Source organism: Canis lupus, chromosome 26 (assembly GCF_048164855.1).
Source record: "Canis lupus baileyi chromosome 26, mCanLup2.hap1, whole genome shotgun sequence".
Classification (NCBI taxonomy): domain Eukaryota; kingdom Metazoa; phylum Chordata; class Mammalia; order Carnivora; family Canidae; genus Canis; species Canis lupus.
In genome coordinates this window covers 37,328,760-37,399,696 of record NC_132863.1, presented here as the reverse complement: position 1 = coordinate 37,399,696, position 70,937 = coordinate 37,328,760, and the positions used below count along the sequence as shown (strand labels likewise).

Below are 70,937 nucleotides of genomic sequence, written 5' to 3'. Positions count from 1 at the left end.
CTCAGCCCTTTGCATCTATGCCCTGAATTCATCTTCAGAAATGCTCACTCAAGGGTGCAGAGATGGGTGTATAAAGACCTTCCAAGCCACATTACATGGAACAATGAAAAATATCCTTTGAATTGGAACAACACAGTATCCTCTGCCAGGAACCTGGTTAGGCGGTGCTGTGGCCAAGAACGTGAGCTCTGCGTTCAACTCTCGACTTCACCACTTGCTGGCTGGAGGACGGAGGGGAGTAAGGTTCTTAACCTCTCTGTGCCTCAGTTTTTCCGTCTTTATAATGGAGGGGAAAATGTACATATATTTTAAGGCTTCCATGGTTTTGTTTACTATGTTCTCATCACTTTTTTTTAAGGTTTTATTTATTTATTCATGAGAGACACACAGAGACGGAGGCAGAGACACAGGCAGAGGGAGAAGCAGGCTCCCTGTGGGGTACCCAATGTGGAACTCGATCCCAGGACCCTGGGATCATGACCTGAGCCAAAGGCAGACACTCAACCACTGAGTCACCCATGAGTACCCCCATCCCACTTTGTTATACCGGGATATTTTGTTGGTTTTCATCAAGAGTCAATGAAGCAAAATTACAACCAGATCCTAATATAAAAGTTTATTCAAACCATGGATCCTACAGTAAATGCCTGTTGCTCCCAAGAGAGCAGAACTGGAGCTCAGTCAACCAACCGGTGGTTCAAGGTTAAAACATAGGTGGTTCCTTGTTCTTCTCTTTGCTTCAACCCCCACCTCCAGTCCCCCAAATGTAGATGGAGTCAGATGGCTTCACAGCGCCTGCACAGCACACCCTGGCCCAAACTCCATCAGCTCCCGCCTGGTCACGACGCTGCTTCTTATGTGGACTCTCTGCGTCTGCCCTCGTGCCCACAATGTGCTCTCCACACGCAGTCAGGGATGCTCTTGGAACCTGTGTCAGGTCATGTCCCTCCCCTTTGTAAGCCTCAAAGCCATGTTCATTCATTTGCAATACAGTCTCAGCTCCTCCCGGTGGCCTCATTCCATCTTCCCAGATGACCCATCCCAGATGACCCATCTACACCGCCACTCCCTCCCATCACTCTCTGACGTAAGTCCCCCCCCCCCTTATTTCCTACTTAGCATTTATTTCTCTGAGATGATTGCATGTGTTCATTTTTCTAACATGACTATCTGTCTCCTCCACTCTTTGAGAGTAGGGATTGTGTCTTGTTTTATTCACGCCTGCAGCCCCAGGCCCTGGAATACTGCCCGGCAAAGGATGTATGCAAGAGATATTTGCTGGAAAAATGAGTTGGTCTTAACATCTCTTCCTAAGACTTTGGAAGGAATCTAAGAACAATATTACAAGAAGGATGGAGGCTCTTATCTTTGTGGATGCAATTCCACAAAGCAATTCTTGTGTCTTGGCCTAAATCCATTTATCAGCCTATGTACATGTGGATGCAAGTCTTCTTCCAGCATCGTAAGCACTTATGTCTGGGGAGATGCAGCCAGGCTTGTGTGTGGAAGCACACAGCTTCTTCTGCCTCTGTTTCCCCATGTGCCAAAAACAGATGCAAAAAGAGGCCTGTGTCCTTCAAGGGCCTTTCCAGCTCTGGGGTATATGGAGGGCTGGGACCGGCGGCCCTCGTCCGGTGCCCTGGTGAAATGGAGCCCTGTCCCTGGCCGGTCCTCTCAGAGCATCTGCAGACAGCAGTGATCTGGCAGCTGGGTTTCTCTGGGTTTCCTAACCGGTGAGCAGTGGCTGGCGGGAAGCAGGGGAGAGTTATTTTGTCAAAGGGAACCACTGAAAAAAAGGGGGGGGGGGGAACCACTGAGGGGCTGGTTTCTGAGGGAACCCGCCAGCTCTGCCTTCCGGCCCGGGGCCAGTGTCCTCTCCAGATGCTGAGGAAATCGCTGAGTGTGTCTGTGAGGCACGTAGATAAAGCATAAAGTGATCATAGCAAAATGTCTGTGGTGGAATCTAGGTGGTAGGTGTAAAGTGTTCCCTGTAAATTTTTAAGTTTTTCAGAATAAAATGTTGGAGAAAGATGACATGAGAATTTTTCTGCTCCCTTTCAAATAGTTTTTGATTTTCCTTTTTGGTAAAAGACTGAAAGCAGGACACCAGCCACCCTGATACCCTGCGTATCGTGTGGACACCCCTCTTGGTCCCACTCCCTAATTCATGGCCACACCACTGGTGGCTCCTCTTCCCCGTGCATCTTCTCATGGGTCTTGGCAGTGGCTTCCAGCTCAGGAAGCCGTCTCTGAGAACATCTAATGAGTCTGGAGTGTTCAGAAACAGCACTCTTGCTTCTGGATTCTTCTGTCGATTTGCAGAGAGATGGCCTCTGAGTGACGGACGAGCCTGGGCCCCCCGCACACCACACTGTGGAGAAACACCCGGGACCTGGTCCAGGCCCAGCTGGAAAGGCTCCGATGGCCCCTTCCCTGTGAGGATTCCCAAATCTGACACGAGGAGCAAAGAGGGATTTGGCAGGAGGAAACGGTGGCTAGAGACAGAGCAAGGGGGCTGATGTGAGAGCTTCCATGAAGGCCTAAGAAGGGAAACAGCTGCAGGAGAGGAGTGTGTGGAGATGCCCCACATGCTGGGGCCAGAGACCCTGCAGCAGAGGCAAGGACCCTTCAGGGAGGTGAGCCAGCCCCACCACTAAGTCTTCCTTCATTTCACAAGTCTTTACTGATGGTTGATTATGTACCGGGCAGGGCAGTGGGCTCTGGGAAGAGCAGGCTCCAGCCGGGACAACCACTGTCACCTTCCTCCCTTAAAATCCATTTCTCTACCCAACAGCAGGTGGACACAGAATCCTGGCTGACCTCAGGGCCTTTGCGCTTTTGGTTCCCTGTATGTGCCCTGCTCTTCCCCCAGTTGTCTGGGTGGCTCCCTCCCTCGTCTTCTCCAGGTCCCTCCTCAAATGTCAGCTCAGGGAGGTCCTCTGTGGCCACTCTACTCAAAACCGTAGTCTCCCTCCCATCCCTGCCCACCCCCCTGCCCCCCTTGCCAGCACTTGCCACTATCTGATATGACATCTATTTTACATGCTTATTTATCTTATGGCATTAGAATGTATCGAAAGCACTGCGTGGGCTTTGTTCGTGGCTAAATCTGCAACAGTAGAATAGTGCCTTTAATAAATCTGTTGGAATGCCAGTAGGTGTTCAAATGTATTTGCTGAACGAGCCGGAATTCTTTCCCTCTGTTTTCAAGTACAGTGGATTAATAGATAATGGGAGGGATAGTAAGGCCAACAGCTCAGGAAATGACTGTGGTTGAGGAGGCAGCTAGCTAGCACCCCTCCTGCAAGTCACAGGGGGGACACGGGGAGGCGCCTGGGGGGACAGAGGCAGAGGGAGAAGGGTGTCTGTGGCCAGAGGCTTTATTGTCCTCTCCGAGGGAAGGAGAAGGAGCCAGGCAGGCAGGCTCAGGGTTGGCTAGTTTGCATGATTTCAGCGGGCCCTGGGCTGGAGAGGCTCTCCCTGGCTGGCTGGTACCTGGCCCTGGGGGGATCAGAGCAGGTGGAGAGTTGCCAGGAGTGCCGGGACCTGAAAAGGCAGGTGGTTGGGCGTGGGCTCTGGATTGGCTGGTGTGTGTCTGAAAAGCGCACTCCTGCGGGGGTGGGGTGTCTCTCATCTCTGGGAATTGGCTGACCTGGGAGGGGCACTCCCTCCAGGGTCAGCAAGGCCCCAGAGATCAAAGCATCAGAATATAAAAAAATAAAAGACACGGCTAGTACACACACTCTCCTTCTGGTGGCAGTGCTTTGGGGACACATGGCTTCTCCCTTATTCTCCTTAAAAAGGTCAGCTGTAAGGTGGAAGCTGGGACCCAGGCTAAGCCCGTCAGCACTTTCCATTCCTCCAGCCCAGCAACTGTCTCAGAGGCAGACATGTGACCAATTAGATCTGACCAACTAGAGAGAAGGCCTCAGGTTGAGAAAAGCATCTAGGGATGGGTCAGTTTGGGAGCTGAAGGCTAATCCAGGTGTGATAATCCTATTTCCCCTTGGCAGTGATTGGTTTACGGGTGGGTGGGTATATGACTGGGGCCAGTTCAATTTGAATTTCGAATAAACGAGTATTATTTTTTTTTAGTAGCAGTATGTCCCTATTTATTTATTTTAAAGATTTTATTTATTTATTCATGAGAAACAGAGAGAGAGAGAGAGAGAGAGAAAGAGAAAGAGAGAAAGAGACATAGGCAGAGAGAGAAACAGGCTCCATGCAGGGAGCCCAATGCAGGACTCGATTCCAGGACTCCAGGACCATGCCCTGGGCCAAAGGCAGGCACTAAACCACTGAGCCATCCAGAGATCCCCAGTATGTCCCAATTTAAATTCCAGACAGCCTGCATGCTTATTTGCTAAATCTGGCAATCCTATGTATAACCTACTCTGGGCCAAAAAGACATAAGGGGGATATCTTAAGGGGTGTGAGGGGCGGGGGCTGGTAGCTAGGTTCCAAGGAGTGCTTTGATACCTGCTTAAGAGAGAGACAGTGCAGGGGCAGCCCTGATGGCCCAGCGGTTTGGCGCTGCCTTCAGCCCGGGGTACAATCCTGGAGACCTGAGATCGAGTCCCACGTCAGGCTCCCCGCGTGGAGCCTGCTTCTCCCTCTGCCTGTGTCTCTGCCTCTCTCTCTCTGTCTCTCATGAATAAACAAATTAAAAAAAAAAGAGAGAGAGAGACAGTGCAGAGTCCTACCATTTCTTTCTATGCTGGATGAGGATGTAATGGCTGGAAATGTGCAACTGCCTTGAGGCCATTAGGCATTAAGTTTGAGGACATGAAGAGGATGTTTGAGCAGAAGGATGGAAAGATCTTGGCTCCTTAAATCACTCCATTGTGAATCCAGTCCCAGGAATGCCCCTTTCTGTACTTATTATTATCTGAGGTAATTAAATGCCTCTCTTCTTAAGCCAGTGGTTCTTGATCTTGGCTGCACATTAGAAGCACTTAGGAGATTTAAAAGATGCTAATGCCAAACTCCATAGCAATTAAGTCAGAATTCCTGAGTTTAGTATTCAGGCATTGGTGGGTTTTTTAAGCTCCCAAGTGATTGCTTGTTACTTAAAGTGTGGTCCCTGGACCTGAAGCATGGGCTTCACCTGGGAGGTTCTCATAGCTATCATCCTAGACCTAATGAATTAAAAGCTGCTGTTTAACAAGAAACCCAGGGGATATGTATGCACATTAAGAGTTTGGGAAGCACTGGCTTTAGCCATTGTTAATTATTTACCCCTTGCAGCTGAATAAATCTTAATTCGCATTCAAGCAGTCAGGACTCCCAGGTACTGAGAGTCCCAGCGCATCAGGGTTCCCTGTTCTCTGAAATAGATTCACTGCATTCAGAGGTTTAGTATCTTCTGGATAGTATCCATCTCTAGAGCAGGTCACGAACAGCTTTTTGGGCTGATTTTCACCAGAGTAGGAACTGCTCCTGAACTTCTGAGTATTAATAACTTTCTCAACCTTTTAGCCAGAAAAGTCCCCTCCTGTGGACACTGACGTGGGTCAAGTGACCCTCGGGACCCTGACTGTGAGCCAGTGAGGAAACTGTTGGCAGACCTCTCCCCCCAACACATCTGCCCTCCACTTGGCCAAACACGGCTTGGGTGCTGCTCTCGGTTCCCAGGGGATGGCTCCACCCATCACCTCCCACACGTGCGATCTGCTCATCCAATGATTCTGGGGCTGGGATAGAGTTTAGCTGAGTCTCAAGTAGGGTTGAGGTACACAAAGCTATGGACCAAGTTTTTCATACGATGAAGCTTTGGGTCAGAAGCCAGAGCCACTGGGCGATGTTAAGTGAGTAGGGAGCATTTAAGACAGTGGTCTCTGTGGAGGGAATGCCCTCCTTTTGAGGAAGATGATGTCTAAGAAGTGATGTTTGTCCTTGGACAGGATGGGTGAGGAATACTCCCCATCCAGCTGAAATTAGCAGACTGGAAACAATCCGTGTGTTGCAGGTCTCAACACTTACATTCACCGGTTCGAGGCTGAGAGAGAAAAGTCATGCCCAAGTCGGAGTGAAGGACCTCCAAATATCAGTGGATGCCCCCTCTGTGTTGATTTGCTTTTGCAAATATATGAGCTGGATCTTTAAGATCATTAAATGGGAGCTACATTCTGGGCAGATAGACACACAAAGGCTCTTGTGGACACACATGTGTGCACACATGCACTCATGCACGCACACACACATAGGCACACTGGTCTCCTCCAAGTCAGGCTTTTCATGGTTAACTCATCATTCAGCCTGTAAGTTTTGAAACTTAATATGTTAGTCATGTTCCAAAAGAATTCAAATTCAAAAAAAGGAATGCAAACAAAGCAGCAAATATACGCAAATATACAAAGACTAAACCTCACACCCACCCCTCAACTGTGGCTTGTACGTGAGCTTGGCCCCAGGAAGCCAGATCCTTCATGTGCAAATAAATGTGCAATGAGCCTGGTATCAGCCAGGCCTGCCAGGGGTGCCCTTCGAGATGCTTAGTAGAACCCTAAGTCACACCCCCAGACAGGCTGTTTTGAGGAGTGTTCTCTCCTCCAGGATTAGGACAAGCAAAGCTGGGAGAACCTGTCTGACAAGGTGAGTGGCCTCTGTCCTCCCCACCCCCTTTACACAGGTAGGAATGGCTTTCATTTAATTAAAGCCCTCCAGTGGTTCCAGTGAATCCCCTTCACTATTAACCACGAGATGAGAGTGACTCTTGGTGCTCTGGGGAGAGACGCTGGTGTCCTCCAGGGAAAGCCCATCTTACTTGCTTCTCTGTCCCCAGAGCACCTGCTCAAGAGCAGCCTCCCCTTCACTGCCCCAAAGGAAGGGAGGGTGGCACTGAGGGGCAGAGGCTGGGGTGGATGGAGGGGGCCGGGGTGGACACCCGGGCATGCACAGATGTGCAAATACCCGGACTCAAGCGTAAGCTGAATCTTATAGGCAAATGGATGTTTAGAAAGGTAAAGGGTCTTTCTTGTTCAAGGTCACAAGGCTGGCAAGAGGATTTGGATCCAGATGAAGCTGTGCTTGGGTTTAGGAGACAAACACTTTCTACTGCACGAGTCCCGTGGGTCGGGGTTGAGAGGAGGAGGAGAGGTAATATCTGACTTTTAACGCCTTTTATTTTAGGTCCTAGATATCATTGGGAGAAAAGTGTATTAATTGTATGTGGAAGGGAGCCCAAGGAGGGTAGGTTTGCCAGAGAAAATGCAGAGATTTCAGTTAAATGTGAGTTTCAGATAAACAAATAATTTTTTAGTATAACCATATTTCATGTAATATTTGATACATATACTAAAGAGTTATTCTTTGTTTATCTGAAATATATATTTTTTTCTCTTAGATCTGGCAAATCTGTGTATCTGTGTGTACACTGGGGCAAACGGTTTTGAAAACCACTGTGTTGCCACACACTGAGTTCCTTCAGACTCACTACCCCAGACTGAGCTCTGCCCACAATTTTCTGCTCCATCCCATTCTCCCCACCAGGGAATCACAATAGTGGAGGCAAGGGCAAATAGACCCACAAGAGAAGGGGACTGTGTGCGGGGATGAGTGGAAATGTCACTTGATTGATCCCTCCCCCAACTGTTAGCTCTTCAAAAACCAGACATGGTGATGTCTGTGTTTGCCCTGTGCCCTTCCTTAGGGAGAAGAGGACAGGTCTGGGTTGTGAGTGCCTCTGGGGTACCTGCGTGCACATGCGCACGTGTGCATGGGTTTGCGTTTGGGTGCCTTGTGTGCAAGTGCGTGTGCAAGCACATGTCCTCACTGTAGGCAGACGCTGTGGATCCGGTTTCAGGTGAGGACTTAACTCACCAGCTCAGAGGCTCCCAGAGTCAAAGGTCTGCAAAGCGCCCTCTGGCCACGTCTCACTCCCATAATTCACAGCAAACTCCCTGGTCCTCTGGGTCTGAGGCCTCAGCCTGACTTTTCCAGCTCCCTTCCAGGCAGGAGGGGGCTCAGTGTGTGCCTGGGAGACGAGGGGGACTCAGGGGCTCAGATGTCCCCCAGCCTGGGAAGTCGCTCAGCCACTGTGCAGGGCCCGGGTGGGGCCCCAGTGTGATTCTCAGGACCCTCTGGCCTCCTGACAGTCCAGCCCCGGCCTGTCTCCAACTGCCTGGCCCCGGACAGCCTCTCTGCTCTCCTGTCCCTCGCGGCTGACCCTGAGGGCACCTCTCTCTATGAGAGTCCTGGCTGGATAACCAGGCTTTTCAGGCTCCTCCTGCCAGTACTGACTCCCCACCCCCTCTCTGGTTTAACCTCGAGGGGACTTCTCTGTTGATGGATATAAACCTCTTTTTTCCCCCCTCTGTGTCTTTCTTGGAGGCATTTTGCAAAGAATACCTGACATATGCCCAGTGACAAAAATCACTGCTGCTGTGTGTATCTTTCCATTAGGAGGCTGAAATACAATCTGAACCGTTTTTGTCCGAGCACTTTCTGGCTAAGTATGGGTTGGAGCTTGGACCAGATGGGATTTTATGAGAGTGGTAAAAGTCAAGCTTTTAATGCATCTCAATCAAATTGATGTATAAAGGAGAAATGTTAGAGATAGGGAAAATGTGGCCTGGGATGCGTTTGGATGCTCTAGAGCACCAGGGCACAGAATAGGGACACAGGTGGCTTTAATGGCTCTTGAAATTGGGTCGCCTTGTTTCCAGAAGAGCAGAAGAGGCTGTCTGTCTCCCTCAGGGGATCATGATCAAACTTAGCTCCGGAGCAGGGCCAGTGCGCATGGGCTTTACAACAAAATCCCAGCATCATTCACATCGAGTGCTCTGTGGGTTAATTCTGCCCAAGATTTTGGTTAAACCCAAGCTATCTTGTTGGTAGAAATGCAATTACAGTAGAGAAAAACTGTTTATATGTCTTGAGATATTATGATTATGAAAAATAGCAACATGAACTCCCATTAAGTCAGAAGAAAGTTAATTGTGTTTCGTGCTGCCTCTCCGGGCCTGTACACTGGCGTAGACATGATTTACTCCAGCAAAACGACTCGTCTTTTGCAGCACATACAATGTTTCCTCCCTTAATTACAAATAATTGTATAGTGTAATTTATACGAATGCCCGATGCCTAAAAGTGCATGTTCAGGAATAAGAAGCTAGTTTGGGAGGCGGGAGGAATTATAAACAGGTGTAATTGTACCCTCCTGGGGGCTGGAGGCCAGTGAGATGTTATCAGACTTCTTATCGGTGGAAGTGGGGTGGGGGCAGCCTCGGGTTAGGACCCTGTTCTACGAACGCCCGTAATTGTCTTGCAGTTTGTGGAGTTGCTTAACCAGGACCGAGAGTTCTTTTGTGGGTAAGTGGACAAGAAGGATTAAACACAGGGATTCACTCTGATGAAACAGGCACATGAGCAGCGTGAGCTCACAAGTAATGGAGCGTTCAAGTGAGAAATGCAGCCCCGCAGCATGACGTGGCATCTCTGTGCCTACGGCGGAGTTTGTGGGTCTCTGTGGGATGACACCTTCTAAAGGGACACGCAGGGGGCTTTTGAACGTAAGTGCAAATCCATTTAGCCTCTCCTGATAGCACGCCTCATTTTACCAATCACCTTCCTGAAAATCCACTTGGATGCTGATCAGTTCGGGTGGTGATTTAATAATAGCAGAGCCGATGCAGGAGGAAGGTTCTCGTTTCTCTGGCCTTTGCTCCTGAGCTGACCTCTCCAGGCCTCAGTCTTCTCATTTTAAGAATGGGGATAATATTGAGGACATTGCAGTTTGTTATGCAGATTAGGTGAGATTAACGAGGCAGTTGGTCCTCCTGAGTCTAATTGCCCACCATCAACTTAAAAGGTTCCCCTGCGGAGAAAGGGGGATGCTTGTCGGTGAGTTTTGGGGCTATAGGAGCTCTAGGGTGTTGTCTGCTTAGACAATACGTGGATTGGGGGTTATTTCTTTGCCTTGAAAAACACCCCATGGACCACTAACAGACGCTACTGGGGACGGATGGCCACAGTCTGTCTGCGTCCACCTGGGTGCAGGCAGCAGCAAAGACCCCCAAACAGTGCCATTCTTGGGTTATCCACAGGCAGAGTGCTGGCCCCGCAGAGCCAGAGCGGTTCAGAGCAGGAAGCCAGGCCTCCCCTGAGGTGGGAGATATTGAGAGGACAACCATGTGAGCTGCTTTGGGAGATCTGTACTGCCGAGCCTGATAGGAACACAGTGGCCCTGTGCCTTGGAACCACCTGCATGTGGCCAAGGAAGGTGTTTTGATGAGAAGGATCAGAGCACGCAGCAGCCTTGCACATCTTTGGTGAGATGTTCATTTCTTCATTCATGTAACAAATGTTTAGTAAGTTTGTTAAAGACCAGGCCACAGCAAACATTGGTGTATAGAGTACTTTGGTGTATAGGATAGGGTTGCCTGATAAAATACAGGACAGCTGGTTAAATTTCAACTTTAGGTATATAATGAACATTTTTTAGTATACGTATAAGTACGTCCTGTGCTAAATCTGGCAACCCTATCCTGCTCCCAAGGGATTAGGTCACAGTTTCTCAACCCCAGGACTGTTAACATTTGAGGCTGGACAATTTTTTTGTTTGGGGGCTGTTCTATGCATTGTAGAATGTTTATCTTCATCCCTGGCTTCTACCCACTAAATGCTAGTAGTGACTGCGAACCACATATGACTCTAGGTATCAACAAATGTTTCCTGAGGGAGGCAGTTGTCTCTGGCAGAGAGACACTGGATTAAAGCCTAGGAGGGGGATCCCTGGGTGGTGCAGCAGTTTAGCGCCTGCCTTTGGCCCAGGGCGTGATCCTGGAGACCCGGGATCGAATCCCACGTCGGGCTCCCGGTGCATGGAGCCTGCTTCTCCCTCTGCCTATGTCTCTGCCTCTCTCTCTCTCTCTCTCTCTCTGTGTGACTATCATAAATAAAAAAAAAATTAAAAAAAAATAAAGCCTAGGAGGTAAAATAGATATAACAAGTGAGCCTGACAAAGAGTTTGCAGCAGCAACTACCAGTTACTTACCCAATATCTAGTCTCTCTCTTCCTCGCTAATAGAAATTTGCTTTTGGGGAGTTCGTGCTGAACTTTCAGAAACTCTTTAAGTCTCAAGCTGCAATGGAATGTCTACTATAAATCCCCAAAGGGAGTGCCTTTCCAAATATGGGGAACAAGAGGGCTCAGAGGGGAAGGAAGCAAGATTGGCAGAGCACCAACTGTAAGCTTAGTGGGCTCTGGTCAGGCAGGTGTTGCAGTTTTGAAGAAAGGAACTTTCTTGTGCTTTGGTCAGTCTCTGTTCTTATGTCCTATTCTCAGAATCATTGAGTCAATGAAGGAATTTACAGGGAGTAGGTCTGTTTCTTGGGATCTGGGAACATGGAAGTGAGCTCAGAGTAGAACCTTTTATTGTCTTCTTCCCCCACGCAGCAATGATTCCGTTTTCAGGCAGGCCATTGGTGACTTGCCCATGGTCCTAGAGGGAGCAAATGGAAGGGCTGGTGGGTTGACCAAGTATCTGGTTCCAGAGTCATGATGCCTGGGTTTCATCCGCTGATAGAAGGTTGAGGGTCAATTATGCCTATTACCCATTTTACAGGTGGAAAAACAGAGGCACACCAGGGCTAGCAATTTCTCAGCTTGAAAGTGGTGGAGCCAGGACCCAGCCCAGCCTGTGGGCTCAGGCACCACCACTGTAATCACCTGGCTACGGGCCCATGATAATGAGCCCTTTGAAAAAGGGTGAGTCACTTACTTTGGATGTGCCTCAGTTTCCTCATTTGCCAAGTCGGGCTCTAGTAATCCTGCCCTACTGACTCATAAGGTGTGGTGAGAGAAGGGAGCAGGGCCAAGCTCCCAGAAACTTCCATCAGGGAGGTGCCTGGCCTGGGAGGAAGCTGGTCTTGGCCAGCTTGGCCCCAGCATCCTGAGGGCCTGTGGCGGATCACATCCCCTCCTTACCTGCATTTCCTCACCTGGAGTGTGGGTGGCCTGGGATGAGCCCCCAGACTCATCCAGCTCCACGTGTCCCTGACTGTCTGGCTCTGTCCTGATGGACACCAGGGCTGCCCACGGTGACCATCCCGGAGCTGGGCCCCTGGAGACGGCACAGCCGACAATCAAGGACTTGTTCCAGGAAGGTGCCCTCGGGGCCGAGCCTGGCTCTGGCTCTGCGGCGATCCCCGTGTCCAGAGCACCCACAGATGTCCTTGTGCTGAGACGACCTCGGGCCCTTTAGGGGTCATCCCGAGGGATGCTGGGCACGGTGGCTAGCCCCTGGGTTCGGGCGCCCTGGGCCGGCTTCTGTTGGCCTCTCCGGGTTCTTTCTCCCTTGAGGCAGCGGGCATCACTCATTCAATTCATTCATGCAGCAGCAACTCCTTGTGCCAGGTGCTGCCCTAGGCTCCTAAGCTACAGCTGTGGGTGGAACAGACTGAAGCCTGGGTCTCGGGGAGCTGGCCTGCCAGTGGACGGGGAGGGGGCAGTGAACATTAAGGCACACCCTCAGGTGCAATCACATAGACATACATATATGTATGTGTGCACACAGACACGCCCACGTGTGTATGCACACACACAACATGCACATACATATTACTGTGTGTATTCTAGGTAGTAATAGATGCTATAAAAATCAAGCAATCAAGCAGGGTATCGGGATAGAGAGTTCTAGGGAGCAACTGTAGATTGGGAGACCTGAAAGTCCTCTCTGAGGTGTGCCAATTGAGCAGAGGCCTGAATGAATTAAGGGCATCTTGCATGTGCATATCTTGAGGAAGAATGTTCTGGACAGGGGGAATAGCATGTGTGAAGGCCCTGTGGTGGGAGTGTGCTTGGCATTTTCTAAAAAGAATATTGCTGTGACCACACCAGTGGGACGAGTAGGGACAAGGTTTGTCAGAGTTATGTAGGAGCTGCCAGTCATGACACTAGGGTGACTAACCTTCTTGGCTTGCCTGGCTTAGGGGTTTTTTGGGACACAAGAATTTCAGTACTAAGCCTGGGAAAGACCCAGGCAAACCGGGACAAGTTGTGCATCCCACATAACACAGAGATTTGCATCATATTATGAAATAGTTTGAGACTGAAAGGTTTAGGATGGAGGATTGGATCATGGGGGGATCATGTGTGGGGGATAAATTGCCCAAAGACCAAGTGTGGAAGCTGGGCCAGTGAGGAGGTACCTGCAGTATTTCAGCGAGAGGTGAGGGATATTTGCCCCAGGGTGTTTGTGGTAGACGTGGCTGAGCCACTGGAAAGGTGGGGGTGCCCTTTACTGTGATGGGGAAGACGATGGGTGGGGCAGGCTCTGGGGGGAGACCAGGATCTCAGAAACCCACAGTGATGGTTTCAGGGTCCAGCTGCTGAGAGCTATCCCTGCCCTTGGTGCCTGTGGCCTCTTTGCATCCTGGCACATCCACTCTAATTTTATGTGACCATCACACCCCTTCCTGAAATCCTATCTCTAAGGAGGTCTAGGGGACTCTTCGTTTTCTCTTCTCTTGGGAAGGCCCAGTTTGGACCCTGCAGGTTGAAGTTTCTTCCTGAAAAGGATGATCAGCCCTCAGTTAATGAAGGGATGAATTGTTGACAATCTCATTGGTGGCTCTGAGTCCCCTGGGCCCTTTGTAGATATTTATCTTGGCAGCCACCTGTCCAGATGGGTTTGTTGGAATGTGCTACATCTGTTAAAGGCATATTGGCAGGAAGGAAGTTCCTGGGTCTTCAGATGTGATCACCTGGAAAAAAGAGGAAAGGCGTTTTTATGGGCATGAAGTTTATTATGATAAAATATCTTAATATTCACTGCTATTGATGTCAAAATATTGCCACACTGCCTGAAAGAGCAGTTTATGGGGCAATGATCTGTATCTTTAAAAACGAAACCTAAAAAATCTCATTTGCCTAGTTTCTAAAGTGAAAACAAAAATGGAGACGTTTGGCTTCTAATTACTCATTCATTTGGGCAATGAAATCTACAAGACACCTACCAAGTGCAGGGCCCTGGGCCAAGGAGACAGATGGCTCAGATCCTATTCTTGGAGGTCACATGGCTGGCGGGGGACATGAACAGGGACATAAATTGTACATTGGGTACAGTGGGTTAGTGTGCTGAGGTCCAGGGAAGGGTGTGGGTTGCTGGGTGCTGGGGAGCCAGAGAGGGATTTTGGAAGGGATGGCGTAGTGGTTAGCTTGCTTTTGCTGGTGTGTAACCGAAATCCCTAAGGACTGTGACTTAGGTGGCGAGGGAATTTATTTCTTCTATGACAAAAACCAGTCTTCAGGCAGACCTCAGGGTGGGTTGATTCAGCAGCTGGATGGTGTCCCCAGGGACCCAGGATAGGTTGGCCTTCCTCCAGTTTGCAGGGCACCAGGTGTTGGGGGAGGTAATCACAAGGACGTGACCGCCACTTGACTCAAGACCTGGAGCTGGCTGTCCAAGGTTTCTCAACTCCTCCCTGTCTTTGGGCTTTGTGCTCTGCTTGCCTTCCCCATGGTAGCAGCTGCCCAAGGACACAGCCCTGAGACAGTGAGGTAGTGTCCACACCATCTGGGCGGTATATGTGACTGGGCCCAGTGAAGGCCTCTATACAAACTTTTAAGAGCAGAAAGGGACCAGTTTCAGATTTCGCTTGGGGGTACACCTGGGTGGCTCAGTGGCTGAGCCTCTGCCTTTGGCTCAGGGTGTGATCCCAGGGTCCTGGGATCGAGTTCCGCATCATGCTCCCTGCAGGGAGCTTGCTTCTCCCTCTGCCTGTGTCTCTGCCTCTCTCTCTGTGTCTCTCATGAATAAATAAATAAAATCTTAAATAAAAATAAATACCTAAAAAGTCCTCCTCTGGGAACTGCGTGAAAGAGGTCAGGGGGAGGTGGGACAAATGTCTTTGAACCCCTCCTCCCATGTCACTGCCCCTCTTGGCCATCTTTATGTCCCCATCCTGAGCTTGCCAGGTGTCCAAAGTGTCAGAATTTTATTTTAAATAAAATCATTAAAAAAAAAAAAGATTCCCCCTCCCCTGCCCCACTCCCTAGGAAGCTCCCAAGGAGGTTGCAAAATGACACCAGGCCAAGCACTTGGGAGGCTTCTCTCAGCTCAGGTTTTGTGGCAGTCTCGGAACCCCAGTTGTGCAACCCCTCCTGGCAGCACCTTGGCCTCTTTAGGGTCTTGCATAGACCCCCACCCCCTTCTCTCAGCTTATGAGCATCCTCTCTTGTGAATTCCCTCCCAGAGTCTCCTTCCAGGTGTCCCTCTCCTCTCAGGCAGGGGTGGTGATCCCTGGCTGGGGAATGTTTCCAGCACTCTCTTTAGAACAACTCGGTTCCAACACTTCCAGCTTCAGGACTTCAGTTAAAATTCCAAGTCCCTCAGGAGGGTCTTGGTCCTTCCTGCTGCACTGGATTCGCTGCGTCGGGAGGATGGGACCTGTCCCTGGGGAGAGCTTTATTGACCCCTGGGGCTGTCACCGAGGCCCCCGCTCCTCCGGCAAGGGCACAGTTTGCAGGTGGCCGTGGTGCGGCCTGGACTTGGGCTCCCGTGGTCCTGGGGCCACCGCCTGGAGTGTGGACCCTGCACCCCTCACCCTGACTCTGCTCCTCTGGGACATGTAGCCCCTGATGAGGCCGTATGGCCACGTCCAGGTGAGGGTAAGCAAGGTCACGCACGGGGGCGCTCAGGACCCCGGTCCTTGCATGCAATCGGGGCCCCACATTAGCCCACGGTCCTCAGAGGGTCGCCAGTCGGGGTGACAGACGGGGCGAGTCCTGAGGCTGCCCCGGAATTAGGGCTTTGGCCTTAGGAAGGGAGATTTCTGTAGGAACGCTCTGGGATTTCCCCTGGAATGGCAACGTGGCTTCCGATGGCTCTCAGGGGACAAGCCATGAGAGGTTGACTGTCCTCACGCAGAAGGGGCCGCGAGGATGGTGGTCTTGGTTTGCCAGCTGCCGCCAGGCGGCCAGATGAGGACACCCCAAGCTCTGGGCTCGGGGCCTGCTGCCTTTTCTCCTTTTGCTTTTGAATTAAGAAAAAAAAAAAATCCCGAAGCCTCCATTACTGCAGATTCCCTGACACTCAGCTGTGGGCTGATCTTTCAGAAAGAGCATAGGTGTTTTCAAGGTTTTTGTTTTCTGAGTATCCTTTCTTTTATCTTAAGACTAGGAAGAGACATATGCTCTCGCTCAGGGCTGGAAAACCCGTCCCTCGCTCATTCTCAAATCTCTCCTTCTTTTTCTCTTCCTTTTCTGGCTAAATGTCTGGATTTGTGTTTCATTTTCTCTTTCAGGGCTGGCAGATGCTTAACTACCTACAAACTATAAAGTAGGTTGTAAATACCAGGTGATGTTGTTATTAGGATTGTCCATTATAATAAAGGCACGCTGCCCCCCCTCCCCAGCCTGGGTCACTGTGATTCCTCGTGGGTCCCCATGAATGTGACTAAGCACCTACTGGGTGCTGCAGGGGCAGTGGTGACCAGCACTGCCAGGGTCCCTGTTCTCCTGGAACTTACACTCGAAAGGGGGTCACAGAGAGTAAATGTGTAAAATGAAAAGACACAGGTGATATCAGACCCTAAAGAAAGTTTAAGAAGGAATGAGCAGTGACATGACACATGTGAGGGGGTGGCCGGTGACTTTGGCCTGGGGAGCAGGAAGGCTTTTTGAGGAGGGACCCCTTGGTCTGCCTTGTCTGGTGAGGAGGAGGCAGCCGAGGGCAGGCGTACTCAGGGAAGGTCGCTCCTGGTGGAGGCACCCGGAGTGGGACAGGCCTGGGGCGTGTGACACCGCAGGGTCGGACAGGGCGGCAGGTGGGAGGGGCGGCGCGGGCAGAGACGGGACCCGAGAGGAGCAGGTCTGACCCATCCGTCCCCGCGAGAGGGGCATTGACAGGTCCAGGTGGGGTTGCTCGTGGGCAGGAGGGGCGCAGGGAGGTGGGGACGAGGCCGGGCCAGCGTCCAGATGGGCCGGTGCTGGGAAGGCGGAACAAGGCAGCGTGTGCTCTGCAAACTGTCGGGTGCTGTCCCTCTGAGGGACAGGGGCCGGCACCTGCTGGGGCTCAGTGACATCAGGCTGCTGGGGGCGATGAGGAGGATGACCTCAGAGCATCCTCCCAGCCTGCGTTTCGGGGACAGGTCTGACCCCGGAGACGAGGTTGATCCCAGCGTGGAGCTGACAAGGCCAGAAACGCAGGTCACAGAGTGTTGTCAAATGCCTTCCTGACGACAGTGATGACGACGATGACGGTGTCTAACATGTCAAACCCTCGCGCCCAGTGGGCAGACACCGCTGAGCACTTTCCTGATACCTCCTGCTTTGCTCTGTCCTACTGTCCTCTGCACCAGGGACTGTCATCATCCTTGTTTTACAGACGAGGAAACCGAGGCAGGGACAGGGTAAATAGCTTGCGAGGTCACACAGCTAGCGAGTTGTGGGCTGGGATTTGAACGCGGAGAATCCGTGTCCAGGGCTGTGCTCTCAGGAGGCCAGGGGGGCCGTCCTGTCCACCTGCACAGGTAACCCCACGTGAACGGTTTCACGCTGAGGCCTTCTTAGGTGAAATTTGTTAGCATTCCGACATCCGGCTTCCAAAAATGCAAAATGAAAATACTTCACCCAGGTGTTTCCTCTCTTCCGTCCTTCCCCTGTGACCTCCCAGTCTCGGCTCCAGTCCAGACTCTGAGCCCCCCGGCCCCCACTCAGACGGGCAGAGCCCCATCTCCCAAGAGCCTGGGAAGGGCTGGGAATCGGCAGGTGGGGGGCCCGGGTGTCCACCTGCGGGTGAGAAGGAGCAGGAGCTGTAGCTTCGCGGCCGGGATGGCCTCTGCTCCGGTGCGGGTTACACTCGGGGGTCCACCTGCAGCGGGGAGGCTGAGGGGCTCGGGGCCGTGGTTCCCGGACGCAGAGCTTTCTCCTCTCTCACGTGGGACCATAAAACCAGAGATTAGAGCAAAGATGGCCCTTCCCAGCGGGCGGATTGTAGCTGAACGGGAGCCAGACATTCTGTTCTGTGGAGCCAGATCTGCCCGCAGCTGGGCGGAGCAGCCATCCAAGGCTTGTCCCTGACCCGCTTGCAGAGATGCGTGCCAGTGACCCGAGGAGCTTGGCCGTGATTCAAGCCGTGAGTAATAACGATGGAAACGCAATTTCCAGGGACCGGGCAATGAATACTCACACCACGTGAGGTCTGCACTTCGCTGTTCTTTGCTGAACACGGTCCTGTCGTTTGGACACCGTGGGCTGCTCGTGCGGTGTGTGCATGGAGTGTCTACACAGCATGGTGCGTCTACACAGCCTGGCCCACCGTGCTGCCCACCTGGAGCCCAGCAGCCGCACCCCAAGACTGAGCTTGCAGGAGAGCTGGCTCCTCCTTGAAGTTCTGAGGCATTTGTAACTGTGGTGCCTCCTGCCCCCCATTCGCGATGTCCTACATCCTAGGTCAGACTCTCAGAGGCTCAAGTCCTGTGCTGAGATTTTCCTGGCCTTGGGCTTGTTAACATGTGACCGTCTGAGGGGTCCTTGCACACAGGGGTGGGGGGATGTCCTTGGTCTGGTCCTGGTTCTTAAGAGGCGAGGCATCAGTCACCTCCCACGGGCACCGGTGCTAAAAACAGCATAATTTCCCCAAACACAGCTGCACCTGCGAAGGCGAGAACACAAGGCAGCCTATTTTTAGCAGGTGACAGACGGCACACCCGGGAGCTATAATTAGCCTCTTGCTCCAAGGGTGGGGTTTCCAACCCGATGCAGGGTGACTGCCCTGGGGTCCCCTCACCTCGGCACCTGTCTGTGCTGTCAGAGGCGGGAAGGGGCCCGCTGCACCAGGGGAGGCCCTGGGGTTCCCCGGGAGCCCCGGGAGGGCGGCAGAGGCCCTTGCGGGTATTGGGCCCCACCTTCGCTCACTGCCTTTCTCCTCTGGCCTGGCCATTTGCAGAAGGCTCGATCCAGTGCCCGGATGTAAGCGCTGTCCTCCTCGGGGGATGACCCGGCCAGGCCGGGGGATAGGCATGACCGGTCACGTTGGCGTCAGGCTCGCAGGTCGCCTGTCCCCCACTCCCGGCTGCCCTGCGGGGGACAGGGCCGGGGTTGCTGAGCTGTGGCCGAGAGCGCACGCGGGGCCCTCCCCACTGTCCCTCTGCACGGCTCTCAGCGGAGCAGGGACGCCGGCTCCTGGAATCAGGGCTGTATTTCCCTGGTGACCGTGACCGAGAGGTGGCCGGAGGGATGCGAGCACCGGCTCTCCTTCTCGGGCCGTCGGCTGGGAGAGCGCCCGAGCGCAGGCTCATCTGGTGAAGGATCCTCAGTTTCCTTGGCTGCACAGTTGACGCGTAGTTGGGCCTGCCTCCTCTCGTTTCTATAAAGTAGGAATGTTTTCAATTGGCAAAGGACAAAAAAACCCCATAGGCCAAGGCACAAAGGAGTTCATTGGCTCAGGCAAGTGGAAGTTTCCAGAAAGAGCTGCCTCAGGCACTGACTTAGGAAGAAGTGAGAACCAAAGGGAGGAAATCTTTCACGAGGTAAACGTTTATCCATCCAGGCTTCCAAACAATCGTCTCTGGCTTTAGGGGTGGGCGCGGGTGGTCCCGCTGGTGACGGCCATGCTGGGGGGGACAGGCCCCGCCTCGGCAAAGCTCAGGGACCACCGGAGGGGGCCGGGCCGCGGGGTCGGGCAACCTGGCTGTGGAAACTCAGGGAATGCGGGACACCCCCCCGCCTGTCTGTCTGTCTGTCCTGGGCCCGGCCCGCACCGCAGACCCGCGCCTGTTGCTTTCCCTGTGAGGTTGTTGGGAGCACACGCGGGGCGGGCTTGCGGGGCCCCCAGCATCTGAGCCAGCGGGGCCGCGGCCGGGCTCGAGTCCGCATCCCCGGGAAGTCCGAGGCTGCCACAGGGCCTCCGCGATTCGAGGCTGAGTCGGGGGTGGGGGGCCCTCGGCCCCCACTTGCCGCCTCCGTGGGGATGACTCCCTCTGCACCTGCTTCTGGGGCTCCTGCGGGGAGTCCCCGCTGCTCCTCCTCTGCCGGGTCCCTCCTCCCCGGGATTCCAGGCCAGAGGCCGCAGGGACACGCACATTTTACTAGTGACAATGCAGAGGCATAGACGCGGGCCACGTGGGCAAGTCTCTGGCTGCCCTGGGGCCTGGGCCGTGTCTGCCAACTCCAGCCTCAGGTGTAGCTTAGCACCCCCAAGTCCCTTCTAGCTGCTCCCCCCAAACTGCCGCTCACCCCCCGAGTATGGCTTCCCAGCTACTGCTCTGTGGTCTGCTTCCAGCCTGGGGACCACACCGCCCACGCTAAGTGGCTTTTCGAGATGGTTTCCACACAGGAAAGTTCCTCTCCTCTGAGCGGCTCTCCTCCCAGCTGGTGAAGGTGGGTTTTCTCCCCACTGCTCCCCTAATGATGATCACGGCCACTTCCTGCGTGACTGCTCCCGGCCAGCGTGGGGCCTGCGCCCTTCCCGCAGGAGCTCACTTCTCTGCATCGGGACCCCACGGGGTAGGGCCTGTTTCCCCAGGGACTTGATGGGGGTTGGGATTTGCGGGGTGCTGTCTCACCCTGGGGCCAAAGCTCCTCACCATTGCTCAGGGTTACCCGGTTTGAATCATTGGAAGGCTACCGTGTCGCCTTTCCCACACCCACACACTTGCAGGAAGACCCTTTACTCCAGGGGGTGGGCGCGCATTTTCTGCCAAGCACCAGACCCGCAGCTCTTCCAGGTTTTAGGGACACTTGGTTTCTGTTGCAGCTTCTCCACTTGGCCATTGTGTGGCCAATGCAGCTCAGCCAGGCAATATAGGAAGGAATCTGTGCGCTGACGAAACTGATTTACAAAAGCAGGGAGTCAGCCTGGGGGGCACAGTTTGCTGACCCCATTCACTCAATAATTTTCTCTAAATAAACACATTTTTGTTTTCCCTCGAAAACACTCACTTGAAAGAAAACTATGTCAGCAGAGTGGACGGAAACGCAGCACGGCTTGCTGGAAAAGGATGGTAACCATAGAAATTAAAACAACAAGCCTGAACAGAGGGCCTGCATTCTGCCCCCAGCCCGGGGGCCTGTTCTGTCTTTGTTCCAAAGGATGACAAGCCCAGGGAGGGGCTGGAGGCATATTAGCAGCAAATCACGATGCTGTCTTTGAGGTGATGGGAAGGAGTGGAGAAGAATTGGTACAGGATGTAACGTTACTACAGCCGTGTCTGTTTGTCTTGTGACAAGGTCTCAGGAAGTGCGCGGGAGGCTCCGAGGTCAGAGGAGGGAGGTGGCAGGGGTGTGGGGCTGCATTCCTGATGGAGCAGTGGGGTGGGGCACCCCAGGCAGGCAGCGGGCTTAGGGGTGTGGGGACACCGACTCTCAGGACGACTCTCAGGACGGAGGCCAGTGTCTTTACTTCAGGGCAGGCAAGCTCCAAGGGGCAGCCTGAAGGTGGCTGCTCAAGCTTAATTGTGTCAGAGAAAGTCCAGCTGCACCATCAGAAAGAGAATCGGCTAAATTCCCTGCCTAATGGTTCCTTTTTTCCCCTCATTCCTCCACTTCTTTATCTTTCTTGCTCTTGCTCACTCTGTATATTTACACGTGCACGCACACAAGTTCTGCCTCTCTTAAAAAGACCACATATTCTGGTTATCTTTCATTTCTGACAACCACTTCCTCAACCTCCCCACCCTACAGAGCTGAGCAAAGAATTCAGTTAGACTTTCTGCAATGTCAGGGCTTCTCCTGTGAAATTGTCCCCACCGTCTCTCGGAAGCCAAGTGCCGACTGAGTCTATTGATCCCCTGCTCCTTCTATCAGTGTCAAATGCCTCGTGTGTCTCTTGGCAGGGGGCAGTCCTAATTCTATTAATAGCTTTAGGTTTTCTTATCATGGTCCCACATTCCCGACCTCATCCTCACCAGGTCCCCAGCCTCTGCTCTGCTCAGAGCTTCCCACCTCCCTGCATCCCTTGCAGTGCCTCCTGGTTCTGCCTGCATTCTCCTGCACACAGACTTTCCTGTTTTTACTCCTATTGAAAGCATCGTTTTACTCTGTCGTGCCTATTTATTTATTAAAGATTTTATTCAGGGGCAGCCCCGGTGGTCCAGCGGTTTAGTGCTGCCTTCATCCCAGGATGTGATCCTGGGGGCCCAGGATCGAGTCCCACATCGGGCTCCCTGCATGGAGCCTGCTTCTCCTTCGGCCTGTGTCCCTGCCTCTCTCTCTCTCTGTGTCTCTCATGAATAAATAAACAGAATCTTAAAAAAAAAGTCTATTTAAAAAAAATAAAAATAAAGATTTTATTCACTTATTTGACAGAGAGAGAGAGAGAACACAAGCAGAGGGAGAAGCAGGGGGAGAGGGAGAAGCAGGCTCCCCACTAAGCAGGGAACCCAACATGGGGCCCAATCCCAGGACTCTGGGATCCTGATCTGAGCCCAAGGCAGATGCTTCACTACCGACTGAGCCTCCCAGGCATCCCACGGCTTGCCTTTTTATTTATTTTTTATAAAGATTTTTATTCATTTATTCATGACAGACACACACATACACACAGAGGCAGAGACATAGGCAGAGGGAGAAGCAGACCCCCTGCAAGGAGCCCGATGTGGGACTCGATCCCAGGACCCCGGGATCATGACCTGAGCCAAAGGCAGACACTCGACCACTGAGCCACCCAGGTGCCCCCATGTCTTGCCTTTTTTAAAGTGGGAGAAGAGATGATCATTCTGCCCTTACCAAAAGCCATTACTTGAAGCTTTCCATGGGGTGTGGAAGCAGGGAGGCCCATGGGTTCCCATATCCTTTGGGGGTATTGCTGACCGCCTTAAATTCACCAAGTCGACATGATTTTTCGACTGCAACAGAGTTCCCCTAACTTCAGGCATCCCTGAGCTACCTTTGTGATTGTAATCATCTGTATAACACTGCTTTTAGTATTATGAAAATTTTTCTTTTATTTTTTTTATTTTTTATTTTTTTTAATTTTTATTTATTTATGATAGTCACAGAGAGAGAGAGAGAGGCAGAGACACAGGCAGAGGGAGAAGCAGACTCCATGCACCGGGAGCCTGACGTGGGATTCGATCCCGGGTCTCCAGGATCGCGCCCTGGGCCAAAGGCAGGCGCTAAACCACTGCGCCACCCAGGGATCCCGAAAATTTTTCTTTTAGATCAATTTACTTGGGAAAAAAAAGACCCCTTTTACTCATCATAGGCAATAGCATCAGTGAAGTTACGGATTTGATGTACTAGCTTTTTTCTAATACACATCTAATAGTCTTATATACTATTGAAATAAACAATGTTCATATTTTAAGGGCTCCAAAATCATCTTTGTGGGGACCCTACCACAAAGATGCAGGAACCACATGTTGATGTAACTTAGCAGCTTTTCTGTCTGGAGGGTGATGCAGATTGTCATTTTCAAACTTCTGCTTAGCCCCCAAATTCTTAGTCTTAAAGAGAATCTTGTGTTGAGTTCCAGTTTGGGAACCCACTGAAGGGGAGCTGCTGGCCTCGGAGTGGGATCTGGGAGGAAGCCAGCCTCCCTCCTCCCCTGGCCACGTGGCCAACGTCGGGGTTGCTGCCTGGATGCTAAGACTGGATAAGGACCCAATCGATGCTGGTACCCAGTGTATGCAGATTGGAGAGGTTGAGGGTCAGGGGTGCACCTGAGTGAGTTGGGCTTGGTGTCAGGAACAGCAGAAACTCCAGCCCGGGTGAGTGGGTGCTGAGCACGGTGGGCAGGCACTCAGCCTCCACGTCCACTTCTGTCCTGATGCTTCCTGGCTGCAGAAGCCCCAGAGCTACTGCTTGCATTTCCTAGGCTCCTGTGGATGGTGGATATAAGGTGGGGGTGTCCTCTGCTACCCGTGCTGGGTCCCTCACTGATGCGTGCCTGTCCTGATGGGTGGGGCTTCAGGATGATAGAAAGTTCTGAAACAGCGTCCTAGATTCTGGTAGCCTTGAAATGCACGCCTGTCCCAGATTTCAGGGAGAGTGTTATTGAGATGTTCTCAGCCAAGTGACGAAAATTAAGTTGTTTTATGTCAGTAACAGGTAAGTGTGACTATGTCTGAGGAAGTAGGGGCTGAAGCCTACTTTCCTCCCCAGGGGACTGAGGGTGTGAGTCCTTTAGTGAGGTCAAGAGTTTTGGGGTCAGGGACCATGAGACCCCTGTAGGTGGCAGGTCAGGGTGTTGGTGACTCCCCTCTCCTGCTCAGAGCGGGCCTCAGGGCTGGGGCACACCCAGTGAGCACAGTCCCCAGGGCCTGGGATGGGTTGGTGGGTTGGGGGGCAGGCAGGGGGATCCTAGAGTCCTAATCACTGAGCTCTTCTCCACTGCCCAGTTTAAACTTGCCCCAGCGGATTCGCTTTTTAAGTCAGTGGAAGATTGATGATTTCATTATTTGTGGTGCTCGGCAATAAATCTGGGAGTTTCGGCTAAAGCGAGCATTTTGCCCGCGTCGTGTCTTCGCTGAGTGTTATTCATCACGTCCAATCACTCATTCACCTCCGGGGCCGGGGCCTGGAGGGGGGCAGGTCCTCCCCAAGTTGACATCTTTCATCTCTTAGGGGCTGGGGGAAGGGGGCACCGTCCAGGAAGCGCTGGGGCTGGGAGGGCGGGTGGAGGCTCAAGGTTGGGGAGCAGCTGAGATCTCAACAAAGGCCAGAGAAGGAACCAGAAGGGGGTTACAGGAGAGGCCTGGAGGGGAGGGGGCTCAGCGTCCGGCCCTTTGCCAAGAAAATCTCCCATGAAGGAGAAGAGGTAATGCAGTGGAGAAAGGAAGAGAAACTGCCAGAGAGTTCTTGCCAAGGGAGTGTCGAAGATTTTAATTCAAGATGAAATGTGTTCTTGTTTGTGTACAACTAATTTCCCTCCCAAATGAAGGGTTTTGTCTATCACTCGGGTGTTTCAATAGCAACCGTGTAATTAAGGTAGCGTGCGCCTCTCTGGTTTGCGAGGCAGGCTGTTTGCGTTAACATGTTGGGGAAGCAAACATGGCTTGGGCTGCTTCCTGGGTCCAAGGAGGGAAAAGCAAAGAGTCAAAGAGACCATCTCCAAATAGAGGCTTGGCTCCTGCAGTGATGATGTCATCTGGAAACTGTGAGTGCAATCGCCCTGAATGAGGGGGCCCCCGGAACTCCGCTCTGGTTAGGGGAGCGAGCGGTGAAGGACGGAGGATGTGCCCAGAGATTGTAGGAACGGGATCATAACTCACATGCTTACAGAGGCCAGGGAGGTGGTGTATGTGCGGGAAGTGTGTTTGAGTGTATTTTTTTTCAGTGCTATTGTATTTCGTCTGTGTAGTAAATACCTGGGGAATTCATTTCCACCAAGAAATAAGCATTCTCAGTCTCGTTAAAACACATGGCTTTCTTGATCTATCTTTTTGTTCTGTTGTTTTTAGTACAGAGATGAGTAGAGAGATTTGTTTTTATGATGGAGAAAAGGCCCAGCAGCCTGAGAGATAATAAACAGTGATGACTTTCAGGTTCATTGCTGAGGGGCAACAGAGAGGGTGGAGGACTGTAGTGAGCTCAGCCTCGTGGCCCACCCACCGAGGGCAGCAGGGATTTGCTCAGGTCATGAGTTGCTTAACGGAAAGTACATCCAGTTTTCTGTGTGTTTGATTTTTTAGAGGAAGCTGGAAATCTAGATGTTTATGCCAAATCTTCTTTTTTTTTCCTTCCAGCTTCATTGAAGTGTAATTAACAACTAAAATGGTAAAATAGTTAGTGTACAGTGTGAAGAGTTGATCTACACATACCTTGTGGAATCTTCTCATTTTTAACGTTGAAAACCAACTGTGTAGACCAAGTTTGGGGCTGGTCACAGCCTATCTCCTGGCAGGACATGGCCCACAGTGAGTGTGTCACTTGCCACCTGGGGTAGATTTATATTGACCTGCACACTTTAGTAGCAACATTTGCTTCTAACTTTGGTGACTGATTCATTTCATCTGTCTAAGATTCATTTTTTCCAACCATAAAATCAGCTCCTTCTATTTCTGTAGCGGGTTATGTTTAAAGTCTCTACAACCTACTTACTTATCCTTCCCTAAGTTTGTTTTTTTGTGGGGAACGTCTTGAGAGCCCGAATCAGAAGATCCATAGATCTTTATCCAAGTTCTGGGGGGCTCTGAATTAGTTATGAGTTAGCTGTGGCTACTGTGACCATGGCTAAATGGGACACATGATACAGGTTGATTTCCTCCTCATGTGAACCCCAGAGCTGGTGTGGCAGTTCTGGTCCATGAAGCGAACCCTCTGTCTTTTTGGAAAATGTGAGCAGGTTCACCCTGAAAGATGGGGCCCCGGGAGCTCTGCTCTGGTTAGGGGAGCGGTGAAGAGGAGGACAGAGGTTGTGTCCAGAGATTATATGAACGGGATCATAACTATGCCTAGGCCATTGGCTCTATCCATTTGATCCAGATGCCCCATATCTGTATTTTGGCAGTGAGAAGAGGGAAAAGGAGACAAGTAAGGTACACTTCTTCCTTTATGGGTGAAGCCTGGCGTGGACACTCCTCACCTCCGCAGCATTTGCTCACTTTTCCACAAATCGCAGCAAGGGAGGCTGGGAACTGTTATCCTAATTCTGAGCTGCCATGTGCCTGCCACACAACAGAGGTTCAGAAGGGGTGTATGGATAATGGGGGGCAGTTTGCTCCTGCAAGCAGATAAGGAGGTGGCCAACTCAGTCTAAAACAAACAAAATCCCTGTATCTCACTTGGGATTCTCAACTAACTTCTAGTTTTACTCTTGAGAGGTGGCAATTACTTGGTTTTCGACCTTTTTAACAAGTTTTAAAGCAAAATGGTTTTCCCAATTAATCTTAACACTATAGCGTCCCAAACCTCAGTAACTTCCGTTTTCTTCTTGTAATTTTGGACACATTTGTCTATCAACTGAATGATTATTTGCTTTATGTTTTATTCTAAATAGACTCAGTATTTTTTCCTCAAATTTATTAAAAATAAGTTTTGCTGAATGAAAAAAAAAGTTTTACTGAATGATAATGAAAAAAACATCAAAATTTGAGGGATGCAGCTAAAGCAGTACAAGGAGGAACATTTATAACTTTAAAGAAGAAAATCAGTGACCTAAGATTCCATCTTAAGATGCTAGAAAAAAAATAAAATAAAAATAAAGAAAAAGAAAAAGATGCTAGAAAAAAAGATCAAAGTACAGTAGATAAGTAGAGGTAAGTAGAATTAAGATAAGGAACTGAAGTTAATGAAACAGAGAAGCTAAGTTAATAGGTAAAATTAACAAAGCCAGAAGTTAGTTCTTTAAAAACGTCAATAGAATATATAAACCTGTAATGAACATTTTGCTGCATCTTGATTTTATCACTCAATTCCTCATGGAAATATCCTCAACTGATCTAGCATAGACCTGAATTATTCTTTACAATGGTAGTTTATTTTGTTTCTGGTTTGGGGCCACTAAGAACAACACTGCGGTGGCATTTTTGTGTAAAATGTTACAAGATAGAAGTACTTTTATTTCTACAGGCCGCATTTCCAGCAGTTTCAGAGCTGGGGCACACTCTTCTGTGAATTGTCTATTTATGGCCACTGCCTCTTTGTCCTATCAGTTTGTAAGAGTTTTTTGTATACTGAACTCTTTGTCTATTATTGACTTACAAGTGCTTTTACAGATTTATATACTTTGTCATCATTTTATCTACAAAAATTCCAAATTTTTATATTTCCAGTATGTCTTTTTTTTTTCCTTTTATATTTTCAGTTATAAAATCCATCTTGGTTTGTAAAATCTCCCCAACCTCTCTAGATTGTAGTTGCAACGTCCTAGATTTTCTTGTAAAATTATTACATGGGGCAGAAGATGTTTCCTTCAGCGTCTGTCTGAGCTGCTGGGAGTCCTCTTGCTCCTGGTCATTCCTTTCCCAGGATGGTCCACTCCTGGTCACTCCATGGGGTACGAGTACAGAGGCCTGGACATTTGGGCATACTTACTCCAGAGCTCCCCGCTGGTTTTGCCGAGGCTTTTTCTGGCCTGCAAGGAAGATCAATCTTTTGCCCTGTCTGGTCTCCTCCCCCACTTCCCTACACAAGTGTTGATCCCCCAGAACATTTAGTCTCTGCTTCTGGAGACCCCCACCCTTCAACTCTTCTCTTTCCCTTATACCCACCATCTATATCAGCACACCCTCTACCCTAGGCCCACATGGTCTACCTGCCTGCCCTCCTCGAGGTCCCTGACTGTCATCTCTTGGAGGACTGTCATAACAGAGTCCTCCCCAGTCTCTCTGCTTCCTCCTCGCACCCCCCTGCAGTCTCTTCTGTGTCTGTGATATGGATGACAGATCCCATTACTCTTCTGACAGGAACTGCCATCTACTGGTCTTGCTCTGTGCAGAGCCCTTTGTATGGGGGACAGTGTCCCGCTCCCCCTGGTCCCTTCTGCCCCCTAATCTCTTCTTGGGGCTCCCCCGGCTCCTGCCATAATAGCTTTTCCTGGGACAGGCCTGGTGCTCCCCCTTGGGTCTTCAACTTTGCTCTGCCCTTCCTGTTCTTTGCCCAGATGTCCACTGCTGCTTCCTCACCTGTAGGGCACCTGCTCCAATGCCACCTCCTCTGCGGGCTCCTTCTGACTGCCATCTCCCTCCATAACCACCTCCACCGTTGCCCAGCTCCACCTTCTCCAGGCCACTCGGCACCACCTGATGACTTTATGCATTACAGAGGGCCTTATGCTGGATTCCTCCAGAAATCCACCCTGAGACTGGGTGTGAGAAGAGCAGTTTATCTGGAGGGAGCTCTGGCAGGAGAACAGGGAAGGGAGACCGGAAGGAGAAGGATCATGGCATCAACCCTAGTGGGTAGTTAGCAGGTGACCACCGTGGGACCTTGGGCCCAGTCTCTCCTTGTGGGTGACGGTGTGGAACAGGCCTTGGGGGGCTCCCGTCTGGCCCTTATGGGGGGCTGTTTGTCGGGACATCAGTTCCCACCCACGTGGGCTCCTGCAGCCGCAGCCCTCAGAGGGAGAGCCTCAGGGGCAGAAAGAAGGCACCGAGGGGCAAGTTTCAGGAAGGAGGGCGGCACTGGGTGCGGGCACACTCACGTCCTCGACTGTCACCGCTTGTTGTGTCTCCCTCTGCAGATCGGGAGCTCCTGCAGCCGGGTGGGTCTCTGCTGCATCCCCCGGGGCCTCCGCTGTGCCTGGGGCATCGCTGCCCCCCTCGAGACGTGTGCGATGAGTGGACGGAGCCTTAGAGATCCCTGGCTTGGGCTGCTGAGCGGGACGTCTGTAGTCCTCGAAGAGCCCAGATGCTGCAGCAAACGCTCTGCTCCGCCGCTTTGCAGACGTCAGCCCGCTGCTCTCTGGCTGGTTCTGAGGCCGCTGCTTGCAGCCAGGATGGGTCTCAGTGTCAGAAGGGCTCGGACAGGACAGACCTGCTGGCAAAGCCTCCTTTTCCTGCGGGTGCTGGACTGTTGCCCTTGGATTTTTTTTTTAAACCAGACTAACTGGTTTGCTCAGAAGAATACAACAAATAGATGTATTCTTCCCTGGTCCCAATAATCATTCAGTATCACTATGAACTTATAGGTTCTTTCTTTCTTTTTTTTTTTTTTAACTCAGTGTGTTCATATTTCTTTCCACACATTTTTTATAGCCAAATATTTTTATGTTTGTCTAATAGAAGCTCTTTCATCATAGCTTTTTCTGCCTTTCTATTTGTTCCCTTCTTTCTGTGAGTACTTCTCAGCTTTCTGGTATAAAACACCTGCCCAGAACGTTCAGGAAAGGTCAACATCCTAAGAGACGAGTGAAGGCACACTGTTCTATATTAAGGAGAATGAAAGGATCAGGACAACTAAATGCCTGCCATGTGTGGTCCCGAGATGAAGAAAGGAAAGCACGAAATCCAGACTGTATGTTAGATTGTGTTACTGTGTTGGCATTGACTAGCATGGATGTGAAAACAGGACCGACATTCTGCAGGAAAATGTCTTTTTCCTTAGGAGACACACACTGCAGGTTTTAGAAATGAAATCTTATGATCTTTACACCATCATCTCAAGTGATTTAGCCAGAAAAGGAAAACCATACACACACACACACACACAGACACACGCACTAGCGCCTGTGGACGGGGTGACCACAAGTGGCCTGGCTTGGGTTGTCAGCTGGAGAGTCTAGGTGAAGGATATAAGGATGTTCACTGTGCTACTCTGACCTTTTCATTCGGGTGGACATTTACCAAAAAAGTTGGGAAAAATAAAATAAAACAAGGCAAAAAAGATTCAGAAGGGACAAGAATTGTGGTCCAGACTGCGGGCAGCTGGACTCCCACCCTGCCCTAAGAAAACATCCTTTGGGATGTTTCTCATGCTGTGATTTAAGGACCTGACTGGGTTTGTGGGGTTTTGTTTTTTTGTTTTTTTTTCTAACCTCAGAAGTGTAAAATACAGACAGATTTGGAGAACTATTCCCTCTTATTCAGGAGAAAAAGGTAGAAAGGAAAAGAGGGAGAGGGGGTGAAGGCCTGAAGGCGGCAATTTGTTAATCAAATGTCTGAACCAAGTGCTGCGTCAGGTCCTTCTTCCTACATTATTTGTCCGATTCCAACAACAACTCACAAAAGACGGGAAAATCAAGGCTGAGAGAAGTCACAGGTCCGTCCCTGTCATCTCAGATTCAGGCGCTGGGAAAGAAATATGATTAAGTCAATCAGTCATAGGAGAGAGGTCAAGAGCTACCTGAACCCAGCGATTGTTAACATCCTGAGCACGGGTTACTGTTCATCAGAGAGCTTTGTAGCAGGGGGGCTGGGTCCTCGGGGCTGGGTCCTCAGGGCTGAGCCCGGAAAGGCCGCCTGGTCCTCTCCCCTCGGCTGCACATTGGCCCAGAGGGCGAGTCTGGGAGCACGGTCCCCCTCTGCCTGGTACCTGTTCAGAGGAAGCCCTGGCACCTTCCCATCAGGGGGCCCACCCCCATCCTCACAGCAGGGAGGGAGGCCCCTGGGGTCGAGGCCTGTGGGTGAGCCGTGAGGGGCAGCGGGGCTGGTCTGGGTGTAGCCTCCGGACCCCTGGTCCGCACCCCCTGGAACTCACAGTTCCACGGGCAGAGACTAAGCGGCTCCTCCAGTGATTCTGCACTACGATGCGGTGGGGGGCCTGTGAAAATTAGGATATTTTATTTAGGGTGAATGGGGGGGTACATCCAGCCCTCCCCAGCCCACCCCCCTCCATGCTCCACAGCCCGGGAAGGAAAGGACACGTTTGCTAAGACACTTTCTGATTGCGCTCCGGTGGAGATTTAAGCAAATTAGCCAATTAAGGCAGCTCCACTAACTACATTCCACATTCAGGCAGTTCGCGATTTACTTCCCACATGGACAAAGAAACTAAAAAAGGAACCAAATCAACATCTCAGGAAGGAAAAATAAAAATATCTTTGATGAACAAATTAAAGCGAGGGATTTCTCGATGATTGAAAGCATCCGAAATGACTCTCAGTCCAAGGTCAAGAGGCAGCAGCCCTTCCTGACCAGTTTCTGTCCTTCCTTCTGGAAGGTGCTGGGGAGAGAAGTGGTCTCAGCACCACCGCGGTTCTGAGGCTGGCGATCCCCTTCCAGGGAAGTGGGGCAGAGGGGAGAGCCGGGGTCTGGACGCTGCGGGGAGAGCCCAGCTCTGACAGCAGGGTTTGCACCCAGAAGTCAGGCTTGTGCCGGAGCTGCGACCCCAGGGGTGAGCTGGTCCCCCAGTGCTTTAGGAGTGAATCGCCCTGGTTGGTAGCAGGTGCTGGTTTCCGGGCTGTCAATCCTGCCAGGCCGATTCCAAGCTAGCAGGTAGTGAACGTCCTGAACATTCCACGACCGGCTCTCCGAGCTGCCGTCCTCTGCACACCGTGGGTGCGAGTGACCAGGCGGGTCCCCTCTAGGGGGTCCCCAGGCAGGTGTCAGGGCAGGGCCCACCCTGGGGCCGTGGTGGGCTCACACATCTCCCCACCCAGCGCCCACAGAGTCACGGAGGAGGAGGAAGGGGCAGATTCAGGCCAGTTAACCCTGGAGGAGAGAAGCCCGGGGGCCGAGGGGGGCAGGCTGTCCAGGGGAGAACCCACCCTGAGGGCCGGGAGAGGCCCTGGGGGCTCCCAGAACCCAAGGCTGTTTGGGAAGGACTCTCCTCCGACCAGGCCGTGGAAGCCAAACCTGGAGGGAGGGGTAGAGACTGTGCTACAGTCTATCAGAAACACTATGCAAAAAATTAGAGCTTGATTCTTTTTGAAGATTTCTTTTTTTTTTTTTTTAATTTTTATTTATTTATGATAGTCACAGAGTGAGAGAGAGAGAGGCAGAGACACAGGCAGAGGGAGAAGCAGGCTCCATGCACCGGGCGCCTGATGTGGGATTCGATCCCGGGTCTCCAGGATCGCGCCCTGGGCCAAAGGCAGGCGCTAAACCGCTGCGCCACCCAGGGATCCCCTTGATTCTTTTTGATTATTACTCTAAGAATTAGGGCGCATCTGCCACTATCACCCGTAAGTTGTTAAATATGAGATAAAAACTTATTTTTCTGTCAAATGTAGCTGCATTTTTCTAGATGAAGGCTTTGTTCAGAGGAGGGGGTTGAGAACAGGGCCTCCCCTGCCAGTTGCTACCTGGGCCTCCTGTCTGTGCCTCAGTGTCCTCATCTGTGAGATGGGACAGTGATCACACTGCCTAGGGGGTGGAGGATTCAATGCTATAATGTGTGTGGAGTCCTGAGAGCAGTACTGGCCTGAACTGAATCCCCGGTGACTGCTGGTTAAGTACATCACAAACATGTGCTGTGAAACTTTGGTACCCAAGTTAACTGGATTTGCCTACAATTGCCGTTTTATCTGTTTGGATCATCCTCACATAATAAAGACCTCATGTCATCATGTGGGGTCCTTGCTGGGAAGGAAAGGCTCATGGCATCATGAGAGGGGCTTTGAGGGACCATACCTGAGCCTTGGGCCAGAGTGTGGGCTGATGAAAGACACAGAAGAGTCCCCCAAGGAGGTGAGGTTTCATCTGAGACCTGACAGATGGGCTGCAGGTAACTAGGTGTGGGACTGGAGGTGGGGTAGATAGTCCAGGAGGAGGGAACAGCATGTGCAAAGGCCCTGCGGTGCCAGGTGAGTCCAAGGGCAGAGGAGAGGCCAGTGTGGCCTGGACCCCGTGGACCCTGTGAGGGTTGGGTGTGGGGGGTGGATCTGGTGAGGGGCAGGCATCTGTGGGAGTTTGGGCCGACTGTAGGGCTGAGGGCCCTCTGGAAGGTTTGAAGCAGGGGTGTGGCTGGGATCAGATTGGCCTCCTTGGATGTTCCCAGTGTTAACGGGATGCTTTCCTGGTCTGGGCCTCTCGCCTTCCTCCTCATTCCCCATCACAGCCTGTGTCACAGCGAGAGCCTGGGTGGGACGGCGGAGCTCGTTACAGGGCCTTGGTCACATCTCAGAGAAAACCCGCGCGGGGGCCAGAACTAGTGAGCCGGGAAGTCGGCGCGGGCGGCCGGGGTCTGGGGTGTCAGCAGCGCTGTCTTGTTCTGGGGCCACGTCGGATGCAGGGCTTCCAGCAGAGGCCTCGGGACGTGTGCGGAGTCAGGGGGGCCACGGCTCCGAGCGCAAGGACCAGCCTGGGGGCGTTGACTGGGGAGCGCCCGGGGCCGGTGTTCAGATCCCTCCCGGGCGACTGTTGGCGCGGGCCCGGGAGGCACAGCTGCATCTGTGTGCAAAGCACCTCGGTGTCACGGTTTGCACCCCTGCGAAACGTGAGAATCATTCGAATTCCTGGTGGGGGTGAGCCCGGGCCTCCCTGATTCCTCGGCGCTCCTCACGGGGTGGACGGATGACTTCGTAGAGAACAGACATCGGGGGGCACGAGGCCCGTCGCGGGCCCGTTTGTGAATAATGAAGGGCCCCACGCTCGGCTGTGTTTCCACGAGACGCTCGGCCTGTCGCTTCCCCAGCCGGGCACGGACGAGCCTTTGTTTCCCAGCAGGACCAGTCCCCTAATTACGTCTTATTTGTCAAGGAGGCGAGATGTATTTGTGCTTCCCGGGCTCCCATTGTGACACTTCGCCGCGTTTCCTCTGCAAAATGCTCCTTTTCTGCCCGACCGAGCCGGCTGCTGGTGCTTCGCTCCTCCGTGGGGAGGAGATGCTACAAGTTCTCCGCCAGGGGGTCGGTCCCCCTCCTTCAGGGTCCCCGAGGCATCTGCAGACTAGGGCTGGCGACAGAGAACAGAATCCCCGTCGAGGTGCTGCGGCGTGGCCGAGCGCCCTTCCCTCCCCTCGGGTCACCGGGCCTGTCGCTTGCCCGCGAGAATGACCTCTGGCTCCAGATATGCTCCTCTCTGCCTGTCATGTGTCGGGAGTCGCCGTGGACGCCGTGGCCGCTTCTCGGAAGCCTGTGATGCGCTCCAGTTAGCGATGCGTCCTCCCCCGGCAGCAACTGAGTCTAATTGCTCTACTTCGCGTCCCTCGGCCACACGCACGGCACGCGTGTCATCTGGACGACGGTGTGGAGCTCAAGCTCAAGGTCTCTGGCAGGGACACAGCACATTTCAAGGTCCCCGACATCCTCTGCGATCGGCACCAACTACTCGCCAAGAAAACGAGCCCGTGGCCCTGTTGGTGAGCAGCTGGCGCTTTAGGAGCTCGTCACCATCGTCCGCGGTCCCTGATCTGTATCAACATGAGACGAGAAACCACTTGAGAGGAGTCAGGAACACGTGGCCTCCCTCCTCCTCCTCCCGGTCCTCCCATTCCACATCGACTCATTCATGGATGAAATTGCGTCTTTGTAACGGCGAGGCACGAAGGATCCCGTGGCGTCAAATTAGCATCATGGGAGCAGAGAGTGGAAACGGGTTATTATAGGGCCCCTGGCTCACCCTCCTCCCAGCAGGTGGAAGTAAGGGACGGGAGACCTCGATGCAAGTGTGAATTCATGTGCAAGGATTCTGGAGAAGCAGCGCAGGCTGGGAAAGGGCGAGCGGGGTCGAGGTCCCAGATCATGGGGGTGGAGAAGCCTTTTATCAAAAGCATCGCTGTCATCCGGGCACAGCGGGTAGATTCCGCCGCAGGTTGTGCATCCTGGCTCCTTGTGAGCGAGCCTCAAGGCTTATGCTGACATCGAGAGGACGCGTCGAAGCATCTCTGAGACTCCGTGAGCCCAAGGCAGGTGCTCGGGTCCCAGCTCCGCCACCGCGTGACGGCTGGGCCACCCACCTTCCCTCCTTGGGCCCCAGCTCCCGCATCGATAAACTGCACGCTCCCTGTGACATTCCCTGGTGTCGCCGGTGCAGGATCAGGCCGCCTGAGAGATGGAAGAGGGCCCGCTTCTGCTGGCGTTCCAGGAAGAGAGCCTCGCTCTCAGGCCGTCCTGCGGTGTGTCCTGGGGGGCACGAGCCTTGAAGTGGCAAAGGTGTCGTGCAGGAATCACAGCCTCTCATGGAACAGCAGACCTTCCACTTACCGAAAGTTCCTACTGGGGTGGGAGATCCACCCCTTGGTGATGGGGGGACCAGGTGGCTGGCAGAGCCCAGAGGGTCCCTATGGACCTGCAGCGAGTCAGTTTCCGTGGTGGGAGGCGGGGGCACTGGAAGGATTGGCGGGGGTGGGCACCTGTGTCTGCCACGTGTCCCTTACCCTCTTCCACAAAGTAAGATCCCCAGGGAAGAAATCTGGGGGTTTCCCCTGTTGTATCTCAAGCTCTTGCGAGAGTGTCTCCCACACATCGAGCCTTCAATAACTATCTATGGAAACAACAAATGTAGAAACCAATGGGGTCACGACATCACCTTGGCTGGGAAAGAATGAAGTTGTGTTCCTGACACGAGGGTTTGTAGCAGATGTGGAGGCAGGGCCTCCCGGTGCTCCCTGAGCTGCGGCCTCTCACCTCCTCCGAGTCTTATCTCCTGAGACGGACAGGTGGATGGGGATGGTCTTGCTCCCTCTCCCCTCCCAGCCCCCCAGGCAGTTCCCATGATTCTGGGGGGAGGCTTCCCGGCTGCTGCCATTGATCCAATACCTCGGCACCTCCCTTTGCTTCCATCAGCCCCAGGCAGGAGTTTTAAATTCGGAACGTGTACACACAGCCGGGAAGTGTTATTGTTCACGGAATGCGCTCACCTGTCCTTTGGTCACTTCAGGAGGCGCGTTAAAGAAGCAGGAGGCTGTCTGCTGAGCACGCATCCTGCACTGGGCAGCAAATCCTTCCTTGGAGGCAGTCGGGGCGGCACATCTCTCACCCACCACCCACTGGGACTGTCACCAAGGGGCGGAGGTCACAGCCTGGTCTTGACCTCTGCCCCACTGGGTGTGCGCCAACAGGCCACAACCTCTTGGGATCCGTTTCTGAATCTATGCAACAGAAAGAACACTGAACCTCCTGGATCCTAACAGGCACTTTTCCACGCTAATAGGCCTCCAATCTGGGGGTGTCCTCTCATCGCTGGGCCTTGCTATTACATCGTGATTTAACTGCCAGTGTTGGCTTGCTTAGTGACACATGACACAGGGATGCATCATCACATCCATTTGTCTGAGATGAGGCGAACGCGGTGTCAACTGCCCCTGACCAGCTCTTATGAAGGTCAGAGGGGACCCGTGGGGCTGAGAGGCCTTTGGGAATTACAAGAGGCTGCCGGGTCATTCGTTCTGGCTCTGCCTGGTGAGCGTCCTTGGCAGGCAGATGTGCCTCCTCTCCAGGCCCCGCGGTCCTCGTTCATTCCCAAGGTTGGGGCAACCGACGTGATGTGGAGATTTGCTCTCCCGGGGGATGGGGTGCAAGGGTGTCTCTGGAAACCTGAGGCCAGGGAGCATGGCCAGGCCACTCTGAGCAGAGATCTCCCCGACGAGATGGAGAGGAGGCCTGGGATGAGATGTCTCCCAGGTGCCTTCCGGATCTGAGGTTCCAGGATGGGTAAGGGTTTCCCGAGGCCCCAAGGGCAGGGCAGCTGGGAGAGGCTGGCATGCCCACCTCCAGGCACCACTCCCCACACATCCCAGTGGGAAGGGCCCCCTGGAGTGTGCAGTGAGCCAAAGCCTGACCACACCTGTGGCCTTGCTGTGCTCTTCGGGGAAGCAGTGGCAGGCCCCAAGGACGTGCTGCTCGGCACAAAGCAGGATGGGCCCCAGGAAAGAGGCCACTGCAGGGAAAATGGAAACCTGATGAATGCCAGGGTTTCCCGAGAAGTGCGGGCAGAGACCGGCGGGTGTGGGTTGGCTGTGTCTGCACAAGGCGAATGTAGCCAGTCATTTATTCCTGCTCTAATCTGATTATGGGCCATTTAAGGGACGGTCTGCAGAACATGGAAAGCCTAGCTAGGCACCTGCAGGCCGTTCCGGCAGAGCCACGGTTGTGACATCCCCCCGGTCACCGACCACAGCCTGGGAGCCACAGTGAGGACAGAACGTGTGCAGATGACCTGATCGGAGGTGTTTATATCCATTAGCTTCAGCTTCTGGTTTGCAGCTTTCAGAAACTCTGTTTTTTTTCTCCCTAAATGAAAATTCATTTTTATTAAAGTTGTAAATATTCCTTGTAAAAAAAAAAACAATCCTATGATTACAGCCCTGCAGCATTTCTGCTGGAATAGAGTCCGGAGAGTTACCTTTTCCCTAATAGCCATCGTGTGTCCCCTGACCCCGCCTGCCTGTGGAGAGAAGCTGAGAGCGATTAGTCTGACATTCAAGGCTCACAATGGTCCATCCCAAGTGACATGGAGGGGACAGGGCCATTTCTGGCTCCCCACGAGCCACTCACCCTCCCCAGGGCTACTTTGGGAATCTCCCGTCCCATGTGGCAGTGCTGGTGGGTAATTCCTGGTCACACGTCCACTGTAAAAGCTGAGGGACGAGGCGCCCCCTCTCCCCACTGCTTCCCTGGCAGTGGGCGCTGGTCTAAGTCTGGCCTCTCACCTGCTCTTTCCTGGAACTTGGTTTTGAACAAGCAAAGGCAAGAAGATCGAGCAGAGGGAGGTCTCCTCTCTGAGGGCAGCATCTGGTCAGCTGGTTCGGGTGTGAGATGCCATCTCGCGGGCCCCCGGCTCCTCTGGTCTCCACCGGGTCTCCCCGACTCCTCCAGTCTGTGGGGCTCAAGATCCTGCAGATGAAGTCACCCCGGTGCATCTCCATTACTTGTAGCCAAGAATCCTGACTCACCACCTGGCCGTCTAGGTGAGGATGTCCCTCAACACCCACTCTCCTGCTCCCGGAGGAAATGATAACCCCCTGGGGTCAGCTCTTAACTGGATCTCTTCTTTGATACGATCCTGAGTCAGGGAACAAATTCAATACCTGTTAAACAAATGGGCTCTTTTGGGACATTTTCAGGGAACAGAGGAGCTCAGACTCTCACCATCAGAGTCTTTCTCCTTTCCGGATAGGAACTGACTCATAATATTCATCAGAGGCCATTAATTTTACTTTTGTGGGAAGAGCAACACCCAGAACAACCTTCAGGGGGATTTCTCTTTCACAAGCCAATCAAATTATATGTGATTTGAGCAAGAGATTTCATATGCAGTGAGCCTGGCCAAATTTTAGTAATGTAGGAATTGAAAAATTATTTTATTCCCTCCCCTGTCTCCCCTCCTCCCCCCAGTGAGGTGTTCTGGGGATGATGTCCAGCACTGACACGTCACACCTGTGCAGAGGTGATGTGAACGAGCCAGGCCGATCCACCGTTTTCTTGCTCCCTGTTTTGGTCAGGACTCTGGGTACCACATGAAACATCTCATTCCAATGTGCTTAAACCAACAAATGAACAAAAAACAAAAAACAAAAAACATTCTCTAAAGGCTCATAGGATGGAAGTTTAGAGGCATGTGTCTGTGGCGCCCCCTGTGGTCTGGAGGACTCACGCTCATCCTCTACTGCACCTGCCTCCCAGGCCCACCCTCCCCCAGGGCTCATGGAAGGTGGTGCTGAAGGCGTGTTAGAGGAGCAATGATGTCTCCAGACCAGGTACCCTGCAAGAGGCCCTTCTCTGCCCCACGACAGGGCAGTTCTTCACCCTCCATGTCATTCTTCCTAAGTATTTCTGGGAGCAACGCCTTAGAGACCCATGTAAGGGTAGATTCATTAGAGCTGGAATGAAGACCAATTCGGAGGTTGGTTCACTTCTGCTGAAGTGTGGCTATCGAGCCAGGTGTCATGCAGCCCAGGGGTGAAACACACAGGTCCCGGACTCAGAACACATGGGATCAGGTCCCAGTGGGCCCCTTACAGCTCAGGGATCTGGGCTAAGTCACTTAAAACCTGTCATAGTTTCTCCATCTATGGATGAGATAGGTTATACCTTTGAAGTGGTCTATGGAGTGGTCTGATAATAAAATTGACCTCGAAGTGTGGCTGTGAGATTTAATGAGCCCATGTGTACCTGTTACAGCACACAGTAAGTGTGCAATGAATGTGACCTGCCACTGATGCTATCTGGTCGCACATTTTCTCCTGAGATAGCTAAGAGTTACACTCATGCCAAAGATCAGAAACCTCTGGCACAAAGCACTCAGCGCCTCTTACAAGCACCTCCATTTATGCTGTCTCTAAATCCCAGCATTAGGGATAGGGAAGGAGAAAAAGAGACCGAGGTGGTTTGCTCTTAACAGCCTTGCCGTAGTTAATGACCTCAGAGGCTCTTGACAGCATCACCGGAGTTAATGACCGCCTCAGGCACAGGGAAAGCACGTCTGGTGGCTTCCCAGCTGGGAACGCAGGACCAGAAGAGAACTAAGGTGCCAGGTGTAGGGCTGTGTGTCCCACTTGTACTATTTCCTTTATTGTGAACGTCACCCTATGTGGTGGGCATGGCCCCCATTTTATGGAAGAGAAAAGTAAAGTCCAGAGGAGTTAAGCGATTTGTCCAAAATCACACAGAAATGATCAGAGCTGGGATCTGAACTTATGACAGTCTGATTCCAAGGTCCATGTAGTTTTAACTCTACTTCAGTTCCTCAGAGAAACAAGAGAGAAGCCAAAGGTATAACCTATCTCATTTGGACAACTGGCCCCTTGGTGATGAAGTGCTGTCTGTATTTTTATTAAGAAACTCACTTAAAAAAATTTCTCAAACATTAGTTACTTTTAATGAGTATTTTGCAATTATTGGTAACCATTTTTGATGAATAGGGAGCAGGAACCAACTCTCGAAGGTTCAGGAAGCACTGGTTGGAATCAGACCTGAAATCGGCAGACACGGGCAAGTCCTGCAGGCGCCGACTTGGGAAGAGCTACAGCCCTTCATGGAGCTTCCCTGAAAGCACAGAGGAGCAGGTCAAGGAGGGGCAGGGCTGTCACTTGATAGCAAAGTCCCCTGGCTTTGCCTCCCAGGCCCTGCGCTGGGAAGTGGCATTCCACCTGAGATCCGCACTGGTGGGCGTTCTGGGTCCATGTCACTGTGTCCTCGCAGGCAGGAGTCGTACGTGTTGAAGAGTGTTTGTGCAGATCTGACCTGATGTGTTTTATTCTTTAAATTTGCCAAAAATTCATTGCTGGGACCAGCTAGTCCTGGGTTCCACCCTCCCTGCCAGGGGATTGGAAGCCAGGTTCACCAAGAAGAAACCAAGTCCTCACCCAACTGAGTGTCATTGGGGTCCCAGCGGCCTGTCTGACAAGGACCTCCCCACTCCGTTGGAGAAGGACGATCAGTAACCCAGGGTGTAGACGGGAACTGTTCTGCACCAGAATCCACACCTGCTCCCTGATGGGAGGCCTAGGAACTTAGCTCTGGTTCTCGGTGCCCCCAGGGGGGCTGCCTAGTCGGCTTGTGGTTATCAGGCCCCTGCAGGCCCTCCAGACTCGTCCCTTCCAGCCCCTCTGGTTCGGGGAGCCTGGGGACACAGGCTCATGCACTACACATTGTGGCAGGGTGTCCCTGAGCACTGCGTCCCGCTGGTGCCCCATCTTCTGACACCTCACCAGACGATCTGGGCACCAGGTCCTGCCGACTGCTTCACCTGGAGGCCGATCCCAGGAAGACGAGGAGGACGTTCCTGTGCCATCTAGTAAAGGATTTAATTCCTGGGGGACTCGTCAGCACGGCATCCCAACACAGCCCGGTGCCTGGACTCTAACTTGCCATTCTGATTAAAACCACCCGAACCCCATCAAGCTCTGCATCAGGCCCCAACAGAGGCGGCACCGCTGGGGCCTGGGGACATCTGGCCCTGGAGAATGAGGCTTGGACGGGGAGGGGAGCGGAGGGGGTCTGACGCACATCACTCAGTGGAGGCGAGATGTGACCCACAAATGACGGGAACCCAGGCCCCCCCTGGGGACAGCCACTCCTGGGCAAACACATCTGATAAATGTTTAATTGAATGTTCAGAGGGACGCTATTCCTGGGGCAGTCGTCAGCCTCCGAGGACCTCAGGCTCCTGACCCTGCTCACCCCTGTGTTCTCTGCACAGCCCCTGAGCCCCCTTCCTGTGTCCTGGTGGCTCCTCATGGAGACCAGTGAGGAAGGCCTGGCCAGCCCTTGGGTCAACACAGGGTGACACGGGGCATGAGCGGGGGGCAGGGGCTGCCTGTTGGGAGGTTCTGGGAGGGGGACGTGAGCACAGTCTGCGCCAACATGCGAGGCCTGCTCAATGCCCCCGCCCAGCCTGCCCCCGGTCCCAGCACGTCTTCCTGGTGGCTCCCATTAGGGGCCCCCTCCTGCAGCCCTTGGGGCTCCCCGGGCATCGAGGCCCCACGGTTCCCTGGAGATGCTCGTCGGCCCCCCACGTGCCAGGAAGAACCTTCCTGGGACCTGAGACTCCGAGAACCTGTCCCTGGTGACAAAGGTGTTGGTTGTGCCCACGGGGCTCTGGGGTCACAGGCAGCAGAATCCACGTCGAGTTCTGAGGCAAGGGCAAGAGGATGTGACCATCAGGATGTGGGGAGCAGGGCATTGGGCTGGGAGGGCAGGGGCCAGGTTGTCCTTGGGGTGGGAGCCACAGGAGCCCACGGGGAATTTGCTGTCGGGCCGATGGGTTAGGGCTCAGGGTGACTTCAACCCTCTGGGGAGAACCGATGAGTCTTCACTCAGAGGAGGCGGCAGGGCCACAGCGCCAATGTCCACTCCACGTCCTGTCCCCAGTGGACGCCTCTTCCCCGACCCTCTCTGGGACCCCCATGAGTTAAGGTCAAAGCTGCTGGAGCCCGGGGGCCACTTCCTCACCCTCCTCATCCCAGAAGGCGGCATGCAGCACGGAGGCCCGGCTGTGCGGTGACCTGGGCAGGGAGCAGGAGCAGATGGCGGACTGGGGTCGTGGTCACCGGACTCCAGACCCCTGGGTGGCCACACCGCCGGCAGCGCTCCACCATGGTCCTCCTGAGTGGAAGAGGCGGCTCAGAAACGGAACCAGCTTTAAAAAAAATCACCTGCGTGTGCTAAGTGGAGAAAAGAAAAAGCAAATAATTGCTATATTCCATCTTTACTGAGGGATTCAATGAACACAGACTCAAAAGAAAGAAACACAACATTTTTATTGAAGTCTGGAAAAGCTTCAGGGGCTTTGGGAAAACTACCAGGCCACCCTCCTGTCTTTATAACAGTTTTCACATCAGGCAACATCTAACCCCCCAGACCATGGCAAGTGGTACTTGCCAGTGCTCTCAGGACTGGAAATGTCCTGTGTGACTTTACACGTCCCCGAGTGTAAAGTCCGGACAGTGGGTCTCCCCCACCAGTCATGGCACAGATGCTTACCCAGCACCCACTGGGTGCTGACCCCGAGCCAGGCGAAGGGGCTCAGTGGACGAGACCAGCGGGGAGCTGGTATCCTCACGGGGGCTGACAGAGAAGCAGCAAGTGAACAGATGCGGGACCAGGGGGTCTGAGTGACCGGGGCATCGAGGACAGTTGACTGCGGGGCGTGATGGGGGGGCGTCCCCGTTAGATCCGGAGTTCCCCAGGAGGGGGCCCGGGAGCTGAGACCCAGGTGACGGAGGAGCTGCCCTGGGGAGGGCCGCGGGGAGGACTCCGGGCAGAGCCGAAACGACCAGCAAGGCGCTGCCATAAACTCGGGGTTAAGTGCACGTGGCTTCTGGGGGGCAGCATCTTCCTGGGCGCCCCTCTCCCGGCTCCTGTGTCTGCGCCTCCGCGTGAACGGCGGGGCCGGAGCAGCCAGTTTGCTGCCAGCTCGGGCCCTGGCGTGAGGGTGTGCCACTGGATAACCCGCGTTTCTTCATCTTTCCCTTCAGCAAACGGAGGGCTGCAGGTTCTAGAACTCCACCCTGTGTATTTAAAATAAACAAGTTCTTCTGAGTCCCAAAGGCTTGTCCATCGGTGTAATTTTACGCAAGCACGCACGCACGCCTTCTCCCCTGCCTTCCACCAAGATCTAGGAAGTGTCTGCTTCGTGTCTGGCGCTGTTGGGTACTGGGCCCACAGCAGCGAGGAAAACAGACACACGGACAGAGATCCCTGCCCGCGGGGAGTGGACGTCCTGACGTAGGAAGACCAATGCTGCCATGAACGTACATCAGTGGGAGGGATGGCCTGGCGGTCCTGGCCAGTGCTTTGGTGGGAAGGAAAGCAGGGGAGGGACAGTGAGTGTGCAGGATGTGGTGGGGGTCTTGTTCTCCAAGTGGGGTCCTGGGGATTGCCCTGAGAAAGTGATGGAGAGGGAGCAACCCCGAGAATCTCTGGGGCGGGGGGAGGAGCTTTCCCAGCAGAGAAAAAGGCCCTGGGGTAGGTCTGGCCCTGGGATGAGGACTCAGGAGGGCAGGGAAGCCAGGGAGGAGGGAGGGGCCCGGGGGAATCAGAGCGGTGAGGGGGGCTGAGTCGGGCAGGCCCCAGGACACTGTAAGAGCTTGGCTTCCACTCTGAGTCAGGCGGGAGCAGCAGAGGGACCACAGGCCCTCCTTCATTTCTGCCACCGTTGGCTCCGTTGAAGTCACTTCTTGGACAGGACGTGGCCTCGGCCGTCCCAGAGTCCCGGGGCTGCTGACGCACGCACTCCTGGCCCCCGCGTGGCTGGTGGCCCAGGGCCTGCTCTGCCCGGGCCTCTCATTTGTGGCATTTCTCACGTTCGCTCCCTCCCAAGTCCGGCCCCTTTATGAGCCTCATTACATCCTGGCACAGAGAATGAGGCTCAGCCAATGGCTCATAAAGCGTCTTTTTAAAGGTTAATGGTCACTGGCGAGGGAAGAAAGGGCCACCGAGCATGGATGCTCTCTTTGATGAGGAGGATTTTCAATTAGGTGAAATGAGAGCCACGCCTCCTTACAGGTACCTGGTCTGATTACCAAGCAGCCCGGGAGGCCTCGGGGTGTCTTGGAGGCTGGGACCATCATCAGCCCCGGGTGGGATCCAAGTGCTGTTCCCTCAGCTGCTCCCAGGCGAGGGGCAGTGGGTCAGGCGGTCCCAGCCGTGCTGCCTGCTTGGCCCAGGGGAGCTGCGCGTGTGCAGAGGCAGTGCTGGACGAGCCACGCGTGTCCGGTAACGCCTGGGAGGGCGGGGGTAGGGTCTGTTTTCAGAGTCCTTGTACACGGTGCCTGGCCCCTGCTCTGGCCACACGCAGGTGTGCAGGTGTGGGGTCGACCTCAGATGATGGGCCCTGCTCAGTGGGCCCGGCACAAGGAGGGAGATCGGCCTGAGTGCACTCCTGGCCACGCCTCACCGAACTCCGACAGCGTTTCCTGCTTAATTCTTCCCTCCCTTTGGTTATTCAGTGATGACTTCTTGAGGACCCAGTGTATTAGTTATCTGCTGCTGAGTAACAAATTATCATTAAACTATACTGATTCATTATTTCATAGTGTCTGTGTGCTGGAATCTGGACACAGCTTTTCTGCATCCTCTGCTCAAGGACTTTTGTGAGCTACGATCAAGGGGTCAGCCGGGAAGAAGTCTCACTAGCAGGCTCAATGGGGGAATGATCCACTCCCAAGCTCACTCACATGGTTGTTGGCACAATTCGGTTCCCTTGGGCTATTTTGCTGAGGCCCTCAGTTCCTTGCCACATAGGTCGTTGGCACCATCACCCACCAGAAAGCATCGTGCTTCATCAAATCCAGCAAAGAGAAAGTCTTCCAGGAAAATGGAAGTCACTACCTTATCTAACCTCATCATGAATTGGCATCCATCAATGTTGACGCATCCGCTGGTTAGAGGCAAGTTACTAAAGTGGTGGTGAATCCCAGAAGGTGGGAATTTGGGGCCTCATCTTAGAAGATGGATTGTTGTGGACAACGTCTAAGATAACCCCCAGTGACCCCTGTCCCCTGGCATTTATGCTTTTGTGTGATGACAACTTCCCCTTGAATGCGTGTGTGTGGGGGGGACCTATGACTTCATTCTAAGCAATGAAATATGGCAAATGTAATGGGATGTCACTTTCATGGTTCTGTGGCTTTTGTCTCACTATAGACTCTTTCCTTGGCTTTGATGAAGCAGGTTGTCATGTTGGAGAGACTCATGTGTCAAAGAGGGTGGGCTCTGGACTACAGTTAGCTAAGAACTGAGGTCTAAAGCCTGAGGGAACTAGCTCGTGATGACAACCATGAGACCTTAGGAGTCAAACTCTTTCCCAGCCAAGCCTTTCAATGAGGGCCCTGCCCCAGCCAACAACTTGAGTACAGCCTGCAAGACACCACGGAAGAGAGGACCCAGCTGAGCCAAGCCCATATTGCTGCTCACAGAAACTGTGAGATAATAAATACGTGTTTTTTCAGCCATTAAATTTGTAGTAATTTGTTACACAGCAATAGAAAACTTACACACCCACTTAATGCCAGTCACCGAGCTGGGCCTTCTAAAAAGGTTTCTCTCCAGAACGCAGCTTCGGGAATGTTCTGACATTTGCTACACACACAGGCAATTTCAAAACGAACACCCCTTATAACCCCATTTCATGTTGGGGCAGAAAACAGTGATTAACAGAGCCTGGGAAAGCATGAGGCATTTAAATGCACCTGCACTTTTAAGCCTTTCGGAGCTCAGTTGTGAGAGCTGCCCTGAAAGGTGCAGGTGATGACTTGCTTGGGACTCGGTCCATGGGAGGGACAATGGTCAGGCAGGGATTTCAGGCTGGTGGTGGGTTGTCCAGAAGGATATTAGGTGCACAAGAGCAGGAATGAGATGGGCCCAAAGGATGCCAACCAGGCACTAGGAAGCCCTGTAGATCAGCCTCCTCTGTCTCCCATCCCCGCTGTGACCACCTGGCCCAGGGCACCTGCCTGTTGCCTCTCACCGTCTCCTCAAAGGTCCCCTGGAGTCCTCTCTTGTCCCTTGCTGGTGAATTCCCGATGGTGTGATCAGGGGGTGGTCTGAACTCCCCAAGTCAAAAATCCTCCTGTTACACTTAGGAGGAAGCTCGCACTCCTGGGTGGTGTGTCCCTACACAGCAGTGGGTCCTGCTGGCTCCTGTGGCCTCGCCTCTGACAACCGTCCCCTGACCTCTGCACGGAGTCTGCAGCAGCCTCCTCTGTACTTTGCTGTGAGGTCACCCTCCTGCGTGTGTCGGCCTGGGCTGCCCCTCGCCTGCTCTTCTTCTCAGCATTTAGGTCTGGGAGCTAGCGTCCTCCTCAAGCACCATCCTAATGACCCCGACTACCTCGTGTCACTCTGTGACACCTCTTCACTTGAAGCTGCTTTGTTCTACTGCTTTGGGACCATTCTCCTACTTCACATACTTGCTCACCTAGGGACAGTCTTCTCCAGCAGAATGCGAGGCTCCTGGGGTCAGGGGACCTCAGCCCAGTGCTGAGGACACTGCCTGGCACAGCATCGGCATCAATCAGCTTTAGCCAGATGATGAATCATCTGTCTTCAAAACGTGTGGTCAAGAAGTTTATGGAATCTCCTGAGGACACTTATAACTAAAAAGAGAAGAATCTCAGTTTCTCCCGGAGAAATGGGCGGAATGCTCGCTGGCTCCATCCCTTCCCCGTCTCCCTGCCCCACGCCTGCCTGGCGTTGCTTGGGCTCACCTCCCAAATAAACGACTTGACCTTGAAAGCTCACCGCAGGGTCTGCTTCTGGGGAGGCCAAAACCAAGACACGGAGCGGAGGGCTTGCTTCTGGAATGTGCTTACATTCTGCACACGGGGTGTATGTATGTGTGTGCGTATGCATGCGTGATTTGGGGGATTTGCAAGACTGAGAAATGGGTACAAACTTGGGGCAAGGCTTTTCCGTGTGAGGCGGTGAGGCTGCGGGCCTATCAGCCCACGTCGCTCGTGGGGCGGGAGGTACAGGACAGAAGCTGCACAGAGGGAAGGAGAGAGGGAAGGGGGGGCAAGGAGGGGCAGAGGAAGGAGGGCAGGGAGGGACGGCGACTGCGAGAGGGAGAGAAAGGGATGAGGTGGGCGTTTGTGGAGCTGGGGGGGCAGGAGCCGCCTGGGGGGGAACACGAGTGTCCCCTCAGTGGACCCTCGCAGCTTGAGAACTGCGAGAACACGAAACGGTCCAACCGATCCTTGGGGCAGTTTCCACGCCATACACGTGGGCCCCGACATGGGCGAGTGCAGACTGACACACGCATGCACACGCCCGTACACACGCACACGCGCTCACGGCCGCACACACTCAGCGCTCAGACGCAGCGAGTCCCGTGTGCTCAGAAAGCCGGGCCGCGCCTCTGCCTCCGTGCCGGGCCCCGGGTGACCCTGCTGATCAGAGGCCAGGGTCCTGAGGGTGAGCCCGGCTCAGGGCCACCCGCTCTCCGTGGCAACCTGGCCCCACCCCTGCCACCAGTGTAAGAGCTCCGGGGCGTATGGATCCCGCTCGTTCACGCGCATCAGCTGTTCACTCCTCGGTACCACGTGGTAACGTGGGGCGGCCAGGCTCTGTGTGTGTGTGCGTGTGGCACGCGGTCGGGGCGGTTGGGGGCCAAACAGCGTGAAAAGTACAGCCAGCGGTCATTGGAGTACAGTGGCTGGTGGCTTTTGAAGTACTTCACAGGGCGTGTGTGTTAATCCCAGAGAGACACCACATCCGGTGACCTCGGAGGGCCCGGCTGGAGGAACGGGGACGAAGAGAGGACACCTGCAGGTTTGACCCCACCTCCCACGCAGCCCTGGAGTCGCAGCCGGAGCGCCGGGGGTAACATCCAGGCACCAACGTGGGAGGAAATCCAAGTGCATCCACCCGTGGGGTGTCTGGGGCCTGGTGGTGACGAGGACTGTGGGAACCCGGGCTCCAGGGGGCAGGACGCCAGGCCCTGCACCACTCACCTCCGGATGGGGACGGGGACAGTGGGGGGCAGGGGAGGAAGGTGGAGGCAGAGAGAGCTGGAAGGGAATCTGTCCCTCCATCTAGAGCGGGGTCTCAGGCCCCAAGGCCCAGGCGGGCCTGGCAAGTGGCTAAAGGAGTGAAGACCCCAGCAGCCGGCAGCCAGCACCTTCCGAGGGATTATCAGCCGCCAGACACGGTCCTTGCAGGCGTGGACCCAGACTCGGCCAATCCTCAGCTGTCCTATTACCACTGTCATCATGGAGAGGCAGCACCCAGGGAGGCAGAGGGGCCGGCCCAGGTCACATGGCCGCCAGGGGCACTCGGACGACGCAGCACAGGAGCCTGGGTGGCAGGTCCTGGGCCTCGTGCTGGGAGCCGATGGGGAGCGGTGGGGACTGTGGCACACTGCGGGCACGGGCCCGTCTAACGGGGCAGCAGGACTGCACCCACCGATGGCCACACAAGGGGGTGGGGTCCAGGACAGCCCCATCTCCTGAGACCTCAGGGGAATCAAGCTATCAGAGTCTCAAGTGAAATCTGCAGGTTTTCACACGCTGACACTGGATTCACATTTCTCCAAAAAACACCAAGGGGCACGGAGCAGACACATCTCCTGGCTGCTTTCGGGACGGTGTGACCTCTGACCCGTGGAGAGAAACAATCCTTCTAAGGTTGTGACCATCAAGGGTGGGTTGGGTGGTGTGGGGTTTACAGGGACGGATGGGATGAGGGCGTCTGCCCCCCGAGAATCAGACCCACCTCAGCCGATCAATCACGTTCAGGGGGACCAACTGCCCACTGAGCTAAAGCCATTCGGGTCGCAGAGGTCAGAGGGGTGGCCGCTCCATCCCAGCTGGGTGGCCGAAGAGGGTGCATGGGTGGGGTTAGGACACGAGTTACAGGGGTGTGATGGGGCATGGCCCTGTCCCGATGAGCTCACAGTCACGGAGTGGACAGTGACCCCTGTTTTCCCGGGGTGGCCCTGGATGCCGGAAGTGTGGCCTCCACCGGCTGGAGATGGGGCTGATCCCGTGGGTCAAGCACGAGCCGCTGACACCCAGACCTGCAGCCACGGGCATCTGCAGTCCCCCTCGCCCCCCTGCCAAGCCCCCAGCCCTGCTGGGCCAGGGCAGAGGCAGGTCCGGACACTGTCCTCCTGCCCCTCGTGGGCCGAGCGACCCCTCCAGAGGCTGAATGGAGGCCCCACAATAACCGTCTCCCTCGCAACGGCCGTCTTTCCCTAAAGGGTCACTTCCAAAGAATGCCAGGTGGCGGCCTCCAGGTTTTGGCATCTGACGGGCTCCCGTTCGCTCCCTGGGAGCAAAGCAATCATCTTTTGTCAACTCTGATGGGGAACAACTGGCCGCTGTCCTTCAATTAGGAGGGGACATGGGAAACTACGGCCTCCCGCGGGGCTCCGTGACTGTCCATTAAAGCTGCCCGTGTGCCCTGTGGCTCCCTGCAGCCCGCGAGTGTCCCCCGAGGCCCCGGAGCCCCCAGCCCCGACCCGGCCCCAGAGTCTGAGAACAGCCTCCAGGAGAAAGCGCCAACCTGCCAGGACTCCTGGCAGCCGCTCAATCCGGCAAATTATTTCTTGCAAATCACTTCTTAAGACTGAAATCCGGGCAGGACTCCGCAAGTTCCCGGGCGTCTGTAATCTGCTGGTTACAGCCGCCTGGACACATCCGAGGGCAGGCTGCTCGTCCGTGGGCGGGAGCTTTGGGAAACCGCGGCCGCCCGGGTCAGCCAGGTGCCCCCCCCTGCTCCTCCTCTCCGCATGAAGGGGTGCTCGTGGCCAGGGGGGCTGGCGCCAGATGCCCTCTGGCGCATCCCCAGGAGATGGGGCGTTGGGAGGGCCCGAGCGGTTTGTGCACCATTTCCCCTGGGTGGGGACCCGGGTGTGTCCTGGGTCCTCATCCCGAGGGGCGGCCGTCTGAGGCTGCGCTCGGGCTCCAGGTGGGCAGAGGTGCAGGATGCGGCTGAAGGGTGTCCGGTCACCAGGTCGAGTCCTGGGCAGGGGCCAGGAGCCCAGACGGAGACGCAGGTGCTCACCCCAGTCACACCCATCAGAGAGCGGGAGAGGTGGGAGCCCCGGTGCTGGGGCTGAGACTCGGAGTCCCGGGCAGCCTGGGAGCCAACTGCAGAGACAGTGGGTCCCCAAGGGGCCACAGGGAGCTGCCCTGTTGTACCCTGTTTGCCCAGCCCCCCCCATCTGCACCATCCACAGAGATCTCCCGGGAAGGGACCCACACCCCTGAACGTACTGGTCTCTGTCACTTTGTCTCCCTTTGGTCACTGCAAGGAGGGAGGCTCAGGGCCCTACGGGTGGCCCAACTCTGCTCATAGCCCACCCCATCTATCTCCTTCCATCTCTTCTGCAGTAACTCCTTCCCCTAACTTGGCGCTAGCTCCCTGGGCCCTCTTCATGGAGCTTCTTGGCAGACGGGGCCAGAAACCACTCACCCAGAGGCCAGGAGCAGCTGGGTCAGAGGGGTCCCAGACAGCTGGCCCCACTATGAGTGGGCAAGTCTGGGACCCGCCCCCCCAACCCAGGGGAGGGGCAGGGGCAGGGGCAGGGGCAAGAGAGCAGGTTAAACAGCACAGGGGAGGGGCAGGCAGCAGGGGTAATTAATTCCTCTTGAAGTTTTATCAGGCTGTCATGAATCTCCCCATTGCACGTGAAAATGTAGGCACAGGCTCATTAAGTGTGATGTTCTGGTGCCAACCATGCTTGTCTTTTAATCACGCCCCTGCATATTGATTTTGACATCTCGGTCTCACCTCTGGCCCATTCACTGCTGTTGCAGCATCCCTGGGCAGCTCGTGGGGCGCCTCCGGCCTCCCTGGGCAGCTCATGGGGCGTCTCTGGCCTCCACCGCTGGGTTTCTGGGCAGCGAGGATGTGCCGATCCTGCTGGCGAGCAGTTACTTTCTGAGGGCCACAGGGCAGGAAGGCAGTCGGAGGTTTGGAATGAGGAGAACCCCGGCAGGATGGGGGCATTCGGGTTCACAGTGAAGGAAAAGATGGACGAGGCCCACCTGGTGATGGTCCCCAGAGTCTGTGAGGGGGAGGGGCCCTGGACATAGCCACACTGTCCCCCAAAGGGCAGTGTAACCAGAACAGGGAAATACATCTCCTTTGCAGCTGTCGTCTTGGATAGGGGCTGTGGTCGCTCAGCGGCTTCTCTCTGGGTCCCTGTGATTCCTGGATGGGCAGGGTTCTCCCTCGGATGCCTCTGAGGTCTTTTTTGGAAAATCTGCACTGGCAAGCACAGACTGTCCTCGCTTGCCCTGGGTGCTGATAATCAGATAGGTGATGATAGCGCACATTCATGTGGTGGTATGTCATATGGATGGATGGATGGATGGATGGATGGATGGATGGATTTAGGAGACTTGCTTCTTACAACGGCTCTATGATTATTACCCCCATTCTACAGATGAGGAAACAGGCTTAGGCAGGTTAAGAGATTTGCTCAAAGTCAAGATTTGATCCAGACAGCCTGGTGCCAGGGTCCATGCTCCTAGGTGGTGGGGATGGGGTTTGAACGGCGCCTAGCCTCAGAGCCCTGACTCATAACCACCATGCTAATCTCCCAGGCCTTTCCTGCTCTTAGGGTCTGTGGTTCACCAGCTCCTTCTCAAATCCCCACAGTGAAGACAATTATAGTAATATCCCCACCCATTTCCCCAGTGAGGACAAGCCTGGCATGTGCTGTCCCCAGTCTGAGGGCAAGTGCTGGTTTTCTAGAAGACCACTTAGTGTCAAGACAGTATACAGACGTTTACAAGTCCGAGCACTAATTTCCCTGAACATTCTGAGAAGGAGTGATTTTATCATTAAAGATGCCCCCAGAGGTCTGGTTTGAATATGGGTTGGTTTAAATGTGCCTGCTCTGACCTCTGCTGACCCAGTGTCCAGCCACTCAGATTCCACCGTGTGCCACCCTGGGCTGAGTGCTGTGTGAGGACCTAATCATTGGGTCCCCACAGCAGCCTGTTATTACCATCCTCATTTCTGAATAGGGAACAGGCTCAGAGCAGTAGTTTAAGTTCATAGTAAGTGATAGAGCTGAGATTTGAACCCAGACAGCCTGGTGCCAGGGTCCATGCTCTTAACCACCATGCTCTATACAGCCAAAATGACCCCCAGATGCAACCAGGAGATTTTCCCTTCCTGACCCCTCTTATGATCTGCTCCTTCTTGTCCTTAGGACTGAGGTCAGATGTCACTTCCTCATTCCCCGAGTCCCCACCCAAGTCTGCCTGCCCATCCCTCCGTGCTTCATCCTGGTTAAATATCTTCCCAGCACGTTTCATTCCCTGGAATTGTCTAGAGTGTTGCTCATTGTGTGTCTCCCACCAGAAGTGCAAGTTCTGTGGGGGCAGGACCGGGATCACGGCTGCATCCCCAGAGCCTGGAATGGGGCCCGGCACAGAGCAGGTGCTCAAGGGCGCCTGTTGGATGAATCCACGCGCTGGAAGGAATCTCCAACATCGCCCCATCCAGCCTGCTCTCTCGACACAGGAGATGGGGGATGTGAGGGCTCCTGGAGCTGGTGGCCCTGACCACTCGGCCGCACCTCCACACGGGCACACGCCATGGACACACGTGACCTTCTAGCAAGAGGGAGGTCATCCGTCCCTGTCTCAGCTCAACCTCTGGAACCCACTCTGTGCAATGCCCCGAACCAACCAACCAACCAACCAACCAACCAACCAAGGGACACTGGGAGGGGAGGGGGCAGTGCGGAAAAGACCCCCTGTATGTGGGGAATGGAGCAGAAATGGGGTTGGGGGGATGCTTGCCCATCCCCACCTAGGACGGGGTTTCAATCCTCCCTATTTCATTTGGCTTTTCTTTTCTGGAAGAAATCTGACGTTTCTCTATTCTACATTACCTCCTCTTCCTCCTCCTCCTCCTCCTCCTCCTCCCTCTTTTTATTTATTTATTTATTTTTGGCTTGTTTACTCTGAGGGGTGGTGGGCCCAGGCGGTGATGGAATAAACACCTGGAAGATCTGCTTCCCTTGCCACATCCTGAGCTCAAACCAGGTGGTGTCCTTAGGAGCTGACTGTCCATTGCTCTGGAGAAAAGTGTGGGCGGTTCCAGCAGCAAGATTTTCTGGCAAAAGAGGAGCCAGGGGAGTTTGTGCCCATGAAATCTTGGTGGAGGAGTCTCTTTCTAAAACCCAAATTGGGTTTTCCCAACCTACCTGTTGCTTTCATTGCAGAAGCTCCTGGAGATGGCGGGATGTAAGTGAAGCCTCATTCTGGGGTGGCAGGTGCAGCAGGACCCTCCGGGTCAGGGTCTGGGGGGACGCCTGCAGGCCCAGGCCTGGTGCTGGGGCCTCTCAGTGGGGGGACCTCTCGGGAGTCTCTCAACCTTGCTAAGTCTCCATTTCCTTCATCTTTGTAACGAGAAGAAAGATTTCATCCTGCCACCTCCAGAGTGTTGGAGAATCATGTAAACTGATGGAGCTTCTATAGTTGCTCTATGCCTGCAAGTGATTCCAAAATCTGCTGTTTAGTTTCTAATTCATGACACATTTTTATACCTGCTTTAAAACCAATTATTACAAAAGTAGCCCCTCGCTTATGCTGTGTCAGCATTTCTTAACATTTTTGTTCATGAGCCACAGTTATAAAATATATTTTGCGCCACAAGCCAATATATACTCGCATTTACATATCTGAGACAAAATATGAACACTACTTACTTTTACTTTCTGATAATAGTTGTTCGATTCCATTCCATTCCATTCCATTCCATTCCATTCCATTCCATTCCATTCCATTCCATTTTCAAATTACTGTCCATGAAGACATCAGATAGATAGAACACCCACAACAGCCTGCCTGCCCACCTCCACATTTAAAAACACCAATTGTCACAGGGCTGTCACTGCAGTGGATGACATTTCTGTGTTGACCAGATCATGAGCTCCCTAAATCCCTGGCAGTGACTTTCATTTTTTGCGTTGCCCACACTGGGCACTGTGCCGGGCACTGCGTCTGGCACAGAACAAGTGTTCCAAGAATGGTTGCTGGCTGGAAACCATGAATCCTTCTCCCCTTTCCTCACAATTTTGTTATAACTGTCTAATTTGGGGATGCTGAATGCTCAGTCAATAGCATCCCCATTCTCTTTGCAGAAATGGGTTTAATGGGCTTCTCTGACAGGCTCAGGACTGAATGTCCTGGTATCCTATGAAAAGCCTCTCCCAGGCTGTCGCGCTGCTGGGACTGTGGCCCCCTCCCATCCCCTGACCCCCTCTCAGGCCACCACTTCCCACACTGAGTTTTAGAGGCACTTCGAGTTTCAGATTTGCATGCAAGCCCATGTTACTTGTGTTTTGGGTTTTTTGGGTTGTCATTGTGGTTAGGGTAAGGGATGATCTACCGACCCCTGTTGACCATGAGCTAGAAACATTCAATATCTTGCAATGTCTCTGATGGTGCCACACAATGAAAATTACCCTGCACGCAATGCCAGGAGCACCCGCTATGGAGACAGTCCAAATGAGGCTCAGCTTCACTTCGAAACAGGTTAGGCTGTAGGAGAATTTGTCTCATTTCTCTCACTCCCAACCCCCTTTTCTTTCTTTCCAAATATCAGAGTCCGTAAGGTTCACACCCAGAAAAGTTGGCCCCGGGACAGCTGCCGGGCATGTTGTAGAGAACCGCCTGGCCCTGGCACGCCAACCGGGTTTGGCTCCAGGAGCAGCAAGTCCTGGCAAATCCAAGCTCCTCAGGCCTTCAGTGGATGGAATGTGCTGAAGGCTCTAATTACTGTGAAGAGAGCAAGCCACATGCCTTCTGGGTAAATCCATTGCTGTCACACCTGGGCACACCTTTCTGATCACTGCCCGACCACAAGGAGTGCATCCTGCCTCCCTGAACACAGGCTCGGGCTTTCTGGGGATAGTCCCCTGGGCCTGGAGGAGTCAAACTCTATTTCCTATCCCAGGCTGGGCTTTGAGGGCAGATGTGCTGGCTCCTCCCTGGGTGACCCTGATGCAGACAGGGTTCACCTGCTGGCACTTAAGGCCAAAGCCTTGGCCTCTCTGTGGTTCCTTGTTTAATCTTTAATCATTTCATCAGTAAATCTGAGGACCAACCATCCCAGCTTGCCTGAAAAGGGGGTTTCCGGGACGTGGGACTTTCAGTGGTGACACCAAGATGTCCCAGCCAAACCAGGATGAGCCGGTCACCTTCTTCTGCACAAAAGTCGCTAAGCTGGAATGTGGCTGGAGAGCAGTGACCAGGCAGTGACCTACCAGACCAGGTAACCAGAGTAAAGCACTTCTAGACATGATGGGGTGACACTGCAGTGATTTCTGTGAGGTCCAAATCTGATGTGCTGTGATGGACTTTCCTAAATAATCCTTCCTCTCCGTGGGGTGAACAAATAGTAGTGAGAACCAGAACAGAAACCTGGAGACCAGGGAGGGGGCTGGTGCTCATCCAGGCAAGCAAGCCTGGTGGCTCGGACCAGTGTGGTTGCGGTGGACACTGTGTTGTGCCACCCTACCTCCCCTCCGGGAGCCTGGAGCTCCTTCCCCTGGTGGCCAGGAGTGTTGGCTGAGGACAACTCACAGCTAGAGCCTTTCATGGGGGCTGCCCGCATGTGAAGGAAGCTGCCATGCTGTAGGTTATGTCCTCTACCCAGTGGTAGCCCATATCCTGTGACTGGTTGACTTGGGTGCAAAGTCCCCACTCCTTGTCCTCAATCGAGCACAGCTCTGCAGGGCCATCTGGATGCCGAGGCTCCTGTGGGGTCTGCTCCACTCTTCCCTGCTTCCTTTGCTTCTTCATGGGTGCTATTCTGGAGACTTCTTTAGCAACTCTTCTCCTGTTTTTTTTTTTTTTTAAAGATTTTTCTTATTTATTTATTAATAGAGACCCAGAGACAGAGGCAGAGACACAGGCAGAGGGAGAAGCGGGCTCCATGCAGGGAGCCCGACGTGGGACTCGATCCTGGGTCTCCAGGATCACGCCCCAGGCCGCAGATGGCGCTAAACCGCTGTGCCACTGGGGCTTCCCTCTTCTCCTGGTTAACCCCCATCTCAGCCTCCAGTTTCTGGTAAACCTGACCCGGGACAGTGGTACAGTGAACGAGGTGAGAAAGGGTCTGTGTGTGCATATGCATACACACATTTTTAAAATGATTTTATTTATTTGAGAGAGAGAGAGAGTCGGAAGAGGGACGGAGAGACAAGGAGAGAAGCAGGCTCCCTGATGAGCAGGGAGCCCGATGAGGGGCTGATCCCAGGACCCCAGGATCATGACCTAAAGGCAGACGCTTAACTGACTGAGCCACCCAGGCACCCCTATACACAGATTTTATAAAATAAATCTGTATACAGTAAACAAATCTTAAATATACAGTGTGCTGAGTTTTGAAATACGTATTTATCTTCGTGACTGTATTTCCTTCACTACTAGAAATTTCCTTGTGACCTATTCCAGTCCATAACATTCCCCCCAGGTAACTACCGTCCTGACTTCTATGATGATCTGTGATCAAAGATAAGTTTTTGTCTGTCCTTGAACTTCATATAAATGGAATCACGAGTAGACACTCTTCTGCCTAACATCATGCTTTTGAGATTCTTTAATGTGGCTGGGTTTATCAGATCTTATTTTGGCGTAAAGTGTGTTTCTTGTAAACAGCTTGTAGTTGGGTCTGGTTTTTGTTGGCTTATTTATCTTGCTTGACGATCTCTCTCTTACAAAGTATTCAGTCATCTTATCTGTTCTCCTTTTCTGCCTTCTTTTGATTCATCAAGTGTTTTTATTACTCCATGTGTTTCCTCTCTAGTCCTTGCCCTTAGCCCTTACAATTAATATTTTTGTGGTTGCTCCAGAGACCACAATATACATTCTTAATTTATTGCAATTAACTTTAACTCGGTCCTATAGTCATTCATGCAGCAAATAAGAGCTTTACATTTGAGTATAATTCCACCTGCCACTCTAGTCTGTTCTGTAATAAACCTTGCTATACGTCGCCACTCCTGTTACTTGAAGTCAATATTTAATTTTTTAAGTAGTATTTTGTATTTACCCAGGTATTTATCCTCCTGTGTCTCCTCACTCTCTCAGTAGATCTGGGATCATTTCACCTCAGCCTGAAGAATGTCCTTTACAATTCCTCATAGGGTAGTTCTATTGGTGACAAATTCCGTCAGCTTCTGTTTGTTTGCAAATATCTTCATTTCATATTCTTTCTTGAAGACTATTTTTTGCTGAGTGTAGAAATATAAACTGGCTTGTTTATAACCAAGGGGGATATAACAGTTATATCCCCCTGTTGTTCTTAACCAGCAGCACCTCAAAAATCTTCTTTATTACAACTTCCACTGTTGGTGAGAGAAGTCAGCCATCTTGATTGTTCTCCTGAACATCACATGTTTTCTTTAGGGGTTTGTAAGATTTTTCTCTTTACATTTAATCTCTAGAAGTTTGACTATGATGTACCTAAATAGGATTTTCTTTGTATTTATCCTACGTTGTGTTCACAGAGCTTCTTACATCTGTGGCTTCTTGACTTTGTCCATTTTGAGCAACTTTGCTTCATCATAACCACTAGTATCATTTCTTCACTGTTACCTCTTCTCTTGCCCTCTGAATCTTTGATCACATGTATAGGAGACTGTTCGATGTTGCCTTACATGTTTGTGGGGCCTCTCTTCTTTTTTATTTAGAAAATTATTCATTTTTTTCTTTCCCTACTTCAATTTGGATAATTTCTATCAACCTGATTTTAGGTTCACTGCTTTTTCTCCTATTTCCAACCTGTTATTATACTCATCAAAGAAACTGATTTCAGGTACTGAATTTTTTAGTTCTACACTGTACTTTTGGCTCTATCTTAGAGTCTTTTTTTTTTTTTAAGATTTTATTTATTTATTCATGAAAGACACACAGAGAGAGGCAGACACAGGCAGAGGGAGAAGCAGGCTCCATGCAGGGACCCATTGTGGGACTCCATCCCAAGACTCCGGGATCATGCCCTGAGCCGAAGGCAGACGCTCAACCACTGAGCCAACCAGGTTCCCTATCTTAGAGTCTTTGATTTCTTTGTTGATATTTTCCATCATTGTATCCATTCTGACTATCTCTTCCCTAAATTCCTTGGAATAGTTTTTCTATCTAAGACCTTTTGGTACCGTTGACAGCACTGTGGTGAAGAACTCAGGGTTTCTTGCAAACTGCCTAGGTTCAAGTGCCACTCTGGCATTTATTAGGTGAGTGATTTAGTGAAAGTGAATTCTTTGATCCTGTTTCCTCATCAGTCGATCCAGATAATAATAATCTCTACTTGATATGTTTCCTGTGGAGGCTGAATGAGTCATGGGTAATAGGCAATTGATAAAACAACGCACCACACATACTGATATTCAATAACTGTTAGCTTCTATTATTACTATTTTATTATCATTACTAACATTCTTTTTAAATTGAGACTGCCCAGAGATTAATACGTATCACTGGAATACTTGAGTTCAAGAAAACTTTCTCGATTTCAAACGTTGACAGAGCAATTTATTGTTGCTTGGACTCACATTTCCTATTCTATTAGCGTGTGTGACATTGAACCTCTTTCCTCCTCTAGGGTTAGTCATTGGTATTGTCTTCAGAAGCAGGCTGGGCCCTGATCTATTTCTAGATTTCCCTGATGGAGCCAATTTGTCCGTCTCTCCCTTTAGAATAAAAATAGGCATCCTGCAGAGTGTGTTCAGAATTATCAATATCATCATTTGCTCCAGCGTTTCAAACACTGGTCCTCTTGGAGGTGTTTCAATAGCAAATATTTCTCAAGTGCCTACAATGGGCCAGGAAATGCTCTATGGGTTTGGAGATGCAACTGTGAACACAACCGAGTTTCTGCCTTATTAACCCTGCCTGCCCTCCCCCAACCACCCAGCCTAACTATTCTGCCCCTCTCGCCTCGCCTTGGTGATGGTATATATCAGGTGCTCGCTAAGGGAATGATGCGCTAACAAAGGTGAAAGCTTTTAAGGAGACCAATGGCCTAAAATTTTCAAGGGAGATAAAACGGAAGCCCACTCCCTCACCCAATAAAGATAAATTGGTCACTCATTTGGCACTTACGGTGGCACTGGTGTAATATAACGGTTCTCTACTGGGGGCAGATTTGCCCCCCAGGAGACAACAGGTGGTGTCTGCAGATGTTTCTGGTTATAACAACTAGGGTAGGGGTAGCCCAAGCTACCGGCCTCTAATGGATAGAGTTCAGGGATGCTGGTAAATATTCTTCAATACACAGGATGACCCCCCGTGACAAAAATTATCTGGCACAAATGTCAATAGTGCTGAGGCTGAGCAGCTCTGGTGTCAGGCAAGGGGCTGAGCCTCTCAGGGAGTTCATCATTTCACTAGAGATGAAATGCATACCAAAGGAAATGGAACAACCCAAATACAGGGCAACACCTCCCCCCAAAGGAAAATAACACCACTTTCCATTAATAGAGTAATGAATTCATTCAACAAACATTTATCGAGTACCTATTTTGCACCAGCTACTAGGCTAGGTTCTAAGCAAACACATCAGGGAACAAGATAGACAAGTTTCATCCCAGGAGTCAACTCAGACTCATCCTCTATGTCCCAGAGGATCCTCCCCTATATCTTGCAACTCATTCTAGAACAGAGGAGTATTTCTCAGGTCTGCAAAACCCAGAGAAGAAAATTCATTTTACGATCTGAAGGGAGATGAAAAGCATATTTTAACAGCGCATTTCAAATGCATTCTGTGCTCATCACAGAAGCATCCAAGTACCTATATCATTTAGAAAGCTGCAGGAGAGCGAATAATGAATGTGGAATATGCGAATGATTCATTTTGCTTTTTAAAATATGCAATCCAGCCAGAGAAAGCTTTGCAAAATATCTAAAGACAAAATAAAATCTCTGTTCTTTGTAGACACAAAATTAAAGACATGATTAAGAAAAACCGGGAGTTTTAATTTTTAAAAGGTGGTAAAAAAAAAAAATAAATGCCATAAAAAGGTGTCGGCAGGTTAAGGAAACTGCTATAAATGAGAGTGATGTGCTCTGAGCTGTTCACAGCTCTGTCCCCAGAGTGTGAAATTAGCGACTCAGACGGATTTCACAGGCACTTCGGGGGAGCGTGGCGGTGTGGCAGCGGATTTGCGACAGGGACCTCCCCGCCAAGTCCTGCCCACTTGCAAACTGCTGTTGCTATTCATGCAAAGCACAGATAATCCTGAGTGTCTGGAGCGTTTTGCATTTATATTGAATGCAGCCTCTCCTTCCGTGGGAGTGAGTCTAGCCCATGGGTGGAGTGCCCGGAGGAAGCTTCGCGAGACTAACATTCTCACCAAAATCCTATTTTCTCTCTCTCTCTAAGAAAAAAAAAAATACACATGAATTACACTGGGAATTACCTTGGGAAATCTGTAGGAAATAGGAATATAGTTCAAGTGTTCAATATTAAAATCTTTCCAAGGGATTCTCATGGTCTGGGGTCCAGGACTAAAATGAGCAATGACATTCTTTGTGTCCCCATCACATGACCCCACCTGGGAGTGGAGCTTGACGGGAAGTGTAACAGATAATAAACCCTGGGCAACGGGGAATGTGGGGAAGTGAGCTGCACGGCTCTTGTTCGGCCTCTCCGTGTATTTCTGGCACGCTCACGCTGTACGTAACAACCACAATCAAACTGCAAGAAACATGATTACAGCTTTTACCTTCTACCTGATTGTGGTCAGCCGGACTGCCTGAAAAGGTCACAGAAAAAAAGAGGTCCTTTTAAGTAAGGAGCTGCCCATAGAGCCCAGGAAAGCTCTAATCACAGGTAAAAATCATTTTAGTCGGTTTATTATCTTAAGAAGCACTTGTGATCATTTTTGTGAGTTATTTTTTAAAAAAGATTTATTTATTTATTTGAGAGAGACCGAGTGTGAATTGGGGGAGGGGCAGAGAATCTCAAGTAGAATATCTGAGTGCAGAGCTGGACTCGATCCCAGGACCCTGAGATCAGGACCTGAGTTAAAATCACGAGCCAGCCGCTTAACTGACTGAGCCACTCAGGCACCCCTTGTTTTCATGGATTATTGTTTAATGCACCGTATTTTAAAAATCAACCTGTTCTTGATCCTTACAGAATCACCTCTTTGTAGTGTTCTCTCTTATGTGACATTTGTGGGGACAGACATTAGCACCTTGCAAACGCGGTTCTGGACTTTCTTGTCAAAAGTAGAGATTAAGAAACAGACAAATGATAATCACAACAACAGCAAAACAATGAAAAAACCAGCTCACAGCTCCTCATTACACATCCAATATGACCTAAGACAATTTTGCCCAAATTTCATATAGGCTCCCAGCAGTGCAGCTTAGGGCTCATATTACTGGAAGGAAAGAGTGAGCTGGGGCTGCAGGGGAGCTTTGTGTAGCAACTTGAAGGTGCCCTCAAAGATCCAGGTCTTTCCACCTCTGCTGTGCTCTGTTCCTGGCCAGCAGGAGAAACACAGCCACTTCTGGACTCTCTCTCCAAAGAACAAGGGCATTGCTCCTAAATCCCCAGCAAATGCCTCCTAGGATGTCCTTGGCCTCAGGTGGGCCACATATCCACACTGACCCCATCACAGATAAGGAAGATGGGGTTGTCCTTTGAGCAGCTCTGTAGCTGGAGTTGGGTGAGCCTCCCTGAGGCCCATGGGATACACGGGAGGGGGAAGCCGGACAGGCCGTCAGCAATACCAAAGGTGTCTCAGTAGGCCTGGGTGGCAGTCTGAGCACCTTTTGTGTGTGTGTGTCCTAGGCTGAGTTGGTTGGAATTCTGGATGAATTTAGCAGAGTGGTGATGGGTCTTTCCTCCTCCAGACTATTCCTCAATGGATGTGGAAAGAATGAAAACCACACAAACCAGTTCTCATGGACCTCTATGGGCTGGAAGGAATCAGGGTTGTGTTCTCAAGATTGATCTTTCTTCTGGGGCACCTGGTGGCTCAGTCTGACTCTTGATATTGGCTCAGGTTGTGATCTCAGGGTTGTGGGATCAAGCATCACATTGGGCTCTGTGGTCAATGGGGAGTCTGCTTGGGATTCTCTCTCTCCCTCTCTCTCTGCCTCTCCCCTGCTCACTCTCTCTCTTTAAAATAGTTTTTTTTTTTTTTTAAAAGATTGATCTTTCCCTTTTTAAAAAAAAAAAAAGCTTTTTTATTTACTTGAGAGAGAGAAAGAGAGAGAGAGAGAAAGCATGATCAGGGGGAGGGGCAGAAGGAGAAGCAGGCTCCCCACTGAGCAGGGAGCCTGATGTGGGGCTTGATTCCAGGACCCCAGGATCATGACCTGTGCCGAAGGCAGGCACTTAACCGACTGAGCCACCCTGGCACCCCTGATCTTTCTTTCTCATTCTGTCCACAGGGGCTCAACGTATTTCAGGTGAGGCTGCCCTGTTCCGTCTATGCACTCAGCCTCTAGTCTGGGCTCGCCTGTCTGTCTGGACTTCATTCTGCAGAACCACCATGCGATGGTACTTTCCACCTGGATCTGTCCATCTCCTTCCACACATGGCATTGCAGCTTGAATTCAATCTTCTTTTCATGTTGTTTTTACCTCATTGAGAATCATGACATTTAAAAAGATGATAAAAAAGAAAGAAATGAAACCCCCGTTGGGACAAACCGGGATGATTGCACTGGCTGCCTCTCAGTGCCATATATTGAAAAGAGACCAATCAAGCCCTTTGGGTGTCTAGACATAGACTGTTTTCTTATTTCATTTTGTAGGCCTCTCCGTGTCTTTGACATCTTCTATGATTTATGGGAAACAGATTTAAAATTAAAGTATCAGTAGCATTACATTCTGCTGTGAGTGACCCAGGCCCAAGATAAGAGAAGCTTGAGCACAATATAAATTTATTTTTTCTCATGTAACAAGGTGAGGATGGGCAGGTCAAAGGCTGGGTGTCAGGGCTCTGCTCTGCCAAGCTCTGAAGGAACCACATTTCTTCGTTTCATTCTGCCACGAGTGGCTTTCACTCCCTGGGTTACCTCATGGTCTAAGACAGTCTCTCCAGCACCAGCCATTACACCTACTGCTCTGCCGGCAGGAAAGAGGAAGAGATAAAGTCAAACGAGGACAAAGGACACACACCAGGTTTCTTCTAAGGAAGGCTCTATTTATACTCCTTCAGTTACAAACCACACTTGCCTGCAACTTTTTTTCTGGTGGGTTTAATATTTTAAAAATCTATTTATGAATACTCTGTAATAACAGTAATCATATTATTAGTAGTCCATACTTAACTAGTGATTACTATGTACCAGATACACCTGTAAGTCCTCAACATATTTAATCCTTATAATGACCCACCGTGGTCAATGAATAATGTCCGCCTAATGCTGTCCATGTTCTAATCCCCGGAACCTGTGAATGTGTTTTTTTCATGCGGCAAAAGAAACTTTGCAGACCTGATTAAATTAAGGATTTTGAGATGGGGAGAGGAGCCTGGATTATTACCCAGGTGGGCCCAGTGTAATAGTGAGTGGCCTTTTAAAGGCAGGTGGTCGAGGAAAAGAAAAGATTCCCTGCTGCTTGCTTTCAAGATCGAGGAAGGGACTTGAACTAAGAAATGCAGTTATGTCTCTACAAGCTGGGAAAGGTAAAGAAACAGATTTCCCCTGAGATCCCCTAGAAGGAAAGCAATACTGTAGACTGATTTTAGACTTCTTCCCTTCAGCACTGTAAGATAATAAATGTGTGTTGTTAAGAAGCCTCTGTTTGCGGCAATGTTATAACAGCCCTAGGAAACTAAGACCCCATCCTGTAGATACTATTATTATCCCCATTCACAAAGGAGGAAACTGAAGCACAGAGAGGTTAAGTAACTTGCCCAAGGTCACAGAGCATACTGGTAGGCAGAAAGTCTAAATTTGAACGCAGACAGTCCCACTTGGGAGTCTACCCCTATAACCACCACTCACCTTGTGGAATACATATGCTGCCTGTTTGACATTTGCTTTGAATTATAATTTGGGGTTTGCAATTTGCCTTTTGACAATTTTATTTCCTATTTGGGAAGTTTTCAAACATGTGTGACAGTAAAAAGAATGCTATAATGGACTTCCATGTACCCAATCGCTTACCAATGGTCAAATTTGTTGCATCGATGAGCACCCCTTCCTGAGGAGCTGGAAGGAGCAGTCAGACCAGAAGGGGCAGGAGCCCTGAGAGTCCTGGGTGGGCTCAGCCTATGGCAGTGAGGGGTCTCGCACCCAGGAACAGCCAGGTGGGGAGTGTGGTGGGGGGTGCGTGAGACCGGCACGGGGCAGGTCCACCAGGATGAGGGTGAGCCATAGGAGGGGTCTGGAGCTGGGGAAATGCTCTTGCCCTCATGCAACTTCATTCCAGTGCAGAGACACAGGCAAATCACCCCTGATGCTTATTATTCTACTTCTCTGTAGTAAAGTCTGCATCTTTATTTAAATGAAGCTCACTTTTTTTGGCTCTTACACCAGGAAAGTCTCACCCCTCAGGGGGACACACTTCAGCATTTATGTGAAAGGGAATTACATCCTGTGTAATTCTAATCTTCTCGGCCACGGTTGTTTTCTTGGGGGTATTTTTAAGCATCAAAAGGAAAACGAAGGAGAAAATCTGAAGAGACCACCCCCCAAGTCTGAAATCCTGTTAAACCTCCAACAAAACCAAATCTACCAGGGCTTGACGAAATAAGCTTGTATGCAGAGAAGGACACGGTCATGGTGGAGAGACTCTGTGGCCTCCTTCCTAATCCCAGTTTTTTCCACATCTGGTTGGCAGCAGGCAAAGAGGGTTTCCTAGTTTCCCAGTATTCTGGTCGGGCTGGGTGGAATGGAAGACTGTGCTTTGATCATTGGATTTTGTTGTTATTTTAAGGTTCCTTACATAATGAAATTTATTCTTTTCAAAATAGCCTAGATCCTTTTAAAAGGAAGGGGAAGAAATGATTACCTAAGGTATGTAGTAGCGGTGGAAATGGGGCTTGGGAATATTTTGTTTTCTGCTGTTTAAAGTGAACATCCTGGGGCACCTGGGTGGCTCAGTGGTTGAGCATCTATCTGCCTTTGGCTCAGCTTGTGATCCCAGGGTCCTGGGTCCGCTTCTCCCTCTGCCTATATCTCTACCTCTCTGTCTGTGTCTCTCATGAATAAATAAATAAAATCTTAAAAAAAAAATAAGGTGAACATCCTAATTTGGGGCTTGCTATCAGAGGAGAGGGGAGAGGAGGAGAGGGCATAATCTTCCTAAAACCCTCAGGTCTTAATCACTGCAGGACACATACCTAATGCAAAACAGAGCTTTTGTCTGAAGCCCTTTTCTATAGGGCATTGCAACATCCAGAATGTAATTGTTGTGAAAGCCTCAGATATAACCCAAAGATACAAGAACCCTAAAGCTGGAAACAGCCCAGATGTCCCCCAGCAGGTGAATGGATGAACAAACCACATCATGGAACACTACACAGCTGTAAAGGAAGAAACTACTGATATATGTAATAAATGGGATGCATCTCAAAGGCATTATGCTGGCGACAGAGCCAGTCCCCAAATGTTACGTATTTTGTGATGACCCCATGCATCATTCTCAGAAAGACGAAACCATGGTGATAGAAAACACTGAAGAAATCACTGAAGGCATAGTGACCAAGGGTCCTCCCCACTTCCTGCCCTTGACTCTCCCTCGTCCACCTGGTCTGTCTATGCAGTGACAGCTCCCCTCTGATGTAGAGTCCCCAGGCCACCCCACTTCCCGAGCATTATTAAAATGATTAAAACACAAAGTCCAAGCACTATTATTTCTTGCTGAATGTAGAGAGAGTAAACAGTCAGAAAAAAAGAAAAAACACCACCCTGGGATGTTGGATCATATCAGCCCAGCACAGCGAGACAAAGACTGGGCGATCCTTGGGTTGGCATGTGATGTCATTCACTGGGTGCTTGGCACAAGGACGCTTTGAAACAATGACACTACGTGGAGGCTCTCAGTCACCGAGGTCGCAGGGGAGTCAGAGAGAGGATCACATAGCTACGGGCTTAAGTATATCAGCCAATATTTAATGAACCCATTTTTATTAAAGTATTAAAACACAAAACTCAAGGCAGCTGTTATCATTTCTATTCATCCGTATAGAAAACAGGCAGAGAAGAGAGGAAAATGCAATCCCGTGACCCTGGATCACAGGCATGCTCTGAGCACACGCAGGTGTCACCTAATCCTCACAATGGCCCATGGAGAAGGCCGAGGTATGGGTCTCAAAGCACAGGTGAAACCATAGGAGGCTGACTCCAGTTTGAGAAAAGTGTTGGCCTCCAGCCCATTTAGAGCATCACCAGGAAGATCTGTGAGGTTCCTTTGCACAGACTGTGCAGGACTGGATTTCAGCTCTTTGGTTGATGATCACATGCTGGTAGGGACGAGGGTAGCAGGGAATCCTGGTGTCCAGCATTTCAACACTTGTTTATCTGCTTAGATGGGGAGGTGCCACAATAAACTCACTGAGGTTAAATTCAGGTTCTTAGGAGCTGCGTGACTAGCTCAGAACACTTGAGCCCTCGGACTTTAATGTCCTCATCCTGTACGTGTATGCACCTGTGTGTGCATGCTTCACATGCATGTGGGTGTGTGCACACCAACATATGTATGTGTGTGCACCCACGTGCATGTGCATGAGGCAGTTAGGAGGAGGGGCTCCAGAGTCAGACGGTCCGGACTCGAATCCTGGCTCCACCACTTCTGAACCCATAGCCTTAGGAACACTGCTTACACCTCCTGTGCCTCAGCTTCCTCCTCTGTTGCTCAGTGACAGCCCCCACCTCATAAGGCCAATGTGAGGATTAGGTGAATCAGTCCCTGTGAAGCTCTTGAAAGGGCACCCGGCACAGGGTTGGTGTTTGAAAAATGTTGGTGTGATTACTGCTGTTCATTGTTCACCAGGTCTCTGTTGTGTGCACTCCTGTGCAGGGCCACTGGTGTGGGTGCGAAGTTGTTTATGTAGGAGGTGGTCCCAGGAAGCACACTGGGGGTAGGGGAAGGGGACAGGGGCTGGAACTGAATCCTGAACATTTATGCTCTGATCTCCATGCACCACTGGCTGAGCACATCCCAGGGCCGTCAACTGCCAGCACTTCCAGCCCCAGACCAAGAGAACGTTCTCCGGTGGATGGCCTTGGGATGCCCTCGATGGCAGAACCGTGTTTGTTTCTTTACACCAGTTTCTAGGAAGGAGATTGCTTCGCCTAGAGCAGATATTCCGTAATGTTTGTGGAAGGAGGGACGGGGTGGGGGTGTAAGAAAGATAGGCATCAGGTTTAACCAAATGGACATAAAGCATCATCCGGGGAAGAATCCATTGTCTCTACCAACCTCCTCAGAGCTCAGAAAGCCCTGTCACATACATTGTTCTCATTTAATCATAGAAAGTTCACGTGAAAGACATTTTAGAGGCCTGCTAATCCAACTGCTTAATTTGCTCAAAATGGGAGCCCAGAGAGTTAGATGACTCACCCAAGGTCACCCAGAGAGTTCATTGCAGACCCTCAGTCAGAATTCAGGTCTTCTGATTTCCTAGTAAGAGCCTCTTTCTTTTCTTTTCTTTTTTCTTTCTTTCTTTCTTTCTTTCTTTCTTTCTTTCTTTCTTTCTTTCTTTCTTTCTTTCTTTCTTTCTTTCTTTCTCTTTTCTTTCTTTCTTCCTAAGATTTTATTTATTTACTCATGAGAGACAGAATGAGAGAGAGAGAGGCAGAGGCAGAGTGAGAAGCAGGCTCCATGCAGGGAGCCCTACGTGGGACTCGACCTGGGTCTCCAGGATCACGTTCTGGCCTGAAGGCAGTGCTAAACCACTGAGCCACCCAGGCTGCCCTCAGGCACCTCTTCCACCAAGAATCCTGTCTCCTCCTGCCTCAGGCCAAATTCTCCACTCCACCAAATCTAACTTAGGCATGTGCACAGTCCTCTACCTAGCAAATCCTAACTTTGGGAACATATATCGTAGAGACAAAAGCCCCCAGGACAAGGATATGTATCCATAGGTATTTATTGCAGTGGTGGCCATAGTGAGTTGACTACAGGTGATCCTAGAATCTGAAGACCACCTGACCAAGGTGTAGCAGATTTACAGTATGGAATGTTAGCTATTTCAGAATTGAGTTGGAACCTACCTTGATATGGTTTTGGTAAAAAAAAAAGTAACTAATAAAGCAAACTGATGAATAGAAAGAGGCCCGCCCGTAGGCAGAGATCTCAATACCCACACAGAAGTCATCGAGGGATTTCTCAACTAAGAGGTTCAGGAGGGAGGTTTTCAGGCCCCTGGGAGCTGGGAATGGAGCTACCAGAGTCTTCAAGGACCAAGAGGGACCCAGTTTGAGGACTCTACTGTGCTTTGCTTGGGCTGTGGGAGAGGCAGGGTAGGCATGAGGCAGTGGGGTCCTTGGGCTGCCTGCTTCCTTCTGGACAGGGTGGACAGCTAGCCGGGAAAGGCCACAGACAAGAGGAACTTCAGGTGTGAATAAGAGAAGGCATTATCCTCTGTGATATGCATGTGCTGACCTGTGGGGCAGTGCTCAGCAACAGGGTGCTGGCACTTAAGAGGTGACTTCGGTGGCACAGTGATGGGATGGATGTTCAGTGGGTGGGAGCTGGGGGTCCCAGATCCCCACAGCACCCAGGACAGTCCGACAGTCCCACATCTCACAGAACTGTTTTGAGTCCTGCATCAGTTTCAAATGTCCCAATGGAGATTCATGTCAGTGAACCTTCTTCACAGTGATCTGAGGCTCAAAGAGAAGATCCATTTTATGTGGAAATCATAGTAGTAATGGTTTTTGCACTGTTTTCATACTCACTGAGTTTCCTGGGATGTCAACTGCGATGTAAATCAAGGGTAGCTTGTTTTTTGCTTTGTTCGGAAAATCTGCGAGTGCTGGTTCACCTCCTGGAACCTTCAGGTCTTGGGCACCAATGTGTTCAGTGGCATTTGAAAGCCCAACTCAACACCCTTTATACCAGCCTGCAGTTACAGCTTAACCAGTTCAGAGCGTCGTCACTGCCAGACCACTTGCACATTGAGGTATGCATTGTTTTATTGCAAATGACTGTACATACATTATTTGTCTTATATTTCTCTTTATATTGTAGTTAAACCATTAAATTGAATTTTAAAAGATATTTAGGTGACTTATATCATCTGTGAATATTATTTCAAGATACCCAAGTGGAAATTATAAAAAATTTGTTAAAAAAAAAGGGGGGCACCAGGTCTGATAGAGTTGAGAAACACAAGTCTGAACAGAATTAGCGACGTCTCCTCTTTCCCCAGGGAACCTGAAGCCTCATTGAGAGACACTTCTGAGTTTTTTGTTAATTCGAGCCAGATTTTGACCACAAAAGAGGATCTTTTCTCTCCTTCTTAAACATCAAGGCTTCCTTTGCCAAGATCCCCCTTCATGGGTCTGCTGGAGACCAGCATAATTTTGATCCTTACATCTCCCGGCCCGTGTCAATTCTCCTGGAATTATTTCTACCAGCACAAGTGCGGCTGTTTGGCTCCAAGTTCACGGCAGACACAGCTGAAGCTTCTGTCAAATTTAGGTCATTGCCTGGTGGGTAAATAATTTGTCCCTCCGTAGGAGACAGATCGATAATCAACAAACACACATTTAGGGGGAAAAAAGGGCAGAAACGCTTAGTCATGCAAATCAGGGCGAGGAGAGGGTAAAGAAAGGGCCTCATTTGCATGCAGCAGCTCCAGCAGGGTCCTGGCCCACCAGCCCCTGTCTACGGAAACCCTTGGCCCAGAGCTGCAAACACCCGAGCACATTATTGCACGTTAATAAAGGTTTGTCCCGAGTGGAGTAAACAGCAGCGGTTCCCAGGACGCCAAGAAACAGCAAACTCTCCAGAGGTTCACTGGGTCATTAGCTGTGGCACAATACGGGTCAGGCTGGATGTAATGTTGTTCCCTTCAGCGAGGGGCTCCAATAGGGCCACCGGTTCTCACAGTGGGGGACAGTGACTGGGTTGCAAGTTGAGGTCTCCTGGATACCAGGCCCAGGGCCCTCATTAGGATTCATGGCGCCTCTGACATCACTGGTGCTTTTGTGATGCAAACCTCCACGTTGTCTAAGCGCAGGAGGGGCCCCTGGATCTGTGTGTCCCTGTTACTGTGCACGCCCACGAAATGGGACACTCAGATGCGCCCACGCAGGACTAAATGAATAACTGGCTAAAACGCCTTCCATTCCTGTAAGTAGTGGTTAGATGGTTTCCCTGAAGGCGGCTCCTTATGCAGCCGAGTTCTTTAAGTGCACGGATATTTGGGAAATTGTAGGGATGAAGTCAAACAAATCCGAGCGTTCTAATTCTGCGTTCTGCATATGTTCTGTCTTTACATTCTGCTTGGAGAGCGTAAGAACCCAACAGACAGAGGGGGAGGCTCGCGGGCGGACGTCGCGTGGGCAGAGCCAGAAGGAACCGCAGGGAGGGAAGCCCGGTCGGCGTCACCCCCGCGGCGCAGGGAAGCCCGGCACGGGATGCTGCCCGGGTCTGGACGTTTGGAAGCAGGTGTTCCCCGTGACAATCCCGCTTCCTGCTCCTCATTCGGAGGTGCCCCGACCAGATGGCAGAGGCCCGATGAGGGCAGAAGGCAGGGACAGCAGGGCTCGCCTCCCACGCCCCAGCGCCCTCCCCACCTGCCCCGCAGGCCCTTCCTGCCCGGCCGGAGCTCTCTCTGCCCCAGAACATGCCTGAGGACTCGAGATGTTCCCAGCTTCACAGGCCCCGGGGGCACGTG

General features: G+C 51.9%; 2 long non-coding RNA genes across 3 annotated transcripts in view; both read left to right on the top strand.

Moving 5' to 3' along the window:
- Positions 1 to 24,871: 24,871 nt before the first annotated feature.
- LOC140617904 (uncharacterized) lies at positions 24,872 to 29,626 on the top strand. Its single transcript, XR_012018049.1, has 2 exons — positions 24,872 to 25,043; positions 29,070 to 29,626. It is a non-coding gene; the product is annotated as an uncharacterized lncRNA (long non-coding RNA).
- Positions 29,627 to 70,127: 40,501 nt separating this feature from the next.
- LOC140618593 (uncharacterized) overlaps positions 70,128 to 70,937 on the top strand; it is a 5,690-nt gene continuing 4,880 nt past the window's right edge. The window contains exon 1 of one of the 2 annotated variants that reach the window (XR_012018667.1): positions 70,128 to 70,390. This is a non-coding gene — a long non-coding RNA (uncharacterized lncRNA). Of the gene's footprint in view, positions 70,391 to 70,458 lie in introns of those variants that run through there. The other variant, XR_012018669.1, reaches the window with a different exon arrangement.